Below are 55530 nucleotides of genomic sequence, written 5' to 3'. Positions count from 1 at the left end.
AGAGATTTGCTCGGTCATGTCTGACTCCTTGCAACCCCACAGACTGTAGCCTGCCAGGGTCCTCTGTCAATGGAATTCTCCAGGAAAGAATACTGGAATGGGTTGCCATTCCCTTCTCTAGGGGATCTTCCCAACCCAGGGAACGAACCTGGGCCTCTTGCATTGCAGGCAGATTCTTTACTGTCTGAGCCACCAAGGAAGCCCACAGTAACAATAACAGTTTTATTGTCATGTCAGATAAATGCTATGAACAAAAGTAAAGCAGCTTAAGGGTGAGAAGGTGATGGGTTCATAGGGTGGTCAGGGCAGGCTGTGCTGAGGAGCCAAGCGTAGATAAGACACAGGAATGTGACTCTCTGGGGAAAGAACGTTCCGGGCAGCGGGAAGAGCAAGTGCAAAGGCCCGGAGATGTAAAGGGGGCTGGAGCAGAGTGGGCATTGCTGAACACGTTAGAGGGACGGGAGGGAGGCCTTCATGGCCATGGAAAGTGAGCAGGCATCTGCGGCTCTCGGTAGAGGGGACGGGGTTAGACTGCTGACCGGAGACATGCAGGAGGGCAGGTGATGCTCTCAGCTGCCGTGACAAGAAGATTTACATGCTCCCAAGAAAACTTCCCATGTGGCACTGCTGGTAAAGAGCCCCCCTGCCAATGTAGGAAGTGTAAAAGATGCTGGTTCAATCCCTGGGTCGGGAAGATCCCCTGGAGGAGGAAATGGCAACCCACTCCAGTATTCTTGCCTGGAGAATCCCATGGACAGAGGAGCCTGGCGGGCTACCGTCCATAGAGTCACAAGGAGTCAGACATGACTAAAGTGACTTTGCACGCACACCAGTAAGAAAACTCAGGATCGGGCCTGGTGGTTTACACTAGCAGGGGAGTAGGCAATCAGCAGAGATGGAGAGTGTGTCTCTTTGCAGGAGAAGTATCACTTGCTTTTCTTTTTTGAACTTTAATTTTTAAATTATTTATTTATTTTTTGGCCATGCCCCTTGGCATGTGGGATCCTAGTTCTCCGACCAGGGATTGAACCCTCACCCCCTAAGTTGGAAGCATGGAGTGTTAACCACTGGAACACCCGGGAAATCCCTCACTTGTTTTTCTTACACCCAGCATCCATTAGAAGGACACGGGCTAAAGTGGAAGGCAGACCGCAAGATTTTCAAATCAGTAAAGACTGGCTATGGGGAGCAAAACTGTTGCCGTCTAGGAAAATTCCAATGATCTTTTACAAAGAATAATCTGATTAGTAGGCTCAAAAGAGAAACAGGAGGGTATGTCGATCTGTACTGTATGCTAGGCTCTCCTTTAAGCACCTTATGTGCAAACACAAACCAGCCTCACAGCACGTCTGTGAGCTACAGACAACTCCGTTTCACAGATGAGAAAACTGAGGCCAGCAAGAAGCAAGTTGCCCACTTTTCTACACAGCTAGTGACTGAAGAAGAATCAGGGTTTATAATCATGTGGTGCAGTTTTAGAGCCAAGTGTTCTGAAAGAGAGAGAGAAGCTTTGGCTGAAGGGATGCTTGTTAGGGCTCCAGGGTGTCTCACAGCAGGGGGTTCTTAGAGAGACAACAGCAGGGCTTATGGGTGCATTCCACCTCTTTTCTTCTTTTTAAGACAATCTTTGTGTGGGTTACAAATTCTTTTAAAAATATTTTGAAAGGTACTACTTGCCTGTTAAAAATTGTTTTGTACAGATGTTTGTTCAAACAGCCCTTAAGGAACACAGAAATCTCTCTTGTTGTCCTGTCCTCTGATTCCCAGTCTTCCTCAGAGGCAATTGAGAATGCTTGCGAACAAATGTTCTGTTTGTAAATGAGCGTGTATGAATTGTACTTTTAAAAAAGTATTTTTAAATTAATTTTATTATTTAATTTTGGTTGCACTGGGTCTTGGTTACTGCCTGTGGGCTTTTCTCTATTTGCAGCAAGCGGGGCCGACTCTCTAGTTGCAGTATCTGGGCTTCTCACTGCGGTGGCTTCTCTTGTTGCAGAGTTCAAGCTTCAGTAGTTGTGGCACACAGGCTTAGTTGCAACATGTGGGATCTTCCTGGACCAGGGGTCGAACCTGTGTCCCCTGAATTTACTGGCAGATTCCTAACCACTGGACCACCACGAAGTCCTAAACTGTACTTTTTTTTTTTAGCACAAATGAGAAAACTCAGGTGTGTACTTTTTTTTTTTTAAACTTAATATATTTATTCTGATTCAGGAGGTAGAGATATACTTCATCTTTTTAAAATAAATATGTTTGGCCTGTATTTCTCTAGTCATTCCTTTATGGTCTTCTAAACTGTTTTTCCTATTTTTGTTAGTTTGTTTGCTGTGGTAGACAAGTATGCGTTTGGATACTTGTACCTACATCCAGCTTCCTAGGTAGCACTAGTGGTAAAGAATCCGCCTGCCCATGCAGGAGACGCAAGAGACGCAGGTTTGATCCCTGCATCAGGAAGATTCCCTGGAAGAGGGTATGGCAACCCACTCTAGTATTCTTGCCTGGAGAATCCCACGGACAGAGGAGCCTGGTGGGCTACAGTCCATAGCGTCACAAAGAGTCAGACGCGACTGAAGTGACTTAGCACACACGCATGTATCTACATCTTCGCTCACTCCTGTGACTTTCAGCAGGGGAAATCCATAAGCGTGTAACTACTGATTGAAAAGCTCTGTGTATTTTAGATTTCCCACTGATGCTGCCAGTCTGCTTTCCGAAGCCCCAGTCTGACTACTTCCAGGATTGCTTGTTTGCATTGGCATGGCCCTGCAGACTTGGGCATCACGTTGTATTTCTTTAATAGGTATTTCTTTATCATGAGCGATGTTATGAGTCTCCTGTATTTTTTAAGCCCTTTGTCTTTCTCTTTCTGTTCATGTCCTTGGCCTCTGGTTTAACTTGGATTTTTGTCTTCATGTTGTTGTTTTTCAATTCTGGGGGAATTATAAGGGATCTTGGTACGATTTCCTCTTTATCCCTTATCACTGACTGCCCTTCAGCATCTTCCTTTTGTGCACAGCAGCTACTCTGATATATTTATGACATGTTTATCCTGAGATCCGGACTATTTTAGAGAAATGTATGGTGTTGATTTATATGTGCATGTAATTTAAACTTACAGATGTTGTATTGTGCCACAAATCTTGATCTTACTATGATACTCGATGCTGTTTTTTAAGGAGATTTATCTGGCTGGTGTCTGGACACTTGGTTTATTGCTTCTGATTGTTGTGCTATCAGAACCAATTGTTGTACTGATTGGTGTATTGCTTCTGATTGTATCCCATGTTTGGAATTATGAAATTATCGTAACCATTGATTCTTTTATTTTAAATTAGTTTATTTTTAAATTGAAGGATAATTGCTTTATAGAATTTTGTTGTTTTCTGTCAAACCTCCACATGAATCAGCCACAGGTATACATATATCCCCTCCTTCCTGAAACTCCCTCCCACCTCTCTCCCCATCCCATCCCTCTGGGTTGATACAGAGCCCCTATTTGAGTTTCCTGAGACATACAGCAAATTCCCATAGGCTATCTATTGTACATATGGAAATGTAAGTTTCCATGTTACTCCCTGCATACATCTCACCCTCTCCTCCCCTCCCTATGTCCATAATCTGTTCCCTTATGTCTGTTTCTCCATTGCTGCCTTGTAAATAAATTCATCAGTACCATCTTTCTAGTTTCCATATATATGCGTTAGTATACGACATTTATCTTTCTCTTTCTGACTTCATTCTGTATAATAGGCTCTAGGTTCATCTACCTCACTAGAACTGACTCAAATGTGTTCCTTTTAATGGCTGAGTAATATTCCATTGAGTATGTGTACCACAACTTCTTTATCCATTCATCTGTTGATGGACATCTAGCTTGCTTCCATGTTCTAGCTGTTGTATAGTGCTGCAGTGAACACTGGGGTACATGTGTCTTTTACAATTTTGGTTTCCTCAGGGTATATGCCTAGGAGTGGGATTGCTGGGTCATATGGTGGTTTTATTCCTAGCTTTTTAAGGAATCTCCATACTGTCTTCCATAGAGGCTGTATCAATTTACATTCCCACCAACAGTGCAGGAGGGTTCCCTTTTCTCCACACCCTCTCCAGCATTTATTGTTTGTAGACTTTTTGATAATGGCCATTCTGAGGTGATATCTCATTGTAGTTTTGATATGCATTTCTCTAATAATGAGTAATATTGATCATCTTTTCATGTGTTTGTCTTTTCATCTGTATGTCTTCTTTGGAGAAATGTCTGTTTAGATCTTTTTCTCATTTTTTGATTGGGTTGTTTGTTTTTCTGGTATTGAGTTGTATGCGCTTCTTGTATATTTTGGAAATTAATCCTCTGTCAGTTGCTTCATTGGCTATTATTTTCTCCCATTCTGGAGGGTTGTCTTTTCACCTTGTTTATAGTTTCCTTTGCTGTGTATCAGCTTTTAAGTTTAACTAGGTCCCACTTGTTTACTTTTGTTTTTATTTCTATTACTCTTGGAGGTGGGTCATAGAGGATCTTGCTTTGATTTATGTTATCGAGTGTAACCATATTGATTCTTATTGGCTTGGTCTAGAAAGTTTTTTGGGAGAAATGGCATGATGGGGGTGAGCATTGGTGGATGAAGAGGATTGGCTAGGAGGAAAGGAGAATGGGGAAGGGAAATAGAGCTGACCAGGAGCCCAGCATGAGGACGTGCCAATGCGTGAAAGTTCCAGGAACGTTCGGGGAGCCCCATAGACTGGTGGCATGGCTCAGGGTAGGCGTGTGTGGTCTCAGGAGAGGTTGGGGGCAGCTCTCAAATGCCAGTGTTGGGCTTTCCCTAAAGGCAACGGGGAGAGCCAGTGGACTAGGGGTCAATCAGGAAGGATTTTCAAGGGCAGAGGGGGTCTCCTGAAGGAGAATTGGGACCGTAGACATGCACCTGGGAAGCAGGAAAGGTCTCTGGGGTTCTTCAGGTAAGGGAGGAATGGTGGGGCTGCTGGGCAGGGACAACCAGCAGGACTGGGTGCTGGAGGCATGAAGGGTGCCTGCTAGTCGGGGAAACCAGGCAGATGGGATGTCACTGACAGGACCGAGGGCAGGCCTGGGCACGGGGTGGGGAGGTGCACTCACGGGCACGTGGACAGGCTGTCGGGTGCCTAATTATTCTGAAGTCCTGCTCGCCTACCTACAGTATTCTTGTTGGTAGTTAGGACTGCAGGCTGGGGAGTGTTCCTGAACCTTCAGTGAGTGGGTAGGAAGTGAACATGCAGGAATGGGTAGGTCATCGTGTGCTGTTGTTATTGTTTAGTTGCCAAGTTTTGTCCGATTCTGTGACCCCATGGACTGTAGCCCACCACGCTTTCTCAAGTCCATGAGAAATCCATGGGATTTCGCCTGCAAGAATACTGGAGTGGATTGCCATTTCCTTCTCCAGGGGATCTTCCCAATGCAGGGATTGAACCCAGGTCTCCTGCATTGCAGGCAGATTCTTTACCATCTGAATTTCCATGGAGGCCCCCAAGGGCAGAGGAGGCCCCTCTAGAACAAAGCCCTGTGCAGGCATGCAGGGAGAAGTGGATGGAGAGGCTGGACCAACAAGGAGGCATGGATGCCCTTTTGAACTCTGCCCTCTGCTGGCTCCACAACCTCGGGGATGCATCCTCTCATGAAAAGCTGGTCAGGGGATGGCCAAGAAGGGCTTCCTGCCTTCCTGATGTCTCTCCGTGGATCCTTGGAGGATGTGTGGAAGGGCTGAGGCAGACAGGAGGGAAGTGACCTCAGGAAGCACAGGTGTGTGGGCTCTCTCCCGGGGAGGAGCTCTGGGCCCTAGCACTGTTCTGGCTGGAAGTTGCCAAGCCAGACAGGCTGCCCCCTCTGTCCCCGTGGGCAACTGTTGATAGACATGATCATCTCCAGCATCATGTAGAGGGCACTGGGAAGCCCGTGGCTTTGTTGCTCTGGGCAGGCTTAAGTGTGGGCACCTCCAGGGGAACACTGACCTTTCAGGGGGCCCCAGGAAATGCCTTGCTCTTTTTGTCTCCCTTCTTCACTATGTCAGAGCATATCTGTTCCTTTAGGTAACACGAGAGCCTTGGTTTTCTGCTAGTTGTGCACCTGAGTTGTGCTCATCAATCAATGATGGATGAAGGCCAGTTAGTATTATAAGGAGTACCGCAGTTCTTTCTCCAAAAGAGTAACTGCCTGAAAGGTTGAACTCAGCCGTATAAAAAGTGTCTACTCATTCACATAGTTTATCATGATTTCTGACATGAAAATTTTCCACCTATACTATTTCATGTAACATTTTTCTCTTTGTGCACGCAGTTTGAAAAATCAATGTGAAGTAGGCATAATTTACTTTAGTGTGGTCCTTAGCAACAATATCTGTGAAATCATGACTTTTTACTGCATATTCAAATACATTCTTAACTATTAAAAATGTTTATCATGTATACCATATGCCTACTTAGGCAAATACAGCTTTAGATTGGTAGATTCATGGAGGAGATAATCTTTACAATGTGAAGTGAAGTGAAAGTTGCTCAGTCATGTCTGACTCTTTGCAACCCCATGGACTATACAGTCCATGGAATTCTCCAGGCCAGAATACTAGAGTGTAGTCTTTCTCTTTTCCAGGGGATCTTCTCAACCCAGTGATCAAACCCAGGTCTCCTGCATTGCAGGCGGATTCTTTACCAGCTGAGCCACAAGGGAAGCCCAAGAATACTGGAGAGGGTGGGTAGCCTATCCCTTCTCCAGCGGATCTTCCTGACCCAGGAACGATGTGGGAGAGGGGGAAAAGAAAAACTTTACCCTCTAAAGGGGCTTTCCAGGTGGCTCAGTGGTAAAGAATCTGCCTGCCAAGCAGGAGATGCTGGTTTGATCCCTGGGTCAGGAAAATCGCGGAGATGGAAATGGCAACCCACTCCAGTATTCTTGCCAGGAAAATCCCATGCATAGAGGAGCCTGGCAGGCTATAGTCCATAGGGTCATAGAAGAGTCAGACACGACTTAGCGACTAAACAAGAAGAACCCTCTAAGATGTTGTCACTGGTACCTGTGAATTATACTGACATGATTAACAGTAGAAAAAGTTTTATTGGCCTGCACATGAGAGTCAGTCTAAGTAGCTGGCTTGTTAAAGGGTTGCAAAGAGTCAGACATGACTGAGCGACTTTCACTTTTCACTTAGTAAAGGGTTAAAGGTTTATATACCTAAATTAGTAGGGGAAAGGGAGGAGGGAGAAAAAGCCTTCCAGGCAAAGAACAAACAGGTTTCTTTTCGTAAGACCAATGGGTTTTAGAACACATGAAATAAGAAAATAGGGATAGTGTTGGTGTTTATAGATATGACTGTGTTTTTCAGCCTCCTTCTGGGCCATAAATCTCTCCTAGAGAAGGGAGATGGGTAGATTTTATTCAGTTCTTCCTTCTGGGAGTAGATCTTCCCTGCAGAATGAATTTATGACAACCTTATTTCTCAAGAGTTGCTGCTTTTAGTCCGATAAGTTAAGCTCTGAGATGGTTTCTTACTGTATCTGTTAGATCTCTAATGTCTTCATCTTAAACTCTGTATCAGTTCTGGGGCCCCAGGTAAGTCCCTACACCAGCATCAGAGAAGTCACCCTGCAGCCAGTTGAGAGGTGGTAACAGTGAGGGGGTCCCATCAGATCCTCTCAGGCTCACCTCCATCCCACACAAGTAAGGGGTGTTGGCAAAGAAACTCCCAGCCTTTAAAGTGAGCAAAGAAATTAAATATTTCTCTGTAACTTAATACAACAAATGTATTTTTGCTGATGACAAACATCATACGTATTTGTTTTTGTTTTTGTTCCATTGCTAAGTCGTGTCCAACTTTGCAACCCCATGGACTGCAGCATGCCAGGCTTCCCTATCCTTTACCATCTCCCAGAGTTTGCTAGAATTCATGTTCATTGAGTCAGTGATGCCATCCAACCATCTCATCCTCTTGTCGCCCTCTTCTCCTCCTGCCTTCAATCTTTCCCAGCATCAGGGTCTTTTCCAGTGAGTCGGTTCTTCACATCAGGTGGCCAAATTATTGGAGCTTCAGCTTCAGCATCAGTCCTTGCAATGAATATTCAGGGTTGATTTCCTTTAGGATTAACCGATTTGATCGCCTTGCTACCCAAGGGACTCTCAAGAGTCTTCTCCAGCACCACAGTTTTAAAGCATCAGCTCTCAGCCTTCTTTTGGTTCAATTCTCACATCCATACATGACTACTGGAAATACCATAGCTTTGACTGTATTGTATTATTTTTTAATTTGAACCTCCTACCACTCAGCATGTGGGATCTTAGCTCTCTGACCAGGGATCAAACCCTCGCCCCCTACATTAAAAAAAGCACAGAGTCATAACCACTGGACCACCAGGGAAGTCCATCCCTCTTTATTTTTAACAGCAGGTACACACACACAAAACCATGAAGAGCTTAAAATCCTATGTATTGTTACCACACAGAGATTGCCACTATCAACCAGTGTTTTGGTATTTCATTGCCTGGGTACATGCATTTTAAAAAAATGAGACTGTGCCAAATATATAATCAAGTTCCTTACTTAATAATATGCTGTGAGAATCTTTCCACTTCATGAAATACTCTTCAAAAGCAAGATAGTTAAAGGTGCTGGGATTCACTCTATGGCTGTCCCATAATTTGTCTGTTTCCTGATTATGGATGTTGAAGTTGTGAGCATTTTTGCTTTTATAGTATCTTGTTGTTCGGTCGCTAAGTTGTTTCGGACTTGTTGCGACCCCTTGGGGCTGTAGCCCACTAGGCTCCTCTGTTCAGGGGATTTTCCAGGCAAGAATACTGAAGTGGGTTGCTATTTCCTTCTCCAGGAGATCTTCCCAGATCAGGGATTGAACCTGCATCTCCTGCATTGGCAGGCGGATCATTTACCACTGAGTCTGTCTTCAGTTCAGTTCAGTCGCTCAGTCATGTCCGACTCTTTGCGACCCCATGAATCGCAGCACGCCAGGCCTCCCTGTCCATCACCAACTCCCGGAGTTCACCCAGACTCATGTCCATCGAGTCAGTGATGCCATCCAGCCATCTCATCCTCAGTCGTCCCCTTCTCCTCCTGCCCCCAATCCCTCCCAGCATCAGAGTCTTTTCCAGTGAGTCAACTCTTCGCATGAGGTGCCCAAAGTACTGGAGTTTCAGCTTTAGCATCATTCCTTCCAAAGAAATCCCAGGGCTGATCTCCTTCAGAATGGACTGGTTGGATCTCCTTGCAGTCCAAGGGACTCTCAAGAGTCTTCTCCAATACCACAGTTCAAAAGCATCAATTCTTTGGTGCTCAGCTTTCTTCACAGTCCAACTCTCACATCCATACATGACCACTGGAAAAACCATAGCCTTGACTAGACAGACCTTTCTTGGCAAAGTAATGTCTCTGCTTTGCAATATGCTATCTAGGTTGGTCATAACTTTTCTTCCAAGTAGTAAATGTCTTTTAATTTCATGGCTGCAGTCACCATCTGCGGTGATTTTGGAGCCCCCCAAAATAGAGTCTGACAGTGTTTCCACTGTTACCACATCTATTTGCCATGAAGTGATGGGACCAGATGCCATGATCTTCATTTTCTGAATGTTGAGCTTTAAGCCAACTTTTTCACTCTCCACTTTCACTTTCATCAAGAGGCTTTTTAGTTCCTCTTCACTTTCTGCCATAAGGGTGGTGTCATCTGCATATCTGAGGTTATTGATATTTCTCCTGGCAATCTTGATTCCAGCTTGTGCTTCTTCCAGCCCAGCGTTTCTCATGATGTACTCTGCATATAAGTTAAATCTTAATGCATATGTATTTAGATGTTTGTAAGCATCATCTGGGTACCAAGCGGGCTCAAGGACAGAAGTGAGTACCTGTGGACCCCTACTTTCTGGTTACCTAAATGAACCTGTGACAAGTAGCTACATGGAAAATGCTAATCTGAAAGCATGGGGCAGCTCTAGGAGAGAGCAGCTGAGGCCAGACTCTCGTGAAAGAAAATGTCCAGGGATTGGTGGCCTGGCCACCTGTCCCCAGGCCAGGAAGGGACACCTTACAAAGTTACTGTACCCAGCACTCGATTGGGCAACCAAGTCCGGGAGATAGAAGCTTGTCACTCATTTTTGTAATAATCACTTCCTGCCCTTCCCCAGGAAATCAAGGGCAGTCTTGGCATCCACATGTGTAGGGCGGTTTTTGATGGTGTTACCACTGGCCTCTGTCCTCTGTCCTCATTGCCCTGCTCAGGGATACCTCTCTCTCCAAAGTCTAAGATTGCAGGTGTTAGGGAGGGACTCTGGGAACCCATCCCTAGACCCCATCATGGACTCGGTCCCTAGAAGCCCTTTACCTGGACCTCCCTCCCAGCTCTCTGCTCTGATCCCCAGGGACCCCGCAGTCCACTTGGCCAGTGGCGCTGTCATCATCTAAGCTGTCAGAGGATTGTTTAGGAAGACAGACACCTGTCTGTCTCCCCAAGGGCCCAGCCTTGTGAAGGCTTGAGGGCTAGGAGAGCAAAGGGCATTTTCTGGAGGAAGGAACATGTGGCTGCCTCACTCCCAAGCCTCCTTGCAGAACAAAATTTCTACAGAGACAACAGGGACATGTGGCCCAAATGAGGTGCCTCTGGCCTCAGCTCTCCCTCTGCCTGGTAGCTAGTACCCCCAGAAGGATGGTAGTGAGCTCCATCAGCATCAGAGTATTCCTAAGGTCTGCTTTGTTAAAAATGAACTCGTGGCTTCCCTGGTGGCTCAATGGTAAAGAATCCACCTGCCAGTGCAGGAGACATGGGTTTGATCTTTGATCCAGGAAGATCCCACATGCCGCGGAGCAACTAAGCCTGTGTGCCACGACTGTTGAGTCTGTGCTCTATAGCCTGTGCTCTGCAGCAAGAGAAGCCACCTCAATGAGAAGCCTGCCCATTGCAACTAGAAAGTAGGCCCAGCTCACGGCAACTAGAGAAAGCCCGTGCATCAGCGAAGACCCAGCACAGCCAAAAACAAACAAGTAAAATTATTTTTTTTAAAAGTGAGTTTTCAAACTGGGCCGTCCGTGGCCCTGCTTGCTTGGAAAGAAGCCTCGGTCCTTCACATGAGTGGTGTGTGGATGGCAGTGGGGTATAGCAGAAAGTGAATTTGGTTTGACAGTCCTGAGCTCAAGTTCAGCCGGAGTGGCTACTCTGACCCTCGGTCTCCTCATCTGTTCTGTGGCATGGGGCTCATGACACCCCACCCCCACCCTAGACTCTAGAGTTTGGAGATACTGGTTGTAAAGGGCCCGATGAATGTCAGCACCTAGGGGCCCGCTGTGAAAGGTTGTCGGAAGTCAGGTGTCCATCCCCTCTGTCCTCTCACGTTCTGCCTCTCAGGAGTGTGGGCTGTGTGCTGAAAGCCCCAGAGCTCCTCTCCGGGAAGGTGGGCTCCACTCCCCAACCTGCACTCGGTCTGTGAGACGCCGCCTCCCCACCTGCACCCAGCAGCTTCCTCTGCAGGCAAACAGGAAGCCGCTCACATTGGGGGAGGCAGGAAGGGGCTGCCTGACCCTGGGCTGTGGTCAGGTCAGCAGATTGCACATCTGCCAGGCCCAGGGGAGGGGGACAGTGGGCTGGGACCCCCAGAAGGGGGAGGGGGCATAAAAGATCAAAGCCCATCTCTGGCAGGGCTCTGGGGCAGGAGCCAGTTTGCCTTCCCCTTCTCACCCTGAGCCACACACCCTGTGAGCAGAAGGCCCTCCTTGGCTTTCCAGCTCTGTTCCTTGCATCTTGGGAAGGAGGTGAAAGTTCTAGGAGATGGAACAGAGCTGATGGGTGCAGGAGTCTTCTCTTGGAGTTTGCTCTAAGCAGGAACCTCCCCCTGGCCACATCCCAGAACGCCACCAAAAACACACACCAAACACATACAAGACCCACTGGGAGGAGAGAGAGAGGCAGACCCCATTTCCCACAGTGTCGCTTGATGTGATTGAGGGATGAGGATGAGCAGCTTTGACTCCTTCATTCCTCAGAAGGTCTTGGAGCAGTTATGAGCCCGGCCCCCACCAGCTGCACAACCTGGGTGGTGATAGAGGCGAGTGGACCAGTCCTCGCCCTTGAGAAGTTCACAGTCAGGGGGATGGGTGGAGATTCAGAAATGCACAGAGGAGGCTGATCCCTGGCACCTGGCTTGACTAACAGCATCTCAGCCCAGCATGCTAAGGGGCCCAGGGGTGGTGCAGAGCTGGGACTGGAGGGGGTGGACCCCGGTCCTTGGCTTCTGAGTCCTCACCTCCTGGCCGCCCTCACCATGTCTTCACCCCCACCCCCAGCTTGTCTGTAACCTCATTGTGGGCCTCATTCGAGGGTCATTTTTCTCCTTATCATCCTCCGCTTTCTAGCAGCGTTTGACACAGCCGACCACTTCCTCCTTCTAAAGTTGTCTTTCTCCTCTCTTGTCTTTGATGACAACACACCCTCTCATTTTCACCTCCCTGACAGCCCCTGCTCGCTCTCCTCTGCAGGCGTCTTCTGGGGAGGCTCCGCCGACCCCTAGTGTGGGTGCCTTCCTGCTGGTCACAGTCAAGCTCCTTTCTGCACTCCAGGCCCTCCCATCCACTCTAGGTACCAGCCACTCCTGCTTGAGTAGCTCATAGATATCTCAAACCTAATATTTAAAGATTGAAACCCTTGATTTTCTCCCCTGAGCCTCATCTCCCCAGTTCTTTCCCATTTCCAAAAATATTACCACCCCTCGAAGTTGCTCAAGCCAGAACTCTAAAAGTCGCCCTTGACTTCTGTCTCTCACCACTTTAGTGGCAGATTCTACCAGGCATCCCTGATGTAGGTCCCACATCCTCTGTCTTCCTGCTATGCCATTCTGACCCCCTTCCAAGCCACCATCCCGCCTCCCGTGGACTGTCACAGAGCCCTTCCCTGACCTCACTGAGCACTTTCACTGTCTCTTGTCCATGCAGCACCAGACGATCTGAAAAATAAATATAACTGCAAGTTCCTTGCTTTACCCCTGGGGACCCTGTGGGATCCAGCCCATCCACTTCTCCCGCCCTCCCACACTGTCTGGCTTTCACTCCTGGAGACCTTTCCAGTCTCGGTAAGAAACTAGACATGCAGTTTCATCTTCCTAAAATGCCCACCCCACACACTCTCTTCACATCCTGGTTCCTCTTCATGGGGATATGATGCCCCTGGTCTCCCCTCGCAGTGAGCCCCCCAGCCCCAATCACTTTCTTCTCTCCCCACCTGTTCCCCTGCCAGCACTCCTCACAGTTTCTAATCACATGTTGATTACTTCTTGTTTATTTTCTGTCACTAGATTGGAAGCTCCTGAGGACAGAAGTCCTATATATTTTTAATATTTATTGATTTGGCTCTGCCAAGTCTTACTTGTAGCACCTGGGATGTTTTGAATTCTTAGTTGGGGCATGTGGGATCTAGTTCCCTGACTAGGAATGAACCCAGGCCACTTATTGGGAGCGTGGAGTTTTAGCCACTGGACCACCAGGGAAACCCTGGGGATCCTGTGTTTTATTCCTGACCATCAGTGGCTTCTCACATTGAGATAGCATGGAGTCGGCGCTGCCATGTTCCAAACACCTCATGAGGCTGGAGACCTGAGGGTTGGCATTAGGATTGGCCTGAGGGAGGGTTGGCATTAAGGCCAAGGTGACTTCAGTTTCTGTCACCTGGCTGTGAATAAGAACCCCTCATACAGAGGAGAAGCAGCTTAGAGGAGGTAAGGAACCAGGTTTGCATTGCACTGAGCTTGAAATAAGCCTGCGTCTAGCATTGCAGCCCCAGAAACGGAACAGTGGAGGGTCCCCCCATTGAGATGTGTTTGGATATGTCAGTGTTATGAACACCACAGCTGATAAACTCTTATGGAAAGAGTGTTCCCTTCTTCTGCCTCCCCCTTTAATGATGGCCTGGAGGCCCAAGTTTGAATTGAGATCCTCAGCCATCACTGTATATGGCAGCAGAGCCCATCCCCAGCCTTTGTCCCCTTCCTTCTCTCTTCCCTGTTCTGTCTTGATACGGTATGGGCATAGAGGGACGTGACCTGCCCCCAGGCCCAGGCCATGTTCCCCTCTTGACTGTCTCTGGCCCTCCCTCCAGGTCTCGGGCTGCACAGAGCGGTGATGCAATGTCCACAGAGAGGGTAGAGACCCTGTGAGTCCAGGAAGCAGAGAATCCCAGGTTCCAAGGTGCCCAGGGTGTGATGCAGAAAGGCCAGGTAGGCATGTCCCTATGGACTCCTTCCTCTGTGTGTGTATATGTGTGTGTGTGTGTGTGCGGTGTGTGTGTTTGGGGGTGTAGCTGGAGCCATGCCCTCTGTGCTGTGGGCCAGGCTGGCCCAGGTCTGAAGCCTTTGATTGTGGGTCTTTTTTTAAAAAATTAATTAATTGCTTTATTTTTGGCTGCAGTGGGTATTGTTGCTTCCCGAGGGCTTTCTCTAGTTGCGACTAGTGAGGAGCACAGGCTCCTTATGGAGCACGGGCTCCAGGAATGTGGGCTCAGTAGTTCTGGTGCACAGGCTTAAGGCACGTAGCTCCAAGGCACGTAGGATCTTCCCGGATCAGGGATTGAACCTGCACCTCTTGCATTGGCCGGCAGATCCTTTACCATTGAGCCAGCCACCTGGGAAGCCCCTCCATAAGACCTAGCCGCACATAAATCGAGGGAAAAAGAAAAGTTGGCAGCCCCAGGGCCCTCCTGAGTCCCACTGGGTGCCGTGCAAGGAACCTAGAGCTGGGCAGAGATGAGAACCTGGTGACAGACCCGCAGGGAGGAGGGTGGGGCGTGCTCACAGCCCAGGGCGTTGCGTCTTCCTCTTTTTCTCTCCCAGGCCCTGACTCTGGGCTGTGCAGAGGGTGGGGGTCCCCAGGAGGAGGGGCCTGGCGGCTAGAGGCACTGAGCCTGGGAGTAGGGGCTCTCACATTGGGGCAGGAAGTGTGAGGTGCAGAGCAACAGGGGAGCCCCGGAGGCCTGAGCCTGATAGAGAGGGTGAGTGTGGTGAGGGGAGCGGAAGTCGGAAGCAGCAGCCGCCACCTTCGCCGTTCACAGGGCGGGCAGACGGGGTGGCAGGATCACTCCAGGGGAGCCAGGCCCACGCATCTCTTTCCGGGGTGGCAGGATCACTCCAGGGGAGCCAGGCCCACGCATCTCTTTCCGATCCTCTGGAGGTGAGCAAGGTGGGCCTGCGTGGGGTGGGGGCGGAGGGTGCAGGGAGTTATGTGTGGACCCTAATGGGGCAAGTGAGCAGGATGGAGGGCCCTGAAGGCCTGTGCACCAGCCGTGAGCCCAGCCCTGGGCCGCAGCCCCATCCTTCTCCTTCCTCCTCTCCATCAACCAGCCGCCCCCCAATCTAGCCTTTCCCTGAATCCTACTGTGGCTCCCACTTACCCCAGCCTCCCAGGGAGCCCCTTCCTGAATCTTCTGTGAGCCTCCCTGGTGACTGGTGCCCAGTGGGAGTTAATGAGGCCGGAGCCCCAAATGAGGCTTGACTCCCCTGACCCTGGAGAGAAGGAAGCCATTCGGGCTGGAGCTTTGGGGTTGGGGGGAGCTTTGGGTGTGGTCATTGTAGGAGCTCAGACTTCGGCCTCCCAGCCCCGCGTTGCCTTCAGGCCTCCGCAGCAAGGCTGGGTTAGGGGGAGAGGGCCCAACTTGCTGGCTTGCCCTGGCAGCACGAATTCAGGCTTATCGCCCTGATGGTTGACAGGAGCAAGCTCACTCTCAATGGCGTCCCTGTTCGGGACAATATCACGCTTCCTAGTTCTTATCCTCAGCCACTGCCCCCTTATTCTAGGGCCTGAGATCCTACAGGCAGAGTCAATCTTCTCTGCTAAAAGCCTGGGAAGGGTGACCTGTCATCAGCTGATAATAAACACCCCCAGAGAACTGTGGGGCCTCAGCCAGGAGGCCTGTCTCCCAGGCTTTAGGACATTACAAGGCTCCTTGCTCTACAGATAAGGAACCACCCAGCCTATGGGTTAGAATCTGGGCTCAGGGCTTTTTGTTTTGGGAGGGGGAGATCCAGGACGGCGTGTGGGAGGCCCACTCTGGCTCTGAGGCTTTGTTGTCCTCCTGTGGGCAGTAGTTACTCTGTGGCCCTCTGCCCCCTCATCTCTGCCCCTGGCTCATCCTTTCTGCTCACCACTCTCCTCTCTGTCCTTTCCATTCTCCTTCCATGCCTGCTTCTTAGCTGACCCATCTCGGGGTTCTCAGCACCAATGGCATATGTGTGTGTTTCACTCTCTCTCTCGCTCTCTCTGCACATTTGCATGAAGCTGCCTTCCATGTGGGCAGGATGTGGGGTGGCCCCTCATCATATGTCATGTACCTCGGGTGCCCTGGCGCCAGGTTCAGGAAGGAGTGTCTGTCCTGTGACCTCAGCCCGGGGACAGCATGAGGGGGAAGGGAAGGTAACTGCCCCCAGAGCAACACCCTTAACCTGGCTGCCACTCAGGGCTGCTGAAGGACAGGGCAGATCACCTCCTAAATCCCGGGATGGGCCAGAAGACTTTGGTTTTTGCATAGGAAGGGAATGTTGCCAGGGCAAAAGGAGGCAGCTTTCTGAGTTGGAAGCTTAAAAGGAGAGAGAGACACACACCGTCCAGACAGGACATCCAGGAACTGACTCCTCGGGTACAGAGGGAGCCCACGGGGCCAAGCCTGTGCTCTCATGGAGGGCCATTTGTTTGCTTGTTTTCTTGTATTTTTTTCTTCTCCAAATGGACCTGCAAAGCAGCCAGGTTAATCCAAGCTGAACGTGGTATTTCTGAGCACCTCCCAAGGGCAGGCTCAGCGTTGGCACTCAGACCCCCTCCCATTTTCTCTCTTTCTTTTTTAAAAAGATTTTACTTATTTGTTTATTCATTTAATTATTTTGGGCTGCACTGGGTCTTCGTTGCTCCATAGGCTTTCTCTGGTTGCGGTGAGGGAGGGCCACTCTTCGCTGCAGGCTTCTCATTGTCGTGGCTTCTCTTGTTGCAGAGCATGGGCTCAGGAGTCGCAGAGCGCGGGCTCAGGAGTCACAGAGCGTGGGCTCAGGAGTCGTGACTCTCAGGCTCTGGGGCACAGGCTCAGTAGTTGTGGCGCACGGGCTTAGTGCTCTGTGGCACGTGGGATCTTCTGGGACCAGGGAACAAACCAGTGTCCCCTGCATTGCAAGGTATGGATTGTTATCGCCTGGGCCACCAGGGAAGCCCCTGCTCCCATTTTCTAGCAAACTTCCTGAGAAGACTTCTCCATCTGATTTCCTTCTTTCACAGGCAAGGAGCCAGGTGAAGTTTTGGACCAGAGTCACGTGGCTGGTCAGTGGTAGTTAGGATTTGAGACTAGGCTGTGAGCCTCCAGGTTATGGCGAGTAGGGGCTGAATGTGTGACACTCGTGCTGTCCCCTGTCCCCCTTGGACAGGCTCTCCCCTGGCCTCCCATGGCCTTCAACATGTCAGGGCACAGGCTCTGTGCCCAAGCAGAGGGTGGAAAGAGAACCTACTCTCAATAGGATGATCCAGGTGCCATCTGGGCTCCTTCCTTTCCCAAGATGGAAAAAACCTTGTCTTGAAGCTGGAGGGAGAGGTTAGGTGAGGGTACAAGGGACATATGTCCCCTTTGTCCCCCAGCTGTTGGGTTCTGTGTCCTTTACCTCCCATCAGCTAATACAGGCACAGCCCCACCAGTGGTCACTCCGCTCCAGACAGGAGCCCTGGGGGGCCGCCCGGTGGAGCACCCATTCTCTCCCATCCCTCCCCCACCCTCCGCTCCCTCCCCAATCCTTCCCCTCACTGGCTTCTGACTCAGAGCATTTTCTTGGATTCCAAAGAGCCACCCCACTTGTCCCAGAAGTTTTCCTTAAGCTTCCTGACCCATCATGGTGCTTAGAGACATGAAGGGCCGCTCCTTTCAGAGGTGACGGAACCCTGCTAAGAGACCGGGGTTGGACACTTTCTCCCTCCTTTGTTCTGGTTAAGATACCTGAGCGATTTTAAAAGAGGTTAACACTAAATACCAAGGATGTGGTGGGGGAATAAATCAAGAATATTCAAGATACATGAAACCTGGGCTCTGCTCCCCAATTCCTGGCCTACCTCTGCCTAAGAGGTGCCATCCTACCTCCAGGAAAGAGGCTGGTCTCCACCTTTGAACCTTGACTCTTCACCCTTGCTTGGTCAGGTTGCCTTCACCTAGGTGATTGGTGAGACTGCCATGCTGGTCATAAGAAGTGACCTCACCCCTCAGGCCATCCTGTCCCTTCATTCAACAAGAAGCAATGCAGCAGCGGGGAGGCGCTGTGGGCTGGGAAGGGGAAGGAGAGAGACAGAGACTCAGTCAACTTGCATTTCTAGTGAAGATCATAGACAAGGTGGTTGAATGGGTCCTGAACTTTCTTCCTCTCAGTCCAGCTTCCTCCTCAGAGCCAGGACCCAGATGGATGTTTTGGCTGCTGGACTGGCCTGGTGGGAACCACTTCTGGGAAAGCTCTGCCCTTAGGGTGCTGGGCTTCCTGGGAGTAAGGTGTGATTGGCTCATGGCCAGACTTACCCTTAGGGGAATGTCTTCATGTCATAATGATGCTAAATCTCCTTCTCCAAGCCTCAGTCTCCCTAGTCCTGTAGTGAGGTTGTGAAGAGGGAGCTTTCTAAGGATCCGTCCACCCATCCACCTACCCATCCATTCATCCTTCCCTCCTTCCACCCCTCTATCCATTCATCCATTCGTCCATCCATCCTTCTGTTCATCCATTCATCCCTCTATCCATCCATTATCCATCCTTCCCTCCCTCCCTCCATCCATCTCTCCATCTTTCCTCTTATTTTCTCAAACATTTCTGGAGTGTCACCTCTGAGTCAGGCAGGCCCTGCCCTGGACAGTGGGAGAAACAGGTGAATTCAGGTGACTCCACTTCAGAAGGAATTCATGCTTTGTTCAATCCATGAATACCCAAAGGAATTGATTTGTGGATGGAAAGAAAGTGCCGCTAAAGGGAGCCGCAGACCTGGATCAGACCCCAGCTTCCCCACCCACCAGCTGAGCTACCCGGGCACATTTCTGAAGCTCTCTGAGCCTTGTTTCCTTATGAGTAGAAGGGCAACATCACCACTTGCCTCACCCATGGGGTGACTGGCAGGCCTGAAGTCTGGGCTGTAAAGCATAAGCTAGTTGAGCGACACCCTACTGAGATGGGCACTCTCAACATGAGTTGAGTTGCCAGATATAATTAATAGAATCCAGAGCTACATTTAAATTTCAGAGAAATGAGTCGATTTTCAGTGTAAATATATTCCCAGTATTGGGCATCTTTTGTTGTGTATTTGCTAAATGTGGCAACTCTGCCTAGAGGTTGTGTGCGCCTGTGTGGACCTGTCTGCCTGCAACCAGGACACCTGCCACCAGGCTCTTAACCCCAGGTGTCTCATGAGTGGTCGTGAGCTTCTCTAGTCCACACTAACCCTCAGCTTTCTAACTGCTGGCACTAGAGGATAACGCTGTGCCCCTCACACTTGGCAGCTGGAGCGGGTAAACACAGTTCAATTCAGTTCGGCCACTCAGTCATGTCCTACTCTTTGCAACCCCATGGACAGCAGCACGCCAGGCCTCCCTGTTCATCGCTAACTCTCAGAGTTTACTCAAACTCATGTTTATTGAGTTGGTGATGCCGTCCAACCATATCATCCTCTCATCCCCTTCTCCTGCCTTCAATCTTTCCCAGCATCAAGGTCTTTTCAAATGAGTCAGTTCTTTGCATCAGGTGGCCAAAGTATTGGAATTTCAGCTTCAGCATCAGTCCTTCCAATGAATATTCAGGGTTGATTTCCTTTAGGATTGACTGGTTTGATCTCCTTGCAGTCCAAGGGACTCTCAAGAGTCTTCTCCAGCACCACAGTTCAAAGGCATCAGTTCTTTGGTGCTCAGCCTTTTTCTTGTCCAGCTCTCACATCCATACATGACTACTGGAAAAACCATAGCTTTGACTAGATGGACCTTTGTTGGCAAAGTAATGTCTCTGCTTTTTTAATATGCTGTCTAGGTTGGTCATAACTTTCCTTCCAAGGAGTAAGCGTCTTTTAATTTCATGGCTGCAGTCACCATCTGCAGTGATTTTGGAGCCCCCAAAAATAAAGTCTGACGCTGTTTCCACTGTTTCCCCATCTATTTGCCATGAAGTGATGGGACAAGATGCCATGATCTTAGTTCTCTGAATGTTGAGTTTTAAGCCAACTTTTCCCTCTCCTCTTTCACTTTCATCAAGATGCTCACACAGTCAGTCACTAAAGTGATTGGGGGTAGCATTTCCGTAGGAGATAGTGATAGGAAGAAACACAAAGAACCTCCTTCTGGGGAGGGGAGGCAAGTGAGAACCAGGTGGGTTGACACGCTAGGAATTACATGATAGAGTAAATGCTCTGAAATACGAGAGAGAGAAGGGGGTGGTGTGCAGGCATACCTCCTTCCCCACCATGTGCTGGATCTATCTGTCTTCCCCCAGACCGCACCCCACCTCCTTCAGGCCCTTCCGTCCTCTCAGGCCCCAGCAATCTGTTCCCTGTGGTCTCTGGAAAGCTGTTTTAACTTCTCTGATTTTTCTTTCCCTTTGAGTCCATGGGGAAAGACCCCGTTTCTTCTGAGAAGTCCAGTCCAATCCTCATTTATGTCTAGCACGGTCACTGACGTTTACCTGTCTGTCTGCTTTGCTTCATATACAAGTTTATTTATAAGGGCTTCCCTGGTGCCTCAGTGGTAAAGGATCCGCCTGCAAATGCAAGAGACGCCAAGATGCAAGTTCGATCCTTGGGTCAGGAAGATCTCCTGGAGTAGGAAATGGCAACCCATTCCAGTATTCTTGCTGAGAAATCCCATGGACAGAGGAGCCTGGTCGGCTACAGTCCACAGGCTTACAAAGAGTAGGATACGACTGAGTGACTGAGCACTTTGGCAAAGAGGGACGTGTGGAACTCTTGTCTTATTAAAAATTGCAGGGCACACTTTCCTCCGACCCCCTGCCCATCATTTCCCATTCCCATTATTGTCATTTGAACTTGGCTGTCAAGCAATTCACTAACAAGAGGAGGGGAGTTGAAGTCATTTAAGCAGAATGCTGTGGTGCCCACAGGGATGCGCTCCTAAGGTCGACAACACGTCAGATAGAATGTGTGGAGGAGTGAGGACTGGAGAGGGGGCATCTCAGGAGGGGAGCCTGCTGGACACAAACAGACCAGGTCTTGGCAGGGAGGGATGGTCAAGGGATCTGGGAAGGGAGCTGGGGGTGCCCCGAGTTCAGGTGTCTGTGATGGAGGTGCTTCCCTGCACCTCTGCTCTCTATCTCATAAATGGAGCTACTTCCTGAGTTTCCCATACCGTCAGGGCTATTTCCCTGCAATGCGGGAGACCCAGGTTTGATCCCTGGGTCAGGAAGATCCCCTGGAGAAGGGAATGGCAACCCACTCCAAAATTCTTGCCTGGAGAATTCCATGGATAGAGGAGCCTGGTGGGCTATAGTCCATGGAGCCATGGGGTTGCAAAGAGTCGGGCACGACTGAGCAACTAACAGTTTCAAGGGCTGTTTCCTTGAGAAGCCTGCAGAGTGTGTGAGTGTGTGTGTGTGCATGGGTGGGGGGTGTCTGACCTCTTTATTTATACTTGGTCATTCTCCAGGAAGGCCTAGGGAGGGGAGCTTGGCTCCAGAGGGGTTGCGCAAATATAGATGGTGGGTCCTGACCTCACTCGTTCTCTCCCCCTTGGAGATAGGATCATAGCAGGGCTCTCACCCAGAGAGGGGAAGAGTTGAAAATGGACAGCTGCTTGTGGGGATCAAGGTAGCCAGGGATTGCCCCTGAGGCCAGCCGAGGACTTAAGGAGTAAACCGTATGAGTCCTCAGCCTTTAACCTGGGGAAGGTATGGGGTGGAGAGGAAGATGCTCAAATGATTACTGAAAGTGAAAGTGTTAGTCGCTCAGTCATGTCTGACTCTTTTTGACCCTATGAGCTGTAGCCTGCCAGGCTCTTCTGTCCATAGGATTCTCCAGGGAAGAATATTGGAGTGCGTCGCCATTCCCTTCTCCAGGGGATCTTCCTGACCCAGGAATCAAACCTGGGTCTCCTGAACTGCAGGCAGATTCTTTATCATCTGAGCCACCAGGAAAGTCCCAGATGATGACTGAGGCTGAGCTAAAAGAGTTGGAGACCCATAAGAAGAGCAGATTTCAAATTGATTGGATTCAGAGCGTCAAATACAAGACTGAAAGTAAGAAGTGGCCTCAGCTCTTGGGAAGTTCCAGTCTACCGGGGAGGCTGGCTGAGAACTCAGTGTTAAACGGGCCCTTCCTGGGGCCTAAAGCTTCAGAATCCCAAGGCCACAGATCGGCAATTACAGATTCTTGCTGTGCTCGCAGTGAGGGATGTGAGGGTTGGGACAGAGGGAGAAATAAAAACCAGAAAAGGATTCTGGTTTTGAGAGACTTTTTGGAGGATGCTCTCAAGGGGAATAAGAAACTGAAATTCACGCTGGTCCTGTCTCGTTTTTCTCTGGCACCTCCTGAAAGAAGGAACAGTACCCAGTTGTGCTTTCTTGGTGACCTTAAACAATAGGACCCCACCCAGCCTTGGTTCCCTGTGTCTGAGACTTCCCCCTTATTGAGTGTCTCCTGGTGGACCATGAAGTAGGTGGACAGTGGGTATTGGGAAATCACACATGGTTGCAAGTCAGGAGCAGGGATATGTGTGTGTTTACTTGTGCCTTTGTTCCCCCCAGATATTTCAAAAAACAGCTTAATGTATATACAGTCCTCCAAGTAGACATATATGAGTGAGGAAAGTAAGGCAAAGGGAAAATGAAAGATGTGACGTGGCCTGGGGTGCATTTATTGTTCTATTTTTATTTATTTGACTGCACCAAGAAATAGTTGCAGCAAATGGGAGCTTTAGTTGCATCTTGTGAACTCTTAGGTGCAGCAAGTGGGATATGGTTCCCTGGCCAGGCATTGAACCCAGGCCCCCTGCATTGCGAGCATGGAGTCTTAGCCACTGGACCACCAGGAAAGTCCCCTGGGGTGCATTTAATCCTGGAAATGCGTGCATAGGGCCTGCAGATTTAACCTACACTTCCTGAGGGCCAGTACTGGGAGGGAAATGGGTCCAGTTACGAGTCTCACAGTGTCCACAGGATCAGAACAGGACAGTTTTTCTGAAGCAGTAGCTGCTGCTGCTGCTGAGTTGCTTCAGTTGTGTCCGACTCTGTGTGACCCCATAGACAGCAGCCCACCAGGCTCCCCCATCCCTGGGATTCTCTAGGCAAGAACACTGGAGTGGGTTGCCATTTCCTTCTCCAATGCATGAAAGTGAAAAGTGAAAATGAAGTCATTCAGTCATGTCTGACTCTTAGTGACCCCGTGGACTGCAGCCTACTAGGCTCCTCCGTCCATGGGATTTTCCAGGCAAGAGTACTGGAATGAGGTGCCATCGCCTTCTCCGCTAAAGCAGTGGAGCCACTCCCAAAAGCTGTGTAACCTGAAGTCCACATGCAGGGGATGGAGATATGTCTTCTAGAAAATTCCCCGTGAGAATCCTCGGCTGCATCCCATTAGGCCCCGCCCAGGGTGCCACTGTGGCTGATGCACTGGGCAGCTCTGAACAGATGTGGTAGAGCCCCAAGGGAACATGGGTGGACATCCCCAGCTTTCTCCACCCACCTCCGCCCCCAGTCACCAAGAAGGCAGTGGTCTCCTCCCCATGCAGCTTGGATCTTCCCTGTGGGCTGAAGCCCACCCCGCCCTGCCCCGCCCTCCCTGCAGGAGCCCAGGCGGAGCTTAGCTGGTGCTCCTCTTCCTGGTTCCACCTAGGCCAGACTGCATGGCTGTAACTGAGAAGTGGCCGGTTCATTGTTGCAAGGATGCAGGCCCCGAAGGCTGGAGCCTCGGGAAGTGGAAACAAGACTGGCCATGGCCTTTCTCCTATGGCTGCCTGTTTCTCTCTTGAGTCTGTTTCATTCCTTTCACCTCTAGTCCTTGACTGTTTGGCTCCCACATACATTGGTTTCCGTGTCTTTTTTTTTTTTTTTTTTTTGGTTTGCCTTTGCTTTCCTGCTAATTGGAGACATTTGTGACTTTTGTTCTTGCTACCAACATTGTCAGCCTCAACATTCTCCAATCCAGGTACCCCAAAGAAGGCTCTGGTGTGCTCAGTTCATCCTTTTCAGCTCAGCCACCGGAGCCACCTTCAGCCAACAGCTGAGTGTCTTTGGGGCAGGTGCCCCCATGGGACAGGCAGTTGCAGTCATGGGTCAGACAGCATGTATGGTACACTCCTCACCCCTGCCTCCGTGTCGAGGGCAGTGGCCCTTGGCCTGGGCTGTGAATGTGGCAGGCACTCAAAACCATATGTAACTTGCCATTTGTGTGCTTCCAGGGGCTGACAGCCGAGTGCTAACCTGAGTTTGCTTTGGGTACTTCCAGGGTACATGCGGGGTCCCGGTTGCCCCCCTGGCCAGCGCTTCCTCTAATCCACACTATGGGCTTGTGAAGGTGGATGCTCCTGAAGGCTCTAACGCAGCATATGCTCATTGGATGATGGGCGACGACGGACTCTGTGGCCACCCCAGACCCGTGGAAATCCTTGACATCTGTTTGGGAGACAACCTGCAGCCCCACTCGGAAGCCCACCTAGGGGAGACCTGTGGCCACCCTGAACCTCTCGAACCTCACGGGGAACAGACCTGGGTCTCTGTCCCTCCTGATGCCGTGAGGCCCGATGTTTGTCCCCGGGGCTCTAGCCCAGAGCCCATGCACGTGGGGAGCGGCTCTTCCCAGGAACGGGCAGGACAAAAATCCACCTCCCCCGGGTCTCCCAGGGACAACCAGCCTCCGGGGAGCCCAGGGCAGAGCCAGAGCACGTCCACGCAGGTGGTGTTCTGGGCAGGGATCCTGCAGGCCCAGATGTGCGTGCTAGACCTGGAGGAGGAGCTGGAGAAGACAGAAGGGCTCAGAGCTGAGTTGAGATGCTGCATTCCCGCGTCCCCTGCTGACCTCCCCACTTTTCCCTCCAGCCCAGTTGGACCCCGAAACTCGGGCCTCCTCCCCAGCCCACCCCTGGATGCAGATGAGGCCTCGGGGGAAGATAGCAGCGGGCCAGAAGGGGAGACCCAGAATCCAGCATGGCCGAGGGAGGGCACGCTGGACTTGTCTCCTGAGTGGAGTGCCGAGGAGGAGAGCATCTTCTTTGACAACCCGCTCTTCCTGGAGAGCCCTTGCTCGGACACCAGTGCATCTGAAACGCACTTTTCCTGGGGCTTCTCGGACTCCTATGTAGATGTGAGGACTGGGCCCCAGAGCCCGCAGACCCTGGAGCCTCCACCCCCGGGAGGCAGAGTGCCCTGGGAGCTGGGCGATGAGCCGGATCTGGGGGAGAGCACAGCAGAGTCCAGTGGGCACACCACCCCTCCATTCCCTGTGCCCACCTACAGGCCACACTCTTTCTCCTGGGTTGTGGTGGACACCCCCGAGGGGGCTCCTGCAGCACCTTCCAGCCAGGAGGAGACAGAGGTAAACTGAGCCCCAAGAACCAACCCTTGGGCTGTGCTTGGGGACATGGACAGAAGGAAGGACCTTCCTCTGCCATCACTGGGCCCAGAACTCTCTTCCTTTTGGTGAGCAACAGAGCAGAAAGGCAGGCCCAGGGTGGCCTTCAGAAGTAGAGGGAATTTTACAGGAGCCGTGATGTAAGCTGAGCACGATGACAATGCTCAGTTGTTAAGCAGATGACATTTGTTAAGGCACAAATGTCTCCATCTCACCAGCTCTAAGGCGCTGCGTCTGGACACATTTAGAGAACAAGTAGCTCCTCCCATTGCAGCGTGTTCCAGGCCAGTCTTTTTAGACTCTGGCCTCCCACCTCGAAGAAGGTCCTAACTGTAACAGGGCAGGGGTCAACCTGCAGGGGTGACCTCTTCTCCGGCTGGGAAGATGTCTCCTCTAAGAGTCCTCTCTGTTTGGGGGAGATTGCAGCATTTTGTTACTTTTAGCATCTTTCATCGAATTCAGTTTCACCAGCTCAGGCCCTCAGGACAATGGCAGAGGTCCTTGATATCAACTAGCACAAGTTACGGGGACAAGTTATCTGAGCACTTTTTTCCCCCAGGGAGGCCGCTGCTTAAGAGATAAGGAGACTCAAGATGGCAGAGCCAGGCTGTAACGTTCTAATCTCTGTGATCCCAGAGAACAATGGGGAAGAGCTCTGACCCCAAGATCTGAGGAACTGTGAACACTGGCAAGGCCCCTCCACCCGCAGGCTGGGGTGGAGTGGGGGCGGTTGTGGCTCTGTTTTGTGACATGTGTTCTAGGACCTGGTTGCTCCAGGCCCCCTGAGGTCCTCAGAGGGAGGCCTGGGAGCCCTGTCCTGCGAGCTGGCAGTTTGCTCTTATCTGGGATGACAGAGCCCAGCCCGGTGTCTGGGGGCTGTTGACCTTCCCTCCAGCACAGTCTCTCATTGAGCAGGGCCATGGGAAGCAGGGCCCATTCTGAGCAGACAGAGCAGAGATGACTAGAAATCAGCGAGCATGGATGAGGCCCTGAGGCCAGAGGGATGTGGGAAAAGCTCTGGAAGCAGTTTCCCTGGGGCAAATCTCTCCTCCTCTTCTTCCTTAAGAGTTCTCTGAGAGACAGCCTTGACCCTGCCTTGCCCGCAGCATCCTGTGTGGACAAAACTCTGAGCTGGGAGACGGAACATGTGGAATATAACGGCAGCCCCGCCACACATCCAGTGCAGCCTTGGGCAAGTCACTTCCCCTCTCTAGGCCTCACCTTTTCCATCTCGAAAGAGGGAACATGAGCCCCGTGATTTCCGGGGCCCAGCACCAGCCCACCTAGGATGTGGGTCCCATCCAGGGTGCCCATAACTGATCGGAGGCCCAGATCAGGGAGTGTGGTCTGGGATGGGGGAGGACAGCTGGGAGGGAGGGCTCTGTATACTTATAGTCCTGCTTCCCTCCCCATCTTCCCCTTCCTACACTGCTCCCTACACCTCTCAGTGTCTCCAGGCCTCATGGATGTACCTCTATCTTTCTCAACAGGTCGGGCCCAGCACCCAGGGCTGGCCAACCAAGGTCATTCCTTCCTGGCCCCCAGGGCCTCTTAGCTCCCAGGACAGAGGTGAGATCCAGTGTGGAGTCTGGGAAATCAAGTGGCTGAGGGCTTGATCGGGAGTGGGGACAAAGGCCATTCTTGGATCCCAGGGATGTCAGTAAGGAGTCCCCTTGTATTGTATTAGAACCAGACAGACTTGGGGCTAAACTCTGTGCCTGCCTCTGTAACCTCATCAATACAGTGGGTTTTAAAATAACCGTCTCTGCTAAAGGGAAGTTGCTGTATAACACAGGGAGCTCAACCCAGTGCTCCGTGACAACTAGAGGGACAGCATGGGGTGGGGAGTGGGAGGGAGTTTCAAGAGGGAGGGGACATATGTATACCTACAGCTGATTCATGTTCTTGTACGGCAGAAACCAACACAACATTGTAGAGCAATTGTCCAGTCGCTAAGTTGTGTCTGACTCTGCCATCCCACGAACTGCAACACGCCAGGCTTCCCTGTCCTTCACTGTCTCCTGGGGTTTGCTCACATTCGTGTGCTCTGAGTCAGTGATGCTTATCTAACCATCTCATTCCCTGCCACCCCCATATATTCCAATTAAAAGTAAATTTTAAAAAGTAAATACTGAAATACTCATCTCTTGGAGTAAATGAAGACTAAAATTAAAAAAAAAAATAAACTGCTCATAGAGTAAATGAAGAATAAAAAATTTTGTAATAAATAAGTAAAATACCATCTCATAGAGTAAATGATGAAATGTGCAAAAGATCCTGAAGCTGGGAAAGATTGAAGGTAGGAGGAGAAGGGGATGATAGAGGATGAGTTGGTTGAATGGCATCACCAACTCAATGGACATGAGTCTGAGCAAGCTCCGGGAGACAGTGAAGGACAGCGAAGCCTGGCGTGCTGCAGTCCATGGGGACGCAAAGAGTCAGACACGACTTAACGACTGAACAACAACAAAACAGCCAGCCTTTTGGATTCCTGGATCTTCATGGTTTAGCAGCCTTGAACCCCTGGTTGCCTTGGGGCTGGAGTTCTCTGCCTGCTGCCCCATGTGTGGGAGGTCACTGCCCCATGACCAGGGACAGAATGTGCAGTTTCAGGGAGGAGCCCGGGGGGGTAGGGGAGGGGGGACCAGCTAGCGATGACAGCCCAGGCTGTTCCCTGGCTCTGCCAGGCCCCTTGGCCCGCAGCCTGCCCCTCACCCCATGCCAGCTTCATTCCATGCTCTTTCTCAGGTGACAGGGATACAGAGTGTGTCCAGGAGTCTGCTCCCTGCACTGTGGCCCCTGGCCACCCCTGGGGGAGCCCAGCCTCTTCGCCGGAGCCGAGCAGCCCTGAGTCTGGGGTCAGAGGCCCCGACTCCCTGCCCAGCCCTGTCTCCTCCCAGGAAGGCAGCCTGCGACTGCAGGGCCACCCCCCAGGCAGTGTTCTTCCCAAGTGGACACTAGATGCTCCAAGCCCTTCATTCCTGGAGACAGACGGGGCAGAGCCAGGTTCCCTGGAAAAAGAGGAGGCAGGAGAGGCCCCAACCCAAGGGAAGGAAGTAAAGCTAAGCCCCACCAGGACTGCGGAGGCCGGAGCCAGCCAGCCTGACACTTGCCTGACTTCTGCAAAATCGTAAGTGTCATTCTAACCGCCCTCTGCCTCCTAGTTATATAGGCATTTAAGAATACCCGCTCTGATTCTTTTCCCTTATAGGTTATTACAAAATACTAAGAATAGTTTCCTGTGCTATTACAGTAGGTCCTTATTGGTTATCTGTTTTATATATAATAGTGTGTATATGTTAATTCCAAACTCCTCATTTATTCTTACCCCTCTTTCCCATTTGGTAACCATAAGTTTTTTTCCATTTCTGTTTTATGAGTAAATTCATTTGTATCTTTTTTTTTAGACTTCATATATAAGTTGTAGCATACAATAGTTGTCTGACTTCACTCAGTATGATAATCTCTAGGTCCATCCACGTTGCTGCAAATGGCTTATTTTATTCTTTTGTATGGCTGAGAAATATTCCATTGTGTGTATGTGTATATATGTGTATACCACATCTTTATCCATTCATCAGTGGACATTTAGGTTGCTTCCATGTCTTGGCCATTGTAAATAGTGCTGCGGTGAACATTGGGGTGCATATATCCTTTTGAATTATGGCTTTCTCTAAATGTATGCCTAGGACTGGGATTGATGGATCATATGGTAGCTTTATATTTAGGTTTTTAAGAAGACTCCATACTGTTCTCCATAGTGGCTGCACCAATTTACATTCCCAGCAACAGTGTTGGAGGGTTCCTTTTTCTCCATATCCTCTCCAGCATGTATTGTTTGTAGACTTTTTGATGATGGCCTTTCTGACCTGTGTAGACTTTTTGATGATGGCCTTTCTGATCTGTGTGAGGTGACATGAGAAACGCACACTGGGACCTAGCATAGACGTATGTAAGCCGGGATTATAGAGTGGAGGGTTTGGAAGCACAAGAAACCAGAGAGCGGACGGTCGTACTCATAGGGCAGGACTTGCATGTGCCAAGGGACAGCCAGGGAGAAATGTCCACTACCAGACAGCAGGAGACGACCAGGGGCTTGTGCAGTGAACCTGACCAGGACCATGTGTGCAAAAAATGGGGGTCATGCTAGGCAGGTCTGGGAGGAGGGAAGGTCAGAGCTAGTGGTATGGGGATTACATGCCACTGTGAATTTGCAGATGTGACTGGGAGGCCCAGAGTGCTAACTCAGATCTCTCTCCCTCACAGAGTGGCAGGGGGAGGTTTGATGGTACCCAAGGAATGGTGGATCTTGGGGTCCATAGCAGGATTGAATGACCCCAGAACTGTGAGCCGAGGCAGGAATAGGCCACCTGGAAATCCACCTAAATGTCCTCCTGCTCCAAGGATACTGCGTGAAGCCTGTCAGCCTCTAGGATCTCTCGATGGGAAAGGGATTTTGTTGGCCAAATTGAGGTCAGGTGAAAGAGATCAGGGAACACCAGTAATGGTTTAAGTGTTACACTAACTGGAAGGTGTTACACTGACTGGAAGGTTAACTCTACTCCGATCTGAATGTCATTGAGTGATGATGAACCTCAGGCAATATCAGAAACCAAAGAAGCATCTTTCTTCCACCGCTAGAAATCTACACGGTCTCTGGAGATGTTCAGAGTAATCAGAAGAGTCTCTCAGTATCTAAAAAGAGAGTGTTCATTGTACCAGAAATTAACCTTAATTCAACCCCAAATAAAAGTAAATCTACCTAAAATGCAAGCCATACTTTCATAGTAGATAATGAAAAAGGTTTAACTGATGTTTTTCTTGGTAAACCACACTAAATATTACAGAAATAAATTTATTTAATCTTATATTTAATACAATATAGGAAGTTCATTTTCCTAGCCTAATTTGCTGGCCCAGTGAGATGTCATTCATTCATCTTTAACTTTCACAGTGAGGTCATAAGGGTCTATTTATTACTTTATTTTGGGCTTCCCTGGTGGCTCAGATGGTCAAGAATCTGCCTGCAGTGCAGGAGACCCAGGTTCAATCCCTGGGTCGGGAAGATTATTAACAGCTTTATTGAGATATAATTCACATATCATACCAATCCATCCATTTAAAGTATACAGTTCCATAACAGATTATATTTGCTTTGTGGGTTTTTTTTTCCCCTCAAAGTGCCTCCCTATCTAGATGTTATTTTAGTAACAACACTAATTGACTAGGTCATATTGGTAAAAGTATTTGAGGGCTTCTTCAGCTGATTATCCAAGTAGTTCTGTTTACATTTTTTGGGCTGTACCACAAGGCGTGTGTGATATAGTTCCTTGAGCAGGGATTGAACCTGTGCCCTCTGCACTGGAAGTGTGGAGTCTTAACCGATGGACCTCTCAGGAAGTCCCCCAAGTAGTTCTCTTTACATGTGACAAGCATGTCATTATTTTTACTTCCTCCTCCTCAGTTGTTCACTGGAATAACCCTTCCTGTTCCTGTACTTGTCTCTGGCGTCCCAAGTGACCCCTGGAATCTTCCAGTATTACTTTCATGGACTTCACAACATCCTATGTTTTTTCGGCAAGATTTGTAATGTCACTTTTTAGTTGATTTCCATTATGTTGCCTTGTTGGATGCAGATGAGCCTCAGGAAGTAGGGAGGAGTTATCAGCAAAGTCACTGACCCAGATGGAGGCAGAGACATATGTTTATGTTACGTGGAGAGGACTACTAAGTCCAGCCAAATTTTATAAGTGGATAGTCCATTGGTGAACACTTTCGTGTTGTGATAAGTTTTGCTTCTCTGTGCAACTCTCTAACTATGGTAACCTGGATGACGCGTGCACGCATGTGTTCAGTCGCTTAGTCATGTCTGAATCTTTGCAACCCCATAGACTGCAGCCTGCCCAGGTTCCCCTTGTCCATGGGATTTTCTAGGCAAGAATACTGGAGTGGGTTGCCATTTCCTCCTCCAGGGGATCTTCCCGACCCAGGCAGATTTTTTACCACTGAGCCACCTGGGAAGCAACCTGGATGATAATAACAAGGATAGCCCAGTACTTGGTTGCAGTGTTGCAGGGAGAATGCAGGAGTTAGATGGAGATTGGTCTTGGTGACTTCTGACGTTCTGAGTGTTCCCCGAGTCTGCCCAGGGGTCTCCTGGGCCTGTGCACCTTTGTAGGTCCCCATCCAAGCCCCTGCAGTGAGACCCTTCTATATGATAGAGCAGCTGATATAGGAGGGCAAGGGTTTGAAACCACCTCTGTGGCAACCCCAGCTGTCACCATCCCTAAAGCCAGTCTAGCTTTTGGTTCTCGCCTCATCCTTGCACCATCCTTGGCTGCAGATCTGGGAGTGGAGGCTGGAGCTGGTGGCGGGGAAGGGGGGAAAGGAGGCCTGACAGGGAGGGCAGGAGAGGTGAGGGACCCAGGTGGCTGCTGGGGTTTGGGGAGGTAATCCCACCCCTCCTTGGGTGGATTCAGTACCACAGGGTCTTCAGAGGGCTGCACCTGCCACCCAGGGGATGTTAGGCTCAGTGCATCCCTGTGCTTTACCTGAGAATCCGCTGGCACCAAGCTCAGCTCCAGCCCCTGCTAGTGCTGTGGATACTGCCCACACTGGGCCCTCCTGGTGCCCAGGTCAGGTCAGGCAGGCTGTGACACAGACTCTTCCCTGGGGGTAGAAGGTAGCCCCAGATCCCGCCCTGAGCATGGACTCTGAGCACTATTGCTCCCCACTGCCCCAACTGACCTCAAGGACACCTGACCCAGAAGCCCTTTGTCTCCATCCCAAATGGGAGCCTGAGGACACTCATGGACTTTCACAGGCTTCCTGGGAGCCCTATGCCCCAAGTGCAACCCCCAGAGGAAGGCCAGAGGCCCCCGGCTGGAGACAGGCTGGCGAATGGCGTCAGGACTGACAAGGTGGCCTGGAACTTGGCCTCTCGCCTCTATCACCTGGAGGGCTTCCGGAAGTCTGAAGTGGCCGCCTACCTGAGGAAGAAGTAAGGGGCTTCGAACTCAAGCAAGGTTGGATGTCTAGGCAGGATGGGGAGGACCACTGATGGGCCATCCTTGCTGCCCTTGTCCCCCCACCGCTGACCTCTCATGCCTTCACTCCTGCCCTGTCCGCTGCACCCTTCTCCCCTTCACCCCCAGACCCTTGCTGTGCCTGTCTCTTTCTCTTAGTCACATTGGACCACCCTCAGTCCCTGCCTAGAGCTGCCAGACCTGGCCACCTGCCTCCCCTACCCCAACCCCATGTCCCTCCCGCTCAGCGCCAATGGGGTCCCAGGGGCTGCCAGTGCCTTTCCTTTGATCACACCCCCAGCCCCCGTCAGGCCCAAGGAGGCCTGCCGGTCCCCACCCAGGCTTCATCCCCACTTTCCTTCTGCAGCAATGACTTCAGCAGGGCTGTGGCTGAGGCGTACCTGTCCTTCTTCCAGTTCGGAGGCCAGAGCCTGGACCGCGCGCTCCGGTAACACCTGGGGGCCTTCTCTGGGGAGGAGGGATGGCCGGCGGGGTGGTGGGCAGGGGGAAAGCACCACCAGCAGAAGCTGGATTCTCGCTGGCCCCAAGCTCAGGCTGCTGGGCTCTGCCTGGACACGGGCCCTCCTTCCAGGGGTTTCCTCCAGGCCCTGGTGCTCAGTGGGGAGACCCAGGAACGAGAGCGGATCCTCTACCAGTTCTCCAAGCGCTTCCATCACTGCAACCCCGGGCTTTTCTCCTCAGTAGGTAGGGAGGGGCCGGTTCACTGGGTGGTGACTGGTGGGAGTGTGCTGGGGGGCCATGGGGGCCCAGAAGCATTGGGGAGGTCCCCCCACCCAGGGTAAACAGAGGCAATGAAGGAGTCCCAGCTTCAATGGCCTTTTCTCTCCGCGGGGGCAGATTGCGTGCACACCTTGACCTGCGCCATCATGCTCCTTAACACGGACCTGCACGGACAGGTGAGAGCCTATGGGGGTCTTGGGAGAGGGGAACCATGACCAAGGCCTGGGATGGGGTCAGGGAGGGCCCTGGGGGAGGGGAGGTTCAGAGTGGCCAGCCAGGGGCCTTGCTGCGGGAGTGGGACATGTGTGCCAGCTGCCCCCCTCTCCACATTTCTGGCCACAGAACATTGGGAAGAGCATGAGCTGCCAGGAATTCATAACCAACCTGAACGGCCTGCGGGATGGCGGAAACTTCCCCAAAGAACTGCTCAAGGTACGGCACGGGGTCCACGTGGGGCCTGGAGCCTCAGCTCACTGTCCCAAGGGGAACATGAGCTCGGGCCTGGCTCTGCCAAGACATCCTTGAGACAACACGCCTTTTAAAAAACATAATTCCTTGTTTATTTATTTGACTGTCCTGGATCTTTGTCACCAATAAGCAGCATCTTCTAGTTGTGGCATGTGAGATCTAGTTCCCTGACCACGAATCGAACCTGTCCCCCCTGCAATGGGAGCATGGAGTCTTAACCACTGGACTGCCAGGGAAATCCCAGAACAGGCCTTCTTTACTGAAGGGAACTAAAAGTGATACTGCCCAGCCTGCGGCATCAGTGTCCCGTTGAAATGTATCAGCTTGTGTGAATTCACATCCCCCTGGCCTGGATCCACTGAATCAAATCTCGGGCTGGGCCCCTACATTGTTCCGTTATGCCTCTGGGTGACTCTTAGGCCTGTGAAGTCTGAGAAGCGCTGGTTTTTTGGTCCTTGGTGTAAAGCTTCACGTGGTGAAAGTCTGGAGCTACGATTCAGGAGCCAGAGGTTGCAGGGTTTGAATTCTAGCCTTGGGCAGCTTACACTTTGGCCGAGGCAAGTTCTCCCAGGGTGAGTGACCATTTTGCAGGGTTGTTACCATGATGAAATTAAGGTGGTCAAGTGCTTAGTCCAGGGCCTGGCACACAGGCTGCTTTTATAAGCAGTCACGGTATTTATTCTCCTGTCTATTCAGCAAACATTAACTGAACACTTAGTATCTGCATGGCACCACCGCTAGGTGTGGCCAGAGCTCCAGAAGCCAGCCAGCCAGCCCCGTGAACATGCATACTCTCAGTCATATCATTTCAAAGTCATGGCATCTCATTTATTCATTCACTCACCAAATGCTCTGTAGTGAGCCATTCCTACTGCCTCAGATCCCTCTGGGCAGGATGGTATGTGGGTGATTCATTTCCCCTTCAGGGAACTAGTTCAGGCCTTACTAAGTTCAAGGAAAGGGCTTCCCTACTGGCTCAGATGGTAAAGAATTCACCTGCAATGCAGGAGACCTGGGTTTAATCATTGGGTTGGGAAGCTCTCCTGGAGAGGAAATGGCTACCTGCTCTAGTATTGTTGCCTGGCAAATCTTATGGACAGAGGAGCTTGGCAGGCTGTGGGCTTGTCTGATGACTCAGACAGTAAAGAATCTGCCTGCAATGTGGGAGACCTGGGTTTGATCCCTGGGTCTGGAAGGTCCCCTGGAGAAGGGCATAGTAACACACTCCAGTATTGCTTGGAGAATCCCCATGGACAAAGGGGCCTGGCGGGCTACATTCCATCAGGTCGCAAAGAGTCGGACCCGACTGAGCAACTAAACACACACACACAGCGGGCTGGAGTCCTTGGAGTCACAAAGAGTTGGTCACACTGAGCACAAACGAAAAGCTCAAGGAAGGAGAGGGATTGGTTTGTTCACCCTTGTGTCTCCAGCCCCCAGCACAGTGCCCGGCACATGGCTAATGCCTGATAAATTGTTGCCTGCATGCATGGATCCATGGGTTGCTTGCTGCCCAGGGCAGAAGGGCAGCAACACTGGGATGGAGGTGGCAGCATGCCCGTCCTACCTCTGCCAGAGTATGGGCCCCCTGGCCTGAGGCTCTCCGGCCCAGCTGTGTGTTTCTGTTCCAGGCCCTCTACTGGTCTATCCGAAGTGAGAAACTCGAGTGGGCCGTGTAAGTGAGACCCATCTTCCCTTCCCACCCTCTCCCCTGCTCGCCCTCCTCCCGCCCAGCCCAATGGGAGAGTTCAGGGTCCCGGACAGTGCTCCCCTCTGCATGGGTGGAGTCAGAGGCAGGGCATCAGGCTGGTCTCAGAGAGGATGCAGGGGGGCATGTAACACCAGGAGGAGCCAGAGGCCATGAGGGCATGGGGATGACAGGAACTGATGGGCTGACCTTGAAGGAGGGCTTCTTTTAGGGGTCCTGAGGTGTGGCTGCCCAGCAAGAGAGAGGGTGGGGTCCTGAGGCAGGGGTGCCTCCTGGTGGCCTTTGCCCATTCAAGCAACCCCAGCCCGATTCTTTGATACCCAGGGATGAAGAAGACACAGCCAGGCCCGAGAAGGCCCGGCCATCTCCCCCGGCTGGCAAGATGAGCAACCCTTTCCTTCAGCTGGCCCAGGACCCCACGGTGCCCACCTACAAGCAGGGCTTCCTGGCCCGGAAGATGCACCAGGATGCGGATGGCAAGAAGAGTGAGTGTCTGCCTGCTGTCATGCATCTGTCTACCAGTGTGTGCAGAGCGCCCTGCCCAGGAACACGATGTCCTGAGCCGATGTGTGTGTGGGTGTGCAGAGAGACGGCATGGGTGGAGGATGGGCAGCCCATGGCCCTTCCTCAGTAGTGACTGTAAGCTCGGGGCTGGGGTGGGGGAGGTGATGCAGAGACAAGACAAACCTAGGGATCCCCCACCCCCTGGGCCCCTGTGCTAAGGTAGGAATCAGACAAACAAGGCAGTGTCTGGGATAAACAGAAGAGCTAGCTGCATGGTGCAGGGAGGTCTCGATCGGGTATGGGGTGTGGAGGAGGGTGAGGCTTCTGTTTTTGTTTGGGGGTAGAATGCAGGAGACAGTATAGTTAAGGTTTCTGGGACATGATGGTCTCTGAGCTGAACCTTGGAGGAAAAGAGGGTCTCGTTATTTGCAGAAAGATCCCCACCAGGAAAAGAGCACAGGGTGGGGTGTGAGAGAAAAGATGGCGCGAGGTGCACTGGGCTTCATCCTGCAGACCATTGAGGGCTCTGGAGCAGGGAGCCACATGACCAGAGCAGGAATGGGGTCCCAGATGGATGGGGCTGTGGTGACCAGCTAGGGGACTGGCACTTGGTCGTGAGAAGCCACATGAGCAAGGCCAAGAGGTGACCATGGGGAAGTAGGCCTTTAGCCCTAGCTTCTGAGCCCCTGTGTCTCTCTGGATGGGACTAGAAAGAGGTCCCAGAAGAGCTGTGCTTGTGGGTGGGCGTGTTTGAGGGGAGCTGGACTGGATGAGCACCTACTTGTGTTATTGTTCGTAAGTAGCTCTGTTTCGGTATCTAAGCGTGATTGCCCGTGTGTGTGAGACACAGTACTGCCTGCTTGTGATTGGTTGTGTTTTGTTGGGTTGGTGTGCTTCTGTGTGTTTCTGTGCGCCTGGGGAGGGACTGGAGGTGGTGAGATGGTGTGCCTCTGAGGGTCTGGATGTGGTGGGGGGGTCATCACCCACCTTCGTGTTCTGCTTCCCGGGTAGCGCCATGGGGTAAGCGTGGCTGGAAGATGCTCCACACCTTACTTCGAGGGATGGTCCTCTACTTCCTGAAGGTAAGGTGGGTGTCCCCACCCCTGATGGGCAGTGTAGGAGGGTGGGCAGCTGATGGAAACCTCTTTTCTGAGCCTCTGTTGCCCTGTGACAGGGAGAGGACCACGGCCTTGATGGGGAGAGTTTGGTGGGGCAGATGGTGGATGAGCCGGTGGGGGTGCACCACTCACTGGCCACCCCCGCCACCCACTACACCAAGAAGCCACATGTCTTCCAGCTGCGCACGGCCGACTGGCGTCTCTACCTCTTCCAGGCACCGTAAGTCGGGGGCGGGGATGGGTGATAGCAAGGCCCCAGCTTTCCTCCTGTGAACCTCTCATCCTCTGACAGGTGCTGGCCCCACCCTGGAGGGAGGTGCAGGCTTGACCTGAGATGTGTCACTGGTGGGTCCGATACACATGAAGTGTGGGGAGTGGGGAACTTCCAGCTTCCATCCCCCGCCCTAAGCCCATTTCATCCCTGGGACCACCTCTTCCTTGAAAGTTGGACTAAGCCTCCCAGTTCCAGAGGATTCCAGGAAGCCACGAACACTTGATCATTTTTTGGCGTTTGATATAAACTCTATTGGGCTTCCCTGCGGAGAAGGCAATGGCACCCCACTCCACTACTCCTGCCTGGAAAATCCCATGGAGGGAGGAGCCTGGTGGGCTGCAGTCCACGGGGTCGCTAAGAGTCGGACACGACTGAGCGACTTCACTTTCACTTTTCACTTTCATGCATTGGAGAAGGAAATGGCAACCCACTCCAGTGTTCTTGCCTGGAGAATCCCAGGGACGGGGGAGCCTGGTGGGCTGCAGTCTCTGGGGTCGCACAGAGTCAGACACGACTGACGCGACTCAGCAGCAGCAGCAGCAGCAGGGCTTCCCTGGTGGCTCAGTGGAAAAGGACCCACCTGCCAATGCAGGAGAGTTGGGTTCGATCCCTGGGTCGGGGAGAGCTCCTGGAGAAGGGCATGGCAACCCACTCCAGTATTCTTGTCTGGAGAATCTCATGGACAGAGGACCCTGGCGGGCTACAGCCCTTGGGGTCCCAGAGTTGGACACGACTAACTAAACATAAACTCTATTGCTTTCCCAGATTTGCCTCTGTTGGGTGAGAAAAACCACCAGCTGGGGGCAACCACCTCAGCCAGTGGCAGGACTTCTGGCTTTTGTAGCCAGGTGCCTGTGCTGACCACCAGAGGCTGGAGGGCGGGGATAGGCTAGCACTCTGTGGTCCAAGGGACAGACCGTTCTCTCTGCCCACAGCACTGCCCAGGAGATGACTTCCTGGATCGCGCGCATCAACCTAGCCGCCGCCACGCACTCAGCTCCGCCTTTCCCTGCCGCGGTGGGCTCCCAGCGCAAATTCGTCCGGCCCATCCTGCCTGTGGGCCCAACCCAGGGCTCCTTGGTAAGACCTGATCCTGAGGGAGGAGCGGGATGTGGTGGTGGGATACACCCTGGAGGACTAGAAGGGAGATGAGAGGCTGTGCACCTGGCCTAGGAGAAGTGGGGGACAGGGTCTGGACCGAACATCTGGGCCCCTGGGTCAGGATGGAGCTGTACTCCTGGGCTCAGGAACAGAGAGGGGAGGTCTTGGGATGGTGGGGACAGAGAGGGAGGGCTTGAAACAGCTCCCCGCACCGCCTCCCGCTCCCAGGAGGAGCAGCATCGATCCCACGAGAACTGCCTGGACGCTGCCTCTGACGACCTGCTGGATCTACAGAGGAACTTACCCGAGCGGCGAGGCCGCAGCCGCGAGCTGGAAGACTACCGCGTGCGGAAGGAGTACTTGGAGTACGAGGTGAGGTCGCCGCCTCGCCCTCTGCCTGGACCCTCTGCCGCCCTCCCATGGCCGTGGCTGTCCCTGCAGACTTGGGTCCCAGCCGCTCAGGGCAGGGGGAGGGGCTTGCGTGAGAACTCCAGCCCTGTGTGAACGCTCTACACACACGAATGTGTGCACACGCCTGCACAAGTGTGTGTGTCTGTGTGCTCTCAGGCCACTTCACCTCTTGTCCTTGGAACACAGCAGCTGCTTGTCTGGTAACACTCGTGTGTGCGTGTGTGTGTGTGTGTGTGTGTGTGTGTGTGTGTTGCTCAGTCTTGCCCCCCAGCCAGGCTCCCTTGTCCATGAGATTTCCAGGCGAGGATACTGGAGTGGGTTGCCATTCCCCTCTCCAGGGGATCTTGCCAACCCAGGGATCAAGTCCAGGTCCCTTGCTTTGCAGAAAGATTCTTTACCATCTGAGCCACCTGGGAACCCCAATTATTATATATATACACTATATGTACGTGTATATGTGTGTGTGTGTATATATAATTTTCTTGGCCACACCTTTTGGCACATGGGAGCTTAGTTCCTGACCAGGGATCCAACCCATGCCCTCCGCATTGGGAGTCCTGAGTCTTAACCGCTGGACCGCCAGGGAAGTCTTGGAAAAACTATTTTAACAGAATTATTTCCCCTCATACCTACCTCGTACTATTATAATAGTCAGTATTTCTAAAGCTTGTTGCATGGATTGTCTTATTTAGTCATCCAGCTGCTGTGGGGTAAGGACACTAATCCTCATTTTACAGATGAGGAAACTGAGGCACAGAGAGATTAAACTTGTTCACACCTGATATACTTTCATGAGACCTGATCACATCCATGCCTCATTTATGGCCATAACCAAGGAATGATCTTTATTAGCTCTCTGATTGATGCTGAAATATTTTCCTCACCCCACCCCCAATCCTGCCCCCAAATTCAGCAGGAGAGTGGGTGAGGGGCAGTGTGACAAGAGAGGAGGGCAGAGGCCACCCAGGGGCAGAGAGGGGAGAGGGGAGCAAGTGTCATTGTCACCTCCTGTCTGTGCCCATCAGCCGTGCACTATCCTCTCCCTCCTTTTCTAGCTCTTCCTCTTGGGGCATTGGCTGTATCCATGGCCATGAGCATGCCTCTTCCCCAGGGTCCCAGGGGTGGCTGATAGGATCCAGCCCTGCCTGCAGCACTCCAGCCATTCCCCACCGCTGACCAACCTTTCGCTGGGACCTTTAGCAAGGCCTTGACCCTCCCTGGTGGGCTTACCTGGTAGCTCAGATGGTAAAGAACCTGCCAGCAATGCAGGAGAACCTGGGTTAAGTCCCTGGGGCAGAAAGATCACCTGGAGAAAGAAATGACAGCCCACTCCAGTATTCTTGCCTGGAGAATCTTATGGACAGAGGAGCCTGGTGGGCTACAGTCCATGGGGTCGCAGAGTCAGACACGACTGAGCGACTAACACTGACCCTCCCTCTTTATAAAGCACAGCGATGACTCCCACCCAGCCTCGCAGGGCGTGGATGAGGACCCAGTGGGTGGGAAAGCACTGAGTAAACTGGGAACCGTGTCTGAAGGATGCTAGTTACGGGGCCGAGCAGTGTTAAGCAGATGAGGGTAGTTAGCGCCATGCTTTCCAGATGCCAGTTGTTAAAATGCGGTTCAGACTCAATGAGGGCTGCGTACAGATGTGTGCTGTTTGAGTGCAGTGCTGCACAGATCTCTAGCCTAGTAGCTTATGGATCTTTTAGTGTCTTAGCGACGTAACGTGCTCCAGAGATGTTAGTTACAGCACCAGGCAGTGTTGGCTGTATCGAACAGGGCCAGGCTGATGGGTGTAACTCTAAGACACCTGGGGAAGGACAGAATCTGCAGAGACCGTTGTTCAGGTGAATGCTAGCTGTTGGCCCAGCCCTTTTTCTGAAGTCTCTGTCCTTGTAGCATCAGTGTGATCTGTCTGTCCCTCACCATCCCAGCCCCCTCCTGACCTGGAACTGGGGTGTTGCTGAGGCAGTGGGACCCATATGTGTTCCAGAAAACCCGCTATGAGACCTACCTGCAGCTGCTTGTGGCCCGTCTGCACTGCCCGTCAGAAGACCTGGACCTGTGGGAGGAGCAGCTGGGGAGGGAAGCTGGAGGCCTGCAGGAGCCCAAGCCCAGCCTAAAGAAGTCCCACTCCAGCCCATCGCTGCACCAGGATGAGGCCCCCACCACGGCCAAGGTCAAGCGCAACATCTCAGAGCGCAGAACCTACCGGAAGATCATCCCCAAACGGAACCGCAATCAACTGTGAAGCCGGGATCACCTCACCAACTACCCCCAGTGGCCTGGGCCTGTGGTGGATTTGGGATGAAACTCTAGGAAGAGCCTTATGTCAGCGGGTCTGTGCTGAGGATGGGGCCCCGCCTCTTCCCCATGGAAGGATACCCTAGTGTGGTCCTCCCTTCCCTCCCTCCCTCACTCACCACACTGGAGTTCTCCTGATACTGTTGCCCCCACCCTGGCTCCTCCCAAGAGAGGACAGAGGTCAAAGACTTGACTCAGCTCCCACAGTTCGTCCCATTCCACCCTCCATCCCTCCAGAAGCCACAGAGGACACCTTTTCTGGACCTGGGGAGTTGCTCAGCCCTCTGTCTGAGTGTCAGAGGCTCTGCGAGCTCCCCCATCCTCGGGGACAGAGACCAGGGCAGCAGAGACCTCGGCACAGACAGGCTAGGAAGCTGTAGACTGGGAGCGGTCTTGCTCTGGAAATCAGGTGACTTGCTGGAAGAGGTCCTGGGAGACCCCAGCTGGGCCCTGCCCACTGCGGGGAACAGCCTTCTGGGCAGGAGCAGAGACTCGGCAAGTTCAAGGGCTCAGTGAGGCTGGCTCTGGGGGCTCCTGCCTTTGTCTGGTCTTCCCTACATCCTGCACACATAGGGGGCAGATGAGAGAGGCCCAGCCTCCCATGGCCAACGGCTGATCATCAGAGTGAAACCCACGGTGGTCAGTGAGGGCCGGAAGGGGAGGGGGCGCCCAGAGTTCAGTGGAGAGCCCTGTAACAAAGGCCTTTGCCTCCCCAGAGCAGGAAAGGAGGTGTTCCAGGTTTGGGGAGGCTAAGGGTAAGAGGTGGTGATGCATGCTGTGTCCCCTGGGGGCTCTGGAGAGTTGTGAGGGGCGGTAAAGGCCTGGCTCTCTCCCCACACTCTCCTCCCCTGGAAGCTCCAGGACTCACTCAGGGACCCCTTCCCTCCCCCAGCTTGCTCCCAGGGGCCCTTGCCACCCTCCCTGGGAAGGCCCCTTGTGCTCCCTTTGGCTGTGTCCCAGCTGGGCTGTTCTCCGGACACTCGAGGACCCCAGGCTCTGCCTGTGGGAAGGAGGCCGGGCCGCCAAGCAGCCACCATTGTCTCTGTTCAGCCAAGTGTGAGAGCCGGCTGCCTGCCAAAAGGGGCCTCTCGCCACCCGCCTGCTGGCTGACGCACGCACGGCCTCTCCAGCCTTCCTGCCGCCCTGGCTTCTCCTTCATGCTTGTAACAAACACTGGGGCCTGCAACTCCACCAGGTGGGGCTGGCACTTGAGGGTCACCAACAAGTGTCTATCCGTGGCTGGGCCACGTACCCAATGGGTGCACAATAAATACAGGCCAGTGAAGAAGGAGGTGTGTACCAGTGAGGGGGGTTGGGAGGAGCAGGCAGCTCTGGGCAGCTGAGGCCACCTTCTAGCACCTGCCTGAGGGTGGCAGGCTGGGTTCCCTTCGCCATGTGTGTGCATGTGTGTGTCTGTGTGTGTGTGTCTGTGTGTGCATGTGCACGTCTGTGAATGTGTGTGCAGCATGCTAATCGTGTGCAGGACTCACATAGGCTGTCGCAGTGGGAGGGGACCTCAGAATCATTGATTCACCCACTCATGGTTCATTCTTTCATTTCTCCAATAATATTAAGTACCTTTATGGGCCAGTACTGTGAGATTGAGGCGTGAATCAAGCATGTCCCTAGCCTCCAAGAGAGGACCATCCTGTTTTCTGGTGCCCAACTGGCAGTATAGAGTGGCACTGGAGACATTCCCATCCTACACCCAGGAATCTGGATCCAGTAGGTCTGGGTCAGAGGCACCAACGGGTATTTTTAAAGCTCCATGGGCCTGGCAACCCACTCCAGTGTTCTTGCCTGGAGAATCCCAGGGATGGGGGAGCCTGGTTGGCTGCCGTCTATGGGGTCTCACAGAGTCGGACGCGACTGAAGTGCCTTAGCAGCAGTAGCAGCAGCATGGGCCACTCTGATGGGCAGAGGCCAATTGTCTCATTTGATTGGGGTGGTAGACTAGCGCCGTGTGGACGTGACTTGGTCCACAAGTGATGCTTACAGGCTGAACCGCCGTGAGTGGGTTATTTGACCTCACTGACCTGTATCCTTATTTCCAAAACCAGAATAAAAGGCAGAGGTTTGTTTGCATGCATGCATGTCTGTGACGCTTCCATGCTTTTTTGCTCTTGTAGGACTTGTACCTCCCTTTCACCTTGGCACAGGAGGTCTCCAAAGCCAGGTGCTTCAGGCTGCTGGGGTGCCCCCTGTCCCGCGCTGCCCCCGCCGGGTTTGGCCTGGAGGCTTGACGGGCTGTTAGGCTGCGGTTATGACATGTGACCACTAGGGGGCGGGCTTGCATCTCCCAAGCCTCAAGCACTCGGTGTCCAGCTGCAGCTATGTCTCTAGAAGAACAGGAAGTGAGTTGGGTGCTCCTGGCAGTCACCAGAACCAGGCTCTACCATTTCCCTAGGGCCATAGTGGCCCAGGTCAGGCTTCCCACCAGACCAGGCCTCCCACCATCTGGGAAGGCAAAGGGTTGGTACTTTGACATCTTCCTTCAGTGAAATGCTTGTGCTTATTTGCCCAGTCATGTCTGACTCTCTGCGACCCCATGGACTGTGACCCGCCAGGCTCCTCTGTCTATGGGATTTTCCAGGCAAGAATACTGGAGTGGATTGCCATTTCCTTCTCCAGAGGATCTTCCCGACCCAGGGATCGAACCTGCATCTCCTGATGGTGGTCCTGAGTGGCCGACTCATGGCTTGGGAGACAGCCTGGGAGTTTGGCTTTAAGATGCAATAACTTGAGTGAGTGAGCCTAGAATAGGGTAGATAATGGTAATGGCCTAGAGATGTGTCTCCTGCACTGCAGGCGAATTTTTTACCCACTGAGCCATCTGGGAAGACCCTCTTGCTGCTGATGGAGAGGAAAGTTTCTGGAGTCATACGGGACAGCCTAGGATTCCCTGCAGAATTGTCTCAGGGAACCTAGAACAGTGAAAACTAAATGAGTTTAGTTTTCACCCCGTCTCAGTCCTGCGTATGGAACAGATCAAACCCCACAGGCCTAGAATGACCTTGTCTCCACCCTCCTCTTCCTTCCCACCCAGGAGGGGAGTGGGCTGGTCCATTCCTTTGCAGGGGAAGGGACTGGACAAGAGTTCTTGGTGAGCAGCTCAGACTGCATAAGGCTGGCTGAAGTCTGTCCTCAGGGCCTCCTTTCCCTTCTAGGGAGCTCAGCTCACTGCCATGAGCCAGGTGACACCCCGGTGCGACCTATTCCCGGTCTCTCAGCATCTCTGCTCTATCTGGCTTTCTGCTAATAACATTCATTTATTTGTTGTTTGCTGGGCACCAGGGAGGAGTTAAAGGTCACTAAGGCCTGAGGGCTGGGTCATTTCCTTGCGGGGCTCAGAGTCAGATGGAAACAAGAGGGCTTTGTCGGGGTTGGAGGAGCTGCCCTGGAGGGTTAGAGGGGGGATGGGGTAAGACACAGAGTGGTCAGGGTGGGCTCAGGCCAGATCATAAAGGAATTAGTGTCTATGGCCATACCATCCTGAACACACCTGATCTCATCTGGTCTCAGAAGCTAAGCAGGGTTTGGCCTGGTTAGTACTTGGATGGGAGATCATAAAAGAATTGGTGGGCAGCTCAGAAGGGTGAGTTTTGAGCAGAACAATGACCAACTCATGGCTTTGGAGACAGCCTGGGAGTTTGGCTTTAAGATGCAATAACTTGAGTGAGTGAGCCTAGAATAGGGTAGATAATGGTAATGGCCTAGAGATGTTTATACTATGTGTGCAACTTTTCTGTAAGAAAAGAGGGTCAGAGAGAATGACCTGGAACCTTGGGCCAACCTGGCATTCTCACACCTGGCCTCTCCTCCCTTCCTGTTCCCCTCCCCCAACCTGCATGCTGCCCTGCTCATTTATGGGGTTTACTGAATGTCAAACTCTGTGTGGCCCCTCCTTATCACCCACTCTGCCAACACCTTTGTTATTGTTCAGTAGCTAAGTCACGTCCAACTCTTGCAACCCCATGGACGGCAGCACACCAGGCTTCCCTGTCCATCACCAACTCCTGGAGCTTGCTCAAACTCATGTCCATTGAGTCGATGATGCCATCCAACCATCTCATCCTCCTTTGTCCCCTTCTCCTGCCCTCAGTCTTTCCCAGCATCAGGGTCTTTTCCAATGAGTCGGCTCTTTGCATCAGGTGGCCAAAGTATTGGAGTTTCAGCATTAGTCCTTCCAATGAATATTCAGGACTGATTTCCTTTAGGATGGACTGGTTTCATCTCCTTGCTGTCCAAGGGACTCTCAAGAGTCGTCTTCAGCACCACAGTTTGAAAGCATCAGTTCTTTGACACTCCAACCTTCTTTACAGTTGAACCCTCACATCCTTACAATAACACTTTTGTCCCCAACTATTCTGCATTTGACTGGCGGCTCCACCTCCACCTGTTCCCTGTCTCCCATGGAAGGGGTGCTCCTTGCCTTTCTGGGACTACCCCCTCTCTCTCCCCAATTTTCTGCCTGCCTTAGAGCTCCCCCTTGGGGGTCCCATCTGGGTCTTGGGCCTATCCTCTACCCCTTCATTATCTTGCCTTGTAAACAACTTGAAGAATCACCATCAGAAGGAAAAAGAAAAGCCTGTGTTTGACTCTCTGCTTCCTGTAGCTGAGACCGACGGATGGGTAGTCTTTGCCAGCTGTTTTGCTCCCTCACCTGGTTCCATTCACACCTGGCACATTGGCCTCCAGCCACCACTCTCCACTGATGACCCTCCATCACCAAAGTCTTCTCAACCTCCTTAGCCCTTCATCTCTCAGTGACCTTTGGCCCCATCTGCCCCTTGATCTGTGGACCCTACACGAGGCCCAGCGTGACCTGGCCACTTGCTTAGCCTCTTGTGCTTCGGTTTGCTTCTCTATAAAATGGGGATAATAACATCACTTACCTCACAGGGCCCTTAAGTGAAATTATGCACGTAAACAACTCAGAACAATGCCTGGCACAGGAGGAAGCCCAGTTAGCTATTAGCACTGGCTTTGCTGGCCTTCCCCAGGCACCCTACCACCTCTGGGCTCCAGTTTACCTTCTGCCCTCAAACATGGGGTCCTTCTCCAAGGCTGGGCCACTGCACTCGGCTCTCCTTCTGCCTGGACATTGCGAGTGACAGATGTCAACTCTGATGGACTTTAGCAGAAACGGACATCATTTGGCTCCAGTAACTTGACAATCCGGGTCAGGTTCCGCACTGAGCCAGGAACCCACTTCTCTCTTGTCCAGGGCTCCACCTCCCAGGTCGAGGGAGACAGGAGCAGCCCTCTTGATACCAACACTTATGGACCAAGATGGTCCCTAGGAACTCCCAAGGCTCCCTCTTCTTGGTACAAACCTAGCACACAGAGGATATCTGCTTCTCAGAAATGTCAAACTCAAGTCCAGGGTATGGTCTCTTTGAGCAACATACCTTGGGCCAGGTGCCCACCTCTGAGCCAATCACTAGGGACTTAAGGTAATCGGAGGCCTCCTTCCAAGTTGGGGGTGGGGTGTGGAGGCAATGCTACTCGGAGGATGGGGGCTGTGACCAGCTGCTGAGAAATACTGAGAGCTAAGACTGGGAAGAGGAAAAACCCACTGCCATCTACATACCACTTCCTCTGTGAAGCCTTCTTTGCGTTCTCCTCCCCCAGTTATCCCCTATTACATCAAAGCCGAAGTTTCTACATCCCTCCCCTGCCCTCCTCTCCAGTCTTTCCTGTCTGTCTGCTCCCAGTGGAACATGAACCTCCCAAAGGCGGGAACAATGCAGGTTGTTTTCCATCATATTGCAGGGCCTTGTCCAAGACCTGGCTCTTGGTGTTGAAAATTATAAATGTCAAAACTTTATCCTCCCTGGGCTTCCAGTACTCCACATTCTCCTGGCTCTTCTCCTTCCTTACATGTTCTTTTCCATCTTTCCTCTGCTTGTATCGCCCCTGCCCCCAGCCTTGAACTCAGCCTTTTCCCAAAGTGTAACCTCAGAGATCTTGCCTCACTGACTTCAGGGGCACCAGAGTAACTGCTGGGAAAGACTTCCAAATCTAAGCTTTCAGCCCTAATATTTTTTTCAGAATTGCAGACCTGGAGTTCTGTCTGTAGGGATATGGACCCTCAATAAATCCTCCTGGAAATGGTAAATTTCTGTTCCTACCCCCACCCCCATGTGTGCATGCTCAATCATGTAGGACTCTTTGTGACCCCCAAGACCATACCCCACCAGGCTCCCCTGTCCATGGGAGTCTCCAGGCAAGAATATTGGAGTGGGTTTCCATTTCCTCCTCCTGGGGATCTTCCTGACCCAGGGATCGAACCTGCATCTCCTGAATTGGCAGGCAGATTCTTTACCACTAAGCTGCCAGGGAAGCCAAATTTCTATGTAAATGTTACTTATGACCCGTGAGACTGAACTTGAGGTCATCTCCCCTAAACTGTGATGCTGTGACAGGTTGGCCATTGCTTTGAAAGACCACACACCAGGATTATGGGGAGATTTGAGCCAGATGGGCCTTTGCCTCACCTTGGGATCAGGTAGAAGCTTCTGGTTCTCTGATTTCTTTGTCCCCATCTGATGTGACACGGACCGTGGGGGAGGGAGGTGTATGCACAGAGAGGTGCTGACTCCCTCATTGAACGAATGAGACTCAGTAAGTGACTATGACAGCACTTTCGCTTGGCCGCCAAGAGACTCTAGGCATGTTTGCGGTTCAGGACCCATCCTTCTACCCAGTCTATATTTTCTGTGGTTCCAGTGCTTTATTTCCTATTTGTATTTGACTAATTCATTGCATGCAGTTACTGTGGGCTGTCTCAGATCTTCTCTGGAACAAGGTGGGGAATGCATGAATATTTAAAATAAAATAAACAAAATGTCGGCATGTGTGTGTGTGTCTCAGGTTGGAAATTCCTTAAGGGCAGGGACCATGTCTGTTTATATAGCACCTGGCACAGTGTCAAATTGAGGCTTAACAAATGAATTTTGATGAAGACGAGAAAGAAGCTGCCTGCAAGAAGATACAAAGGTTTTAGACCTCACCCTCCAGCCAAACCTCACCCAAATCCCCTCTTTGCAAGGAGTACCCTTCTTCAGGCTCCACCCAAATTCTCACCCTGATTCTGATCATCCAGGCTCCTTCTTGCCACCCCTACCTGTCCAAACCCCCCCGTCACCAACCCTGTGTGCGCATGTGTGCTAAGTCACTTCAGTCGTGTCCGACTCTTTGCAATCCTATATAGACTGTAGCCCTCCAGGCTCCTCTGTCCATGGGATTCTCCAGGCATGAATATTGGAGTGGGTTGCCATGCCCTCCTCCAGGGGATCTTCCCGACCCGGGGATCAAACCCACATCTTTTTTATGTCTCCTGCATTGGCAGGAGGATTCTTTACCACTAGCGCCACCTGGGAAGCCCTGTCCTCACCCACAAATCCTCCTCTTCCTCACACAGAGAACCTCAACCTCACTTCACTCGGGGTGGCTTCACCCCAAAACACCCAGGCCACCCTTTCCCCCAGTGTCCCAGCCCCGCAGGCCCATCCCCGGCTGGGCGGCAGCAGGTGGTGCTGGGAAACACCACCTCTGGCCAAGTGTTTGAGGTGCTGTCCCCTCGCGTGTCTTGGCCCCTTGGGGGCCTCCAGCCAGGCAGGGACTCGACAGAGGGAGGGGAGGGGATAAGCTGCTTCAAAACTCCAGATGCAGCAGTTAAAAAGAGGACAGAGGCAATGATCCTTCAAATTGCCACATCTGTATAATCTGCCTTTTATTTTCTGCTTCATGAAGTTTTATTTCCTATTATTTATTCACCTCCCCGCCCTCCCCTCCCCCGCCTCCGCTCTTCTTAGCAGGCGACATGCTCAGATAGGCCCCCGAGCCTCAGCCTGGGTCTCGGCCCCCACCCCTCCCCCACCCTGGGCTGCTGCTGGGAGAAGGCACCTGCTTCTCCACGGCGACTCCCTCTCCTCCCCTAGTCACTGCATGTCAGCCCCCAAACGGCCCTCCCGCCACCCTCCAGGTAGAGCTGGCTGGAAACATGCGTGGGGAACAGGTCCTGGAGGTGAGGCCTGTCCCCAAGGCCCAGGTCACTGTCACCACCCTGAGCCAGAGCTCAGGGGGTGGAGGAACCCAGGAGATAAGAGATGTGGAACTCACAGCCAGGTGGCGTCCCCATCCCCCACCCCCATACCCTCCACCTGCCTCCTCTGCCCTCTCTACGCAGCACCCTCATCCTTCTCTCTTGCCTCCAGTTTTTGGACCTGTGGTCAGGGAGTAGGCTGGCCCCAGCCTGGGTCAGGGAGCTGCTGAGATGGAGAGGAGGGGGCCAGGCAGGACCACAAGGAGGGGAGCTTTTGGTCTGTTTTGAGGTTCTGAGCATCTCCCGTACTCCCTACCCCACTGGAGGAATAAAGATTCCTGACTCAAAGAAAGACCCAGGCTGTCTGGTTCTAGTTAATCATGGTGGGAGGTGGTGGGGAGGCTGGCCCTCAGTGCCTGCAGTGGGGTGGGAGGGCCTCTGGGAAAGGGTGCCGACATTGAGACTTCTTGCCTAGAGCCCTCCCGAGCCCTCCTTGGGACACAGAAGTCAGGACAATAATCCTTTTAAGGAAGAGGGGTGAGGCTGGAGGTTAGGATTTGCAGTTGGTGTTCCTAGAGGCTCCTGGGAGAAGCTATGGATGCTTGAGAAGGGCCTTGGGGTGGCAGGTGGCAGGCAGGAGGAATTTTGCAAATCTTACCCTGAAGCCTGACAACACTTTATACCCCTTCTCTTCTGGCTTTTATCCCTTTCCTACCTTGCTCTGTAGTGACATTTTTGTTGTTTAGTCCTTATTTTTGGCTGTGTCCGGCGTTAGGTGCAGTTCAGGGGTTGTTCGTTGCAGTGAACAATGAAGTGCTGGAGGAAGCGGAACTGCGATGGGTTCTTTGTCGCAGTGCGTGGATTTCTCTCTAGCTGTGGTGCTTAGTTGCCCCTGACACACGGGATCTTAGTTCCCTGTGTGCGTGCTGCACGCCAAATGGACTCAGTCGTGTCCGACTCTTTGTGACCTTATGGACTGTGGCCTGCTAGGCTCCTCTGTCCATGGGATTCTCCAGGCAAGAATACTGGAGTGGGTTGCCATGCCCTCCTCTAAGGAATCTTCCTGACCTAGAGATCAAACCCATGTCTCATATGCCTCCTGCCTTGGTAGGTGGGTTCTTTACCACTAGCACCGCCTGGGAAGCCCTAGTTCCCTGACCAGGGCTCAAACCCACATCCCCTGTATTGAAGGATGGGGACAATCTTCCACCTTCAACCAAGGAAGTCCTTAGAATGACTTTTGTAAAGGCTCTAAGCTCTGTGGTTTTTTGTTTTTATTTTGGGTGACGGTGGGGTTGGAGGAGGGTAGTCTCATCCGGTTTGTCCCTCTTACAGGGACAGGCACAAAGTAGGTGGCTTATGATCTACTTCCAAATGAATGAATGAATGAATGGATGTGAGGCCTACACCTTCTCATGCCTAGCCTGTACTAACTGTGGCTGTATTTGCTTTGCTCTGTTTTCTCATCTCTGCCCCAGCTTGGAATCTCCTGGAAGCCTGGCTTTCACCTAGCCAGCTGAGGCAGGACTCTAGTGCCCTGGGTGAGTGGGGCGCCAGAAGCCACTCTGTCCCTACGCCAAACAGAGACTGATTCCACATACGAAGTATGGTGTTTGCCTGATGGAAAATTACCTGGGGAATCTGGAAGAGAGCTTCATACCTGAACCAGTCAAATGAGTCCCATAATGCCTTTGATGACCGGGTGACTACTGATTCATGACCTTAGGGCTGGACATCATTCTGGCCAGAGCCGTGCATTTTATGGCCCAGGAAGCTGAGGATGTCCCTGGGGTTGCCACCCAGGAGGTGATGGGGTGGGGACAGAGCCCCACACCCAGGCCCGGACTCTGTACCAATGCCGTCTCCCGGGGGGTAAACAGATGACCATAACTAATAGCTCCAGTGACACCACAACCTCAGCCCCTAAAATAGCTGGTGACTAGGCCTTGTCTCTCGTCATCAGCAAAGAGGGTGGTTCTGGAGAAGACGTGGTTGTAATTTCAACAGGTAAACCTCAGTTCTTGTCGAGGTCAAGAGGCCTTACTTCCTCCCTTTTTTTTAGCGTGTGTGCTCAGCCGCATCCAACTCTTTGCTATCCCATGGACTGTAGCCCGCCAGGCTCCTCTGCGCATGGGATTTCCCAGGCAAGAATACTGGAGTGGGTGGCCATTCCCTTCTCCAGTGGATCTTCCTGGATCAGGGATCAAACCTGCACCTCCTGCATTGGCAGACAGATGCTTTACTGCTGAGTAACCTGGGAAGCCCTCCTTCTTTTTTACACACTTTCTTTTCCTTCTTTGCTTTGATGGAGAAATAAGTTTCCATTCAGAACAAGGGCATCCATTTATGGCTAGCATCTTTCCCAAAGCAATGTCCCCTGGTGGGTGTGTGACTGGACTGGGGGACTCTCTCTGGGCCAGGACCAATGGGGTGTGCTCCTCTTCCCAGGGGCTCATCTGCCTGGGGAGAGGTAAAAAGTATCCACCTGCAATGCAGGAGATACAGGAAATGTGGGTTTGATCCCTGGGTCGGGAAGATCCCCTGGAGAAGGAAATGACAACCCACTCCAGTACTCTTGCCTGGAGAATCCCACGGACAGAGGAGCCTGCCAGGCTACAGTCCATGGGGTCACAAGAATCAGACATGACTTAGCAACTAAATCACAACCACCACCTCTCCCCAGAGCGTGTATGGGGGCCGGGGGGAGCAGAAACCAATGTTGCCCACAGCTGGGGGCCTCTACTCAGGACTCCCTGTGAAGCAGGAGCAGGTCATAAGAATCGGGACTCAGTGGAGGGGTGCAGTGGAGGGGAAGGTGAGTTCCCAGGCCTGGGCTGTTCGTGAAGTGACTAATGCCCCCCTCCTGGCAAAAAAGCGAATACATCTAAAACAAACAAAATGAGTTATTTGTAAATGAACATGGCTCTCATTCAAGGATGGGCCCTTGGATCTGAGGCAGCAGGCGGGGCTGTGAGTGCACACACGCGTGTGGGCCTGGGCTCCCCTTACACGGGGGAGGATGCCTTGGCTAGGGAGGAGGGGGAGGGAAAGAGGGGGAGTCTGAGACGAGGGAGGACCAGGAGGCACGGTGGGGGGAGGGTGTTGGCTTCACGCTGGTACTAGTGTGATTTATCCCTAATGAGTTCTCAGCACATGGCTGCTCCCGGCTCACTCCGGGGGCCAGCGCGGCCTCCCGCGGGCCCCAGCCCGCCCCCCACTCCAGAACAGCCTCCACTCGCTCAGAAAAGAGCCAATTTCCACACTGCACAGTCCGCTTCACTCAAGGGGAAATCACATTTCCCTGGGAGAGCCGGAGGCAGCGCTTCACTCCCCAGCCTGGCCGGCTGCCACCGGGCACAGATGTGGAAGAGCTGGGCTCCAGCTTCTCTTCTCCCCTCAAAACAAAGCCCCAGACCCTGCAGACCCAGCCCACAACCTAAGTCTCAGGGCAGGCCCTCGGCACCTGAGGTTTAGCCTTTGCCGCTCAGCGAGAGAAGGAGAAAGGGTGATACTCAGGGAGGATGCTGGCCGGGAGGGGACCAGCCTTGCCTGCTTCCTCCAGCTTCATCCAGGAAGCCAGGCACCTGGTTTTGCTTGAGGCACTTAGAGATGTGGAGGTGGGGTTGCTGGTGGTGTGTGTGTGGGTGCACACGTGTGCATGAGAGCAGGGAGCAGTAGGGAATCAGTATCTGCCATCAGGAGATAAAGACCTCCAGCATCTGTATCCCAAGTGCCCCCAGAGCTAGAGGAAGAGGAGAGAGCAGAGAGAAGAGAAACAGAAGGGAAAGGAGGGAGGGAGGAGAAATGCTTGCGGCATTTTCTGAGCAGATGCAGGACCTCTTAAGTCTTCACGAATATTCACTGGAGACACAAAAGGTCTCACAAAGGAATAATTTCTTTGGACTCCTGCAGAAGAGGGACTGGAACAGGAAACTAGAAGAGGTGAGAAAAGGAAGGAGAAAGAGATGAGGCAGGTAGAGAGAGGAGGTGGAGAAGGCAATGGCACCCCACTCCAGTATTCTTGCTTAGAAAATCCCATGGATGGAGGAGCCTGGTGGGCTGCAGACCATGGGATCGCGAAGTCGGACACGACTGAGAAAGTTCACTTTCACTTTTCACTCTCATGCATTGGAGAAGGAAATGGCAACCCACTCCAGTGTTCTTGCCTGAGAATCCCAGAGACAGAAGAGCCTAGTACGCTGCCATCTCTGGGGTCGCACAGAGTCGGATACAACTGAAGCGACTTAGCAGCAGAGAGAGGAGGCGGCCCTTGTGGGACGAGATGCTTTCACTACCATCACAGCTGTGGGAGCATGGCTGGTCACTCTCTGTCTGCGGATGACACACAAGCTGGGACAGAGAGGCCATCAGATCCCTTGCAGGTGGAGGTGCTTTATGACCCTAAAAGCTGGAGGAGGGCTGAAGGTTCGGCCTGGGGGAGACTTGGGACCAAGGATGGAGGCTCAGCTGGCATTCCCCTCTGGCCCCAGCACTCCTTCCCAACCCGCAAGCTAACCTCTGGGTCCTTCATCCAGGACTGTCCCCACTTTGCGTGAGTGTGGCAGTGCCCCAGGCGGCCGTGAAACTCTGTACCTCACCAAAGAGTTACGGGAGCCTGAGGTCTCTGCGAAACCCGGCCACACCCTGCTATTCAAGGCCTTAGATTAGGATGCAGATTCAGCCTCAGATTAGAGTGCAGGCAGTGGTCTCAGCTCCTCTGAAAGACCTTGAAAAATCCAGGCATCTCTTTTTCCCAGTTTCCCCAAGTGCGAAATGAGGCCAACATTCAGAATCGGAGACAAAAGTGGTCGTTGGGGTCAAAAAGAGTCGGACACAACTGAGCGACTAAACAATAATGCCAGGAATATTAAAGAAGTGACAGGAGGGCTCGGAACCAGCCTGGGGGCTGGCCTTAGAGCAGGGCTCCCACCTGCCCCCCACCCCCAGGCCATGGGGCAGGAGCCAGAGGGTCACAGCAGCTCCAGCCCACCTTAGACAGATGGGTTCTGCTCCACCCTAACTGCTCTGTCTCCCAGCAGGAAACCCACCCACGTGCAGGGGCTGCCTGGCCCACACTGACCCCTGAGCTGCAGGCACCTTGGGCTGGCCTGGTGTGAGCTGGGAGGGTACAGGGGATGCTGGAGGAGCAGGGCGAGGATGGCAGACCAGGGAGAGCAGCCTGGAAAGCTGAGGAGGCCTCTCCACATAGGTAGTGAAAGGGCTGGTTCCAGGGCACAGTGCGGGTTGGGGATGGGGCAGGGGGTGGTGAGGCTGGGCTCTCTCTGTCCAGGTCCAGGTCTTCAGGACCATCCCCTACTTCCCACCCGCTGCCCACAGATGCGTCCCACACGCCCCAGCCTGATCCTCTGTGGCCACGCCCCTTTCCTCCCATCTTTGTCTTCAGGCTCCTTCTTCACCACGGCCCCCTCATGTACCTCCCCAACTTGTCCCAACACCGCCCCCGAAGACAGGGCACCTCAGATCGTCTCTTTCCCCCAGCAAGTGTGTGCACATGTGCGCACTCAGTTGTGTCTCTTTGCAACCCTGTGGATCGTAGCCCACCAGGCTCCTCTGTCCATGGGATTCTCCAGGCAAGAATACTGGAGTGGGTTGCCATTTCCTTCTTCAGGGGATCTTTCCAACCCAAGGATTGAACAAGGGTCTCCAGGGTCTCCTGCCTGCATTGCAGGCAGAGTCTTTACCATCTGAGCCACCAGAGAAGACCCTGACATGTAGACAGCTATATTTTCTAAGCCCCTGGGGTTTGACTATGGACACAATGTCCAGAGAAGTACTGGCTGGAACCTGCTGCACTTGAGCCATGTCACACACCCATGGACACCTGCTCTGAGCAGCATCCTGGGAGGCTCAGCTCACCTCCGAGGAAAAAGGGGAGAGCTGAGCTATCGTCACCCAGCAAAAGCACTGCCAAGTTCCTCTGTCATTCAGGGCTTAGAGAGGCTATCAGGGCACTGGTGTTCCCAGAAAGGGTTTGGGTGTGAATAGAAAGGGTTGTTCTGCAGAGTCCTTGGGGCACCAAGCAACTCGAGGTGGTTCCTGGGTGGGGACTGTCTTGGGGAGCTCAGGAACCCAGAGGTCTGGGATCATGAAGAGCCTCAGATATAATGGGATTCAGTCCTGCCCGAGGCTAGAGGGAAGTCCTCTTATTGAAGAACAAGACTCTTCTCAGATCCACAAGGAAGACACAAGGACCGGCTTTCTTTGTGGGAGGGTCCGCCTTGTCCATACCACCCTCAGCGAGCACTC

General features: G+C 52.3%; 1 protein-coding gene across 1 annotated transcript; it reads left to right on the top strand.

Moving 5' to 3' along the window:
* The first annotated feature begins 24497 nt into the window (after window positions 1-24497).
* Window positions 24498-41218, top strand: PSD4 (pleckstrin and Sec7 domain containing 4). The gene is given in 16 exon segments (XM_068966799.1): window positions 24498-25520; window positions 26623-26748; window positions 27047-27125; window positions 28305-28692; window positions 32353-32556; window positions 32949-33029; window positions 33174-33286; window positions 33440-33498; window positions 33665-33754; window positions 35422-35465; window positions 35823-35983; window positions 37014-37084; window positions 37177-37340; window positions 38330-38474; window positions 38724-38867; window positions 40903-41218. Coding segments are annotated over 16 exon segments (3102 nt in total). The 5' UTR covers window positions 24498-24545; the 3' UTR covers window positions 41161-41218.
* Window positions 41219-55530: the final 14312 nt, after the last annotated feature.

The sequence above is a fragment of the Capricornis sumatraensis genome, chromosome 1, assembly GCF_032405125.1.
Source record: "Capricornis sumatraensis isolate serow.1 chromosome 1, serow.2, whole genome shotgun sequence".
NCBI classification, from domain to species: Eukaryota; Metazoa; Chordata; class Mammalia; order Artiodactyla; family Bovidae; genus Capricornis; species Capricornis sumatraensis.
Note: the sequence above shows the minus strand (reverse complement) of the source record. Positions and strands in the feature narration are given on the sequence as shown.